The sequence below is a fragment of the Vicia villosa genome, linkage group LG5 (genome assembly GCF_029867415.1).
Source record: "Vicia villosa cultivar HV-30 ecotype Madison, WI linkage group LG5, Vvil1.0, whole genome shotgun sequence".
Lineage (NCBI taxonomy): Eukaryota > Viridiplantae > Streptophyta > Magnoliopsida > Fabales > Fabaceae > Vicia > Vicia villosa.
Genome location: NC_081184.1, coordinates 128452454 through 128524542, shown reverse-complemented (window position 1 = coordinate 128524542; position 72089 = coordinate 128452454). Strand labels below are relative to the sequence as shown.

At 34.5% G+C, this 72089-nt stretch overlaps 4 protein-coding genes across 4 annotated transcripts in view; all 4 read right to left on the bottom strand.

Annotated features, from left to right (window-relative positions):
- Positions 1–12136, bottom strand: part of LOC131605412 (uncharacterized) — a 13498-nt gene extending 1362 nt beyond the window's left edge. Inside the window, exon 1 of the mRNA XM_058877770.1 lies at positions 11688–12136. Within this exon, the coding sequence (XP_058733753.1) occupies positions 11688–12136 (449 nt within the window). The remainder of the gene's footprint in view (positions 1–11687) is intronic.
- A 5902-nt stretch (positions 12137–18038) lies between these two features.
- LOC131605411 (uncharacterized) lies at positions 18039–19525 on the bottom strand. Its single transcript, XM_058877769.1, has 7 exons — positions 19385–19525; positions 19149–19295; positions 19052–19061; positions 18729–18947; positions 18542–18635; positions 18266–18404; positions 18039–18182 (listed from the first exon to the last, which is right to left on the bottom strand). The coding sequence occupies exons 1-7, from the start codon at positions 19523–19525 to the stop codon at positions 18039–18041; spliced, it is 894 nt and encodes a 297-aa protein (XP_058733752.1).
- Positions 19526–45174: 25649 nt separating this feature from the next.
- LOC131605410 (2-C-methyl-D-erythritol 4-phosphate cytidylyltransferase, chloroplastic-like) lies at positions 45175–46968 on the bottom strand. The gene is made up of 7 exons (XM_058877768.1): positions 46955–46968; positions 46801–46861; positions 46571–46663; positions 46416–46471; positions 46019–46098; positions 45853–45935; positions 45175–45512 (listed from the first exon to the last, which is right to left on the bottom strand). Exons 1-7 carry the CDS (start codon positions 46966–46968, stop codon positions 45393–45395), a joined length of 507 nt encoding a protein of 168 aa, XP_058733751.1. The 3' UTR covers positions 45175–45392.
- Positions 46969–48496: 1528 nt separating this feature from the next.
- On the bottom strand, positions 48497–50738 carry LOC131607303 (casein kinase 1-like protein 2). The gene is made up of 6 exons (XM_058879317.1): positions 50573–50738; positions 49931–50024; positions 49558–49619; positions 49401–49464; positions 49236–49320; positions 48497–49144 (listed from the first exon to the last, which is right to left on the bottom strand). Exons 3-6 carry the CDS (start codon positions 49577–49579, stop codon positions 48968–48970), a joined length of 348 nt encoding a protein of 115 aa, XP_058735300.1. The 5' UTR covers positions 49580–49619; positions 49931–50024; positions 50573–50738; the 3' UTR covers positions 48497–48967.
- Positions 50739–72089: the final 21351 nt, after the last annotated feature.

The window sequence follows — 72089 nt, the reverse complement described above, 5'->3', positions numbered from 1 at the left end:
TATTGACTAATTCTAGTCGAACCTTGGCCATGATGATTTATAGATAGTCGAACGTCAGCTTTGACTCAACAAGACCTTTTAGTCAGACTTTTCTCTTTAGATTCTTTAATAATCTCACCTGTTTCAGGGATTATTTACCATTATTTAATAAGTCGAAATCCTAGGGTAACAAATTGCCCCCCAAGCGACTTCTTTCGACTGACTTCAGGAAAGAGAAAAATGGCGTTTCAGTTCTTTCTTAGGTTTCGACTTTTGTTCTCTTCTGACGCCATGATTACTTTGCGCATCCCTAGGTACTAATTATTACCTAAATCTTAGGTAGTGGGCTATAACTGCTCCCCACTTTCTAAAACCCAGTTTCCAAAGCGTTTCTTTGACATGACCTTTGATTTCTACAACTTCTTTTTGCACGATTTCTGCTGACGTCACTACCAGCTTATATATATGTGCAGGTTCCTTCTCCTTTTTCTTTCTTTCTTCTCGTTTCCTTCTCTTCTCAAACGTTTCAGAAAGAAATACCCCTCTTTTCTAACCTTTCACCATTTTCTTCTTCTCCTTCCATACACAACAATGGCTGCTGCAACCACCAACACAACCGTTTACGCTACAGGTACTAACCCTTTAGGGTTTATTATGTCTCGTGAAGAAGAAGAACAAGGGTTGGATTTTGTTCCTCAACCCAACCTCACAGAGGCCAAAGCCATTATTTGGCAACACCAGATGTTAATCCCTTTTCAGATTACTGATAGATTAATGGCTTTCTCAGGGCCATTACCAGATCACCGTTATCATCCAGAACAAACCACTGGTTTCTTTCCTTGCTTCCAAACCACTATGCCTGTAGCTTTCGACAAACCACGTCCCCTCGACTTGAAGTTTATGGACCCTTCACTTAGGGTGTTTCGTTCGACTCCAGCTCCTGGCAACAAAGAGTATTTGGCTTGGCTTAACAAAGTTCAAGCGAAAAAGCAACAAAGATGGGAGGAATTGGGCATCTTCGACGCCATACAACTATCCAGAACTGGTCATAGGGTTTGTCCTGCAATGTTACTTGCTTCGATATTTTTATGGGAAGGTTCGACTAACACCTTCCACTTTCCTTGTGGAATGATGACTCCCACTCTCTTCGACGTGGCTGCCATCACAGGGCTTTCGCCATTGGGTGAGATCTTCGACCCAACTCTTCCCACAGAAATGAATTTCAACTTCACCAATGCTACCATCACCAAGTATATGCAAGATCATTATGACAAGTCGACAGAAGAAGTCTCTGACGAAGAGCATGTTGCCTTCCTCACCTACTGGCTCTCATACTATATGTTTTGTCCAGGATCAGTTCAGATTGCCAAAGCTTACATACCTTTGGCTATTCAGATTCATGAAGGTCGAAAGGTCTCTTTAGGTAAGATTCTCCTTGCTTATCTTTACCATACTTTAGGCATAGCATCTTTAAGGATCAAACGTCTGCACGAAACTCCAAAACAACTCTCTCTGTCGGGACCTTATTGGCTCTTGCAACACTGGTTGAATGCCACCTTCGAGTCACATATAGGTTACACTGTTTCCAGGTCCATTCTAGAGGTCATGTATGACAGGAGGGTCGAAGGCATCAAACTTGCCTTTCAAACTCCTCAAGATGAGTCTAACAGGCCCAACCTTCTCAAATATGTGAGATTGTTTTCTGAATGTAAAACATTCATAGCTTCTATGGCCCCTTTTTCCAATCGATGTTTTGGGCCGACTTGGTTCAAAGATATTTTCCCTAGGAACACTCCAACCCTTCGAGCTCAACTGAATGCTATTTGGGCTGCTTTTCTGACCCCAACACTTCTCTCTCATCGTATTGAGTCGACAGGCAAGTGCTATGGGTTTGTAAGTTATCAACCAAATTTGGTCTCTCGACAATTTGGTTTGAGCCAGATGCTGCCCAAAAGCCTATATTCTCATGACAATGACATTTGTTACTCCGGTCGACCGTTTACATCTCGTCAACACCTTGACTGTTTAAAGTTTCATAACAAACAATCTCTGGAACACCCAACTTTCACCTTTCAAAACTCCTATTTTACAACTAAAGAGTTTAGTGAGTGGTGGTCTGAATACTACCAACTATTTGATCGAGATTCTTTTATCAAGAAACTGAATACTGCGTTCGACAAGTTGGAGGATCAACTTACCATAAGTAAGTATTTTATATCTGCTTTCATTTTCTTTTCATTGTCAACAGCAATATTCTAATATCAATTTTAGATCTTTCAGGGCCTGATCTTACCAATCAAATCGAAGCTCCTGCTCCTAAGCCAGGTCGAAAGCGTCCCAGTACATCGAACAACACCACCACCAAGAAAAACAAAACTGTTAGAAAGGTACTTAACTTGATCTTTAATCTTGTCAAATCTACCTTAACCTTCATTAATTGTTATTCTTCCTTTTCAGTTGGTAGTTCCTTCTGAATCAGACGAAACTACATCTCCACCAAATCAGGAAAGTGAGATCTTTTCACGACCCCCGCTTCCGACTCCACCAAAAAGACGAAATGTTGTAAAGAACATTCCCAAAGTGGTTGTCAAGCCTCAAACAGCTCCAACAATTTCTTTGTCTCAAACTCTTCCTGAGGTAACTTAACATTCTCTTCCAATATATCTCTCAATATCTCTGTTTTCTAACACTTTTCCTGAATAGAATGCACCAACTGTCGACCACACTCAGGAGAAAGTTGTCGAGGTTGCTGAAAAGATTGCTGAAGCTACTCCTGACTCCAACCCTTTTAGCCCTCAGAGGACTGATGCTTTTGGAAGTAACACTGATTCGGCTAACACTCCAGGTCAAAGTCGAACAGATCCTCAGGATAAACCCATCGTCGAACAAACACCTGTCACAAAAAATGTTGAAGATGTCCCTCGACCAGAACACAATGCAGCTTCTCAGTCTAGACAACATCCTATTGCTGATGATACTAACTCCAACAGTTCTCTTAGTCAGGAGGAAATTCTGGACTTGAAGAAGACTAATCCTTTAGAAGCTCTCTTTCGACTTCAGAAGCTGCGACCAAGTTCTTTTGAGATTCCTGCTCAATCGACCAATCCTGATGCTGAGATTGATGCTTCTCTTGTCGAAGCTATATGCCAGCTAAAAACCCATCTGAACGAACCTGAGTTTCTCGCTGTTCTTGAGAGTTCTGAACATCTTGGTGGAGAAATTCGTAAGATCCTAGACTTACTAATCAAAGCTTCTCTTCCAGCAGTTGTTGTTCAATTCTTCTTTGATTTTGAGGCGTACTTCGACCAACTCTGGAGGGACCTTATGACGAAGAAGAACATCACTCGTCAAGCAAAGAACAAAGAGCGTGAAATGGAGAGGGAATGGGATGCCAGTGCAGCTTCGACCAAAAAGGTTGAAGAATTTCAGGAGAAAACTTTAAAGTTTTCTGATAAGAAGGGAGAGATCGACAACAACATTGCTAACTACAAAGCTCAAATTGATGCTCTCAACAAGAAGATTCAAGGTCTTGAACAAGAGAAAATCAATTTAGCCCAAACTGAAGAAATCCCTTCGCCTGAAATTATTAACCAAGAAGTCTTGAAAGGACTTGGTCATGGTGAAAACGCCCTCAAGTTGGAAAGTAACATTCGACAACTTAGGCAAAACTTGTCTCGACTTGATTCTAAGATTGACTTTGAGTCAGCCAAGCTAGCTTATTTTAGGAACAACTTTCCAACTTTGTAATTTTATTTTCGACTAACTGGCTATATTTTGTAATGACTGCCAACGCTCTTTATAAGGAACTTTTTGTAATGATTGGCCAAATTTTTAGCCATTTTAATATAATCTTTTGGTTTTATTCTATTATGCGAATTTCTTGAAGTATAGGTTTATATCTCTTCAAATATTTACCGTTTATCCTCAAGATTCGACCATCTGAATGTAGTTCTTCAATTTCATATGCATTGTTTGAAAATACTTGCAAAATTTTGAACGGTCCTTCCCAACTTGGGGACCATTTACCCAGTAACTTATTCCTTTGATCCATGGGTAAAATAACTTTCCATACAGAATCACCTATCATGAATGTTTTTTTTTTGACTTTCTTGTTGTAAGCTTTCGCCACTTTTTTCTTTTGTTTTATCAACCTATCTAACACTATTAGTCGTTCTTCGTCTAACTCTACTAATTCGTCTAACATCATACTCCAGTATTCATCAGACGAAAGGCTGTTTTGTCGTTGAATTCTAGCTGACTGTAAATGAATTTCTGCAGGCAACACAACATCATGCCCAAAATTCAAACGAAATGGGGTAGTATTTATTGCTTCCTTTGGTGACGTTCGACAAGCCCAAAGGATTTGGTCGAGCGTTTGATGCCAATTTTTTGGCTTTCTCCCCACATGCTTTTTTATCAAATTTATAATAACTTTGTTAGCAGCTTCGACCTAACCATTAGCCTGAGCGTAATATGGAGTGGATGTTAGCAATTTAAATCCTGTCTCTGCTGCAAAAGCTTGCATCTTTCGACCAACAAACACTGATCCTTGATCAGTAGTAATAGTTTCTGGAATCCCATATCTGTAAATAATGTGTTTTTGTATGAAACTAATCACTGCTTCTTGATCAGCATTGACTAGTGGAATTGCTTCTATCCATTTAGTAAAATAATCTATTCCCACTAAAATGAATCTTTGTTGCTTAGAAGATGCAGGTTTGATTTCTCCTATTAAATCCAAAGCCATCCTCTAAAAGGCCAAGGTTTGACAATGGCATGCAATTCACTGGCTGGAACATGTTGAATGCCTGAAAATTTCTGGCACTCTTGGCATCCTCTTGCATATTCAATACAGTCTTATAGCATTGTCGGCCAATATAAACCTTGTCTAAACAAAAACCATTTCATCTTATGGCCTGACTGATGAGCTCCACAAACACCACTATGAACCTCTGACACAGCCAAATATGCTTCAGCTTCACTTAAGCATTTCAACAATACACCTTCAGCTGTTTTCTTGTATAAATCACTTCCCAATATCACATAGTTTAGAGCTCTGTATCTAATCTTTCGATCAATTCCTCCGACTGGATTATTTAGGTATTGGACTAATGGGTTTCTCCAATCAGAAATTGTCATATTATCGATGGCAAAAATTTCCAAGGCATGCAAATCTTTACTTTCAACTTTGTCTTCTACCCCCCCAAATTTTGACGTCGACAATTGACCCAACTTGTCTAACACTTCATGAGTCTCTTTCTCTTTGATATCGACCATATCTTCTAACTTGTTTTTAGAAACTCTATAGCCAGAAGCAATTTGTGCCAATTCATTGGCAATGTAATTATTAGATCTTGGTACATGTAAGACCTCGACATGTTCGAATTTCTCTAACAAGCGTACCACGATTGCATAGTACATTATTAGATTTTCTTTGATGCATTTATACTCTCTCTTGATTTGTCGAATTACTAGCTCAGAATCACCTCGAATTTCAACCCGCGTTGCCCCCAAGTCTATTAGGGCTTTCAAACCAGTTATCAAGGCTTCGTATTCGACCTCATTATTAGAGCATACATCCTTCATTTTATAATGGAACTTTGTTGGAAGTCCTTCAGGAGAAATAATCAAGACTCCAATGCCTGATCCATTTTTATGACTAGAACCGTCAAAAAACAACTTCCAGTTAGTTTGATCGACTAGATTTACAGATAGCTCGACTAACCCATGGTCAACTATAAAATCAGCCACAACCTGTCCTTTCATAGCTTTTAAAGGAACATATGTTAAAGAGAACTCAGTTAACGCTAAAGCCCATTTACCAATTCGACTATGCAAAATTGGTTTAGACAACATATGTTTAATAACATGAAAATGAGAGGACACATACACATCAACAGGCTTTATATATTGCTTAAGTTTGTTACATGAGAAATACAAGCATAAACATAACTTTTCAATATCATTATACCTAGTTTCAGCATCCACTAAGGTTTGACTTAGATAATATATAGCTCTTTCGACACCATTATCATTCTCTTGGGCTAACATACTCCCAATTGTCGAACCTGATGCAGCTATGTACAATTTCATACTCTTTGTCCTATTGGGGGGTAACAAAATAGGAGGCTTAGTTAAATAAGCTTTTATTTGGTCGAACGCCTGTTGATGCTCTGGCTCCCATTTGAATTGATCTTGATTTTTGAGCTTCACAAGTGGTGAAAAAATCTTCGTTTTGCCACTTAGATTTGAAATAAATCCCCTCAAGAAATTAATTTTCCCCAACAATGACTGGAGTTGTTTCTTTGTTTCTGGCGCCTTTAGCTCCAAGATTGCTTTCGTCTTTTTCTGGTTTATCTCAATACCTTTCTTGTGAACCACGAAGCCCAGGAAATCCCCTGCATGGACACCAAAAGCACATTTTAAAGGATTCATTTTGAGTCCATATTTTCTCATTCGTTCAAAAGACTGTCGAAGATGGTCTAAGTGACCATTTTCAGAGTTAGATTTTATTACAATATCATCGATATAGACCTGCATAAACTCGTCAATAAAATCATGAAACATGGAATTCATAGCTCGTTGGTACGTAGCCCCAGCGTTTTTTAAACCAAAGGGCATTACAACCCATTCATAAGTTCCTAAAGCACCTGGGCATCGAAACGCCGTCTTAGGTACATCTTCGTCAGCTATAAAAATTTGGTTGTAACCTGAATATCCATCTAATAAACTGAGATATTCAAATCCGGCTGCGGAATCGACTAACATTTCAGCAACAGGCATGGGATATTCATCTTTAGGGGTAGCCTTATTTAAATCTCTGAAATCTATGCATATACGAAGGCTACCATTTTTCTTTATTACAGGCACTATATTAGCTAACCATTCGACATACCTCGCAGTTCGAATAAACTTGCTTTTCAGTAATCTTTCAATTTCTATTTTGATTTTTTCCATAACCTCTGGCGCAAATCTTCTAGGAAGCTGCTTGATAGGTTTCTTTCCTGGGTGTAAAGGTAATTGATGTTCGACCACACTTCGACTTAAACCAGGCATTTCATTGTAATCCCATGCAAAACAATCCTTATATTCTTTCAACAGTCGAACCAACTTAACCTTTAGATCACTTGTAAGTTTTGTACTTACATAAGTAGGTCTTTTAGTGACTCCGTCACCTAAGTCAACTTCCTCAAGAGGATCTTGAGCTTGCATTCTTTTTACCGAACCTAATGGATCCATTTCGAAGCCTAAAGGTTCGTCATCGTATATCCCATCAAACCTTTCGACCTGGTGATCGACTTCCTGATTGTTTGCATTTTTTACCATCATGGCCTCAATGGCCATATTTTTCTCTAGTTCGGCTTCTAAAGCCGTTTTTTCCTTGTTCTCGGCCAAATAAGCCGTTATTCGAGCCAGGTATTCTGACTCAGTGGTCATCATCTTTGACTATTATCCCCTGCTCAGGAGGACTTTCATGATTTAATGGTTCATTGGGATCTTCCTTATTCCAAATGAAACCATAATTTGGGTCTAAGTTCAAATACTTAGACACACTTTCATCAGAAGAATACACCTCTTCTGCTTTGTAGCAAGGAGCTACATTTGCCAGATGCTGGTCAAAATGCTTGCGACCACTCTCAGTTTTGTAATAGCTTTGGTCAGCTTCAACATTCTCCACTATACCATCTGGCCTCCAAATGGCCACACGCTGATGCAAAGTAGAGGGAACTGCCCCTATACCATGGATCCATTCTCGACCTAGAAGTAACTTGAAATTGGCTTGAGATGCAATCACCATAAAGATGGTTGACCTGACAGTCGAACCAATAGCTAATTTCACCTGAATCACTCCAAGTATTCCACTTGTCTTACCCTCATAATTAGACAGCACCATATTGTGGGGTCTTAAATCTTTGTCAGATTTTCCCACTTTCTGAAGTGAGGAATAGGGCATTAAGTTCACAACAGCCCCACCATCGACAAACACTTTGTTTATTGGAACCCCATCCACTTTTGCCCTTATGAATAAAGGCTTCAAATGATACATCATTCCTCGATCTGGCTTCTCAAACACAGCCTTTTGTTCTTCCACTACTCCTTTTCCCATTACATAATAACAAACAGGCGTCTCTTCTACATTCTCGTCAGGGAGAAAATCATCTTCATTCTCAGACACCTCAGATACTCTGTCGAACTCTGCTGGAAGTACAGATACAATTCCACAATCAATTAACAACTCATCTGACTCTATGTCAAAGTTGTCGTCGACCTCTTCATCCGACAGTGGAGAATACTCAGGCTCTTTTTCTGTATTGAGAATCAGAGCATCATCATCAACTAATTCTTTGATGAGTTTCTTTCCCAGGATCATTCCTGCAGCCAACCTCTCATTTGCCACTTTGGCCTGCTCTTCAGTCAATCTCCTCTGAAAAGGTTTCGGCTGGTAGAGAGAGAAACCTGCCTGCATCATCTTTGAGTTTTCCTGGCCATTCTTATGGCTTCTTTGGTAATGCCTCCACTGCGTTCGAGTCATAGGATTTTTTCCTTTGTAATTTGGAGATATATAGTCTTTCCTCTTAGATCCACTATCAGTCCAAGAGCCTTCAGCATTTGCTCCAGTACCTTGGATCTGCCATTCTGGACGTTTACCTCCTCTGAAGTTAATAGGTTTCACCCACTTGTCCTCAGGGACATCCGTCTTGGGTCGAAAAGTCTTTGGCTTTTCAAACCTCTTCCTGTACTCTCCAGCCCTTCGACCACTATTTTCTCCTGTATACATGAACTGACGATTCTTGCCTCGACGAGGATCGAACCTCACTTTGTTTGCAGCGTCAACATTGAAAACAACATCACACCTTGGACATAATCCAACTTGAGAATTTTTGTTGTGACACCTCTCAAGGAATTTCAAAAGGCTCTCGTTTGGTTCAGGATAGACCATGTTCAAGATTTTGCCATCAGTAGCACTATCTTGCTTTCCGCCGAAACCATCAGTAGTTTCGACCATCATCACATCAGCAAGCTCGGTATAGTGAGCCTCTTCGACTTGCAAGGGATCAGTATCTACTTGCATTGATGACTTTGGCTTTTCTCCAAACTGTAACCTTCCTTCTTTCAAAGCTTTCTGCACCAAATCCCTGAAAAGAACACATTGAGAAGTCTTATGACCCAGGAAATTATGAAATTTACAAAATCCTCTTTTTTTCTTTTGTTCAAGAGGAGGATTCTTAAGTCATGGGGGTACTATGATTTGCCCATCAGTTACTAATAGATCGAATATCTCACCACATTTTGTTATATCAAATGAATATGTTTTACTAGAAAATTTATCATTTTTACTTTCGATCGGATTTTTATCTTTTGAGGGCTTGAGTAATTTACAAATATATGGTGGTCCCGGCTTCAATTCAGCCACATTGACCTCTCCCTCTTCGTATTCACTATCACTATCAGAGTCGAACTCATTTGTAGTAACATAAGCTATCTTTTCTTTCTTATGATATTTACTAACTCTGGCCTTTTCAGCTTTTAACCTTTCGACCTGGCGCACTCTGTCTGCCAATTGTGCCATATCCCTTAAATGTTGGGTATCTAATTTCTTCCTTATGGAATAATCTAACCCACCTGCAGCCATTTCGACTAACTCATGTTCAGGAATTTGTGTAAAACATCTAGCTTTCAATAACCTGAACCGATTGAGGTAGTCATCGACCGTTTCTGTACCCTTTCGCCTAACTCCGGCTAATTCTTTCAAACTAATCTTCGACTGTCCCATATAAAACTGTTCATGGAACAATCGTTCTAACTGACTCCATGAAAATACAGATTGTGGAGGTAAGGTCGTGAACCAAGTAAAGGCATTTTTTGTTAAAGAACTTGGGAAATATTTCACTTTTAAATTCTCATTGTTTGCTAATTCTCCAGCCTCTGTCTGGAACCTAGCAATATGTTCGACTGTCGATTCGCCAGTCTCACCAGCAAATTTGGTAAATTTTGGAATTTTCCAACCCCTAGGCAATTTTGTCTGCCTTACGTACTCTGACAATGGGGAAACAAAATTTGGTCTATGCAAACCTACATTTATTCCATTCTGAACTAAGATTTGTTCGACTACATTCGAGATATTATTGTGTCCAACATTGACATCTTGCTGGATATTTCTAAGAACCTGATTAGCATCTTGATGCCTTTGTACTACTCTAGGGATTTCTTGTTCAATTTGTTCCCCATTTCTAGGAGTTTCAACTACTCTAACATTCGACCCTTGTGGAGTCGAAAGGTTTGGTTGTGGGGGCGCTCCAAAGAAATCTGCTATTCTGGCCATTTGTCTAGCCAATATTTCATAACTTTGGTTCGTATTGTTTATCATGGGAGTAAAAACAGTTCCCATTTGTTGAGTAAGGGCATTAACCATTTCATGATTACTTTCGTCTATTTGTTGTCGAATTGACAACATTGACGTAGTACTTAAAGATGGCAAAACCTGGTTATTGTAACCTATGCCCATAGGTCGACCCCCTGGACTTGATGTGTTTGTTGCCATCATGCTGTCGGAGTACAATGAAGGATTAGTGTGTAAACCTTGCATCATAGACGTAGGCATTCCAAACTGAGGGTTAAAACCTGGTGGAGGTATCATTCCATGAAACGGCGGTCGTAATGGGTTAAACGGTGACCGTACGTTCATTGGTGATGATACCAATGTTGCTGCCGTCGATTCACCAATATTTGTTGTTCTAACTGGGGATGAATTTGCGGCATTTTGTGATGTTATTCCGGTTAGAACAACTCCTTGGTTTCCAGAAAGGTCAGAATCATTTGCATTAACTTCAGACATGTTAGTTAATTTTTCGACCACTTCTTAGAATCATACATAACTAATGCACTAACAAATATAAAACAAACAGCAATTGACGAGTCCCACTGGGCGTGCCAATTTGTTTACACAGAAAAATGGTAAACAAGCGCTAGTTTCCTTTTTAAAGGTTACTTTTGCGGAATCAACTAGAATATTCCAGGACTAATTGCTTTAATTTGTTAATTACGTGTATCTGGTCTGTATTAAATGCAGCAATGACTTTAAAGTAAAAGTAAACACTGATATTGAAGGTTTTAAAGTAAATAAAAGCAATTTAAAAGCAGTAAATGTGCACTGAAAATGAAATATAACGTAAAATGATTGCATAAACTACACTGGTACGCATACGTACATTCCAAAGTTGCACTCGTCACTCATTATTGCACAGAGATTTGAGTTTACTTGTGTTTTGTAGAAAATGCGGACCCTAAACTGTTCCTATGGAACTTGCTTAAATAGTAAAAATAAAATAACTACTACTAACGGTCGACTGATTATCAGTCAACACGTGTCTTCGACATGCAAGATCTTCAACTGTGAGACCTCCACGCGTCCTGTGAAAACTGCCAGAAAACTGCTTGAAACTGCCTCTTAACTTCTGATGCCTTCTGACTTCAGGGCTATACTTAAACAAAACGTCTAAGTTTTTTTCTGTTTGTTCTAGTCGAACATGCATATTGACTAATTCTAGTCGAACCTTGGCCATGATGATTTATAGATAGTCGAACGTCAGCTTTGACTAAACAAGACCTTTTAGTCAGACTTTTCTCTTTAGATTCTTTAATAATCTCACCTGTTTCAGGGATTATTTACCATTATTTAATAAGTCGAAATCCTAGGGTAACAATATGCAACATCTTGGAATACGTTAACCAAATTGGGATATGTATTTTCAACAATAGCTTTGATAGGATCTTCATAATTGGTAATCAATAAATCTTGAGGAATCCCTATGTCCACCAATCCATCATTTGGTTTAGATATCTTACCATCACCGACATTTAAAATCCATTTTGAGAACTCCGCTAATTCCTTAGAACTTGTATTATCGCTTCCCAGCTGAAGTCTCATGTTTTTTGTCAGTGTTAGAACCTGACAATAGTCCCAGATATAAGAGGAGCATATGGATGCATGAACAATATTAGAACGCCCTGCTCTCGGAACAACTGGAAGAATCTGTCTGAAGTCTCCTCCAAAAACAACAACTCTGCCGCCAAAGATTTTATTCCCAAGACCCTTCTTGGTTATGACGTCTTTAAGTGTTCTATCCAATGCCTCAAAACAATTTTTATGAGCCATAGGTGCTTCATCTCATATTATCACGTCTGTTGCCTCGAATAATTAAGAATGTTCAGTGTTTTTGTCAATATTACAAGTGGAGTTGTCAAGTGTTGGCACAAGAATTTTGAACTTGGAATGAGCAGTTCGTCCACCTGGTAATGACAATGAAACTATATCGCTTGAAGCAACAGCAAGCACAATTTTTTTCTTCGAACGAAGTGCACTTGATAGTGTCCTCCACATGAAAGTTTTACCGGTCCCTCCATAACCATGTAAAAAAAGACCCCTCCTCTTTGTTTTCCGACAGCTTCCATGATTTTTTCAAAGATTGAGCGTTGTTCATCTATCATGCATAATGTAAATTGTTATATTTCAAAAAATGTCTACCTGTGGGACTGTCAACTTATGCCATTGATCAGTGGTTTTCACACATATTTTTATCGTTGTTTTTAAGTATGTTTAAGTTTTGTTATTGAGTGTTTTATTTCTTTATTCGTCATTTTATGCTTTGGTTGTATGTTTTAATGTTTTCAGGTTCATATGGAGAAACCGGAGTAAATCAGTGCGAAACTCGGAAGTTTTGAAGGAATTTCAAAAACATGCTACAGGAGGCCTGACACGGGTGGCCGTGTTGCTCAACACGGGCCGTGTCAGGAAGAGCGCTAGGAGCAAAGTTTGAGAAGAGAGGAAAACAGTGGTGCAACACGGGTACCCGTGTTGCTCAACACGACCCGTGTTGCTAAGTCTGGGACCAAGTGTAAAAAATAAATATTCCAGGGGACCAACACGGGTGCCCGTGTTGCACAACACGGCCCGTGTTGGGTGATGACGCTGATTTCAGTGATTTTTATTATTTAGTTCAGTTGTTGGCCTGCAGGGGTGTTTTTGGAATTTCCAACCAACTTAAGTGAGTCTGCACTATTTAGGAGGGTTTCCAAGATGAATTAGGGATCTTTTTGCCACACGAAGAATTGGAGGATTGAGAGAAGAAGCCTATGCAATTGGAGAAGAACGGAGAACTCTCATGAGCGGAAGCCATTGAAGATCAAAGTTCATCATCTCTATTGTAATGTCTTTATTTGATATCTTTGTAATTTCTTTGGATGATATGAGTAGCTAAACCCCCCAATGCTAGGGGGGTGTCCCTGATTAACATTTGTGATGATTTTGAATTCCGAATTTCAATAACATGTTTCTCTTTTACATTCAATTTAATGGTATAAGGTTTTTAATGCTTTCCTCGTCGGACCAACTGGATTGATTTAAGACTGACAATTAGGATTGACCTCCATTGTTAGGGTTTTTATACCATTATATTATAGTAGATATCACCTAGGACTAGGGATACCCTATAGTAACCGGTTAACTCTTGATAACATAAATTCTTGATTTGATCACTAATTTCGAAGGACTTTGGGATTAGGATTTCAATGTTCAAAAGTTTGCCCACTAAGGACTTAGGAGCAAATACCCTTAAGAACCGGTAATTGATAAGTTGAACTTTGTTAATGAAATAAGGGTTCAAAATTGTTACATGTTAATGCACACACCTACCCTGGCATGTTACTCATATTTGGCCAATTCAACCTTTTTAAGTTTATTTGCAATTTAAATTGTAATCACAAAAACCAAAACCCCAAGGCTTTTTGTTTAATTGAAGTGCGACTAACTCTATAATCTCACGCAGTCCTTGAGATCGATATTCGGGGAATTTTCCCTTTATTACTACAGAGGCAAAATAGTACACTTGCTATTTTACCGATCAGCCATCAAATAGCATAAATATAAAATATCACCTGTAAGGGCACGAAAGAGATTGTTGAAGTTTTCTCGCTCAGTTTCAGTATTGTAATCATGTTCTTCGTAAATCAGTCTGTTCCTTTCATTCTATGATGAATCTCATTATCAGTGTCATAAATATAAAGCTGTGCAAATTTTGGTGTTTCACCATCCAAAGGGAGCATGCTCCCAATTCTATGGCAAGTCTGTCCATGTATCCTAATGTTAGGCGGTCCTCCTGCCGATTGGTATCTATTGTCAAACTTCATTCCGGGTGACGTAAAGGCAAACATAATGTTGTACAATCTGCAATACTGCTGATAGTTTATACAGTCTGAATCATTATCATCAAACAATAGATGCTTTAGTAACGGTGGCGGTTCATTCAAAAGCGGCAGCACAACTTTACCATTTCCACAACATAATTGGAATTTGGGTACAGCACTATGTTTTCGTTTGTCTGTCTTCTCTTGATACCACATAAGTGCTCCACAATGTATGCATTCAACAATTGGATCACCGATATCGGAGTAGCCTGTTTTATTTAAACAAACACGAAGCAAGTCATAATTTAGAATAAAATAGTCACAAGTATAGATGTTTCATGACTGCAGCATTGAATATGGCATGGTTTACAGGAATCAAATCATATTATTTAGTTTGAAGTATAAAATAAAGTGTCATATATATCTATACATATATACCAGAATCTTTCACATTTTGCGGCGTATAGTTTGGTTCTATGGTTTCTTCATCATCAAGACTTGATGCTGTGTCATAGTCAGGATTTGCATTTATGAACTCACAATCACTATCAGATATTGATTCATCCGTTGTTCCATCTTCAACGGTTTCATCTGCTTCGTTATTAACACTTGCGTTGCGGTGAATATTGCTTGTGGATGAAGACTCACCGTAATGATCAATATTTGGGAATTTTTTGAATAGATTGGCGGCCATAGATTGAATAGCACCAACATTCAATTGTTTTCTAGATGAAACGACTGATCCACTTTGATGTGTATTAACGTTTTTGAAGACTTGATCAACAAAGGAAGATGTTGTACCACTTGAAGGTGTGTTTGTATTGAGGCTGACAGGAGAATTGAAAGCATGGTGTCTGCTCAACCGTGGTGTATTTGGTTGAATAATTGTCTTTCTTCATTGATATGATGTCGCAGCTACCAGGTTAGGGGACATGGTATCCATAGTACAAGTTGAATTCGAGCTGCATGAACCAACTTTGGGTGTTGTTGTATTTGACTTCAGTTTATAAGCGTTGCGTTGCCTTTGATTCTGAAATTTATTGACACTGACGTTTCTACTTGTTGCTGATGACCTCAGAAGCTCTGCTGGATGTGCATTCAAGTTTTGACTCCTTTGATTCATCACTGAAGAAGTGATGTTAGACAATGGTGTTCTGATGTTGTCAATGGATGGATGATAGTTCCTACTGAAACAAACTTCAAAATCCAATTCTTTATCCCCAACTCTACTTCTTTTCAATCTTCTTTCACTGAGAATTTGTTTCCTCCTTCTTCTTTCCAATGCTGCAACTTTCTTACTCTCAAAATCGTGTAATTCCATAATAGCTATGTAACTGGTTTACTAAGTATACTTCATGCAAACAAAATAAAAGACAGCATCTATAGGATGCTAATGTGAAGAGTTTTTTCTCATACCTATTTTGTTATTTGAACAGTTAGCCAATTAAAACAGAGAGAATATGGTAAGGAAGTGTATAACTATTAAATGTTCATGCACAATGGTATTTGCTATTATCTTTAACGTGCTTAGCCTTATTAATAATTAACCATCTAATTATGACAGTAAAAATGTTAAAGACATGAGAGGGGATATTAAAGTTGATGGTTAAGTGTTTGGTCAGCATAATTATTCCATTTAATCAATTAATGGTAAAATAACAAAACTGTTGGTAAACCACAAAAAGGTTACAATCAACGATAACATTGAATACAAAAATGGCATTAACGAAAAATGCAATTAAATTAAAAGAAAAAAACATTGGAAAACGTAAATGGAGTAAGTATAATCCCTCACCAATGAATAGTAACAACTTCTACTTGTAATGTGAAAGGGCAGACACGTTTTGCAAGGCCATACCTTTGAGATTTGCTTCCAGATTTTCTTCTTGTGTTATACTCAAAAATCAAATCCCATATCTTCTCTTACTATTCTCCCCTGCATGCAAATATAAAACCAGTCATAGCAACACACTCCCAAAGCATTTGATTCAACATATCCCTGTGAAAATGTCTTATTCTTCATGGAGTGGCGGGTAAGGTTATGGATAGAATGTACATACCTCTGTTTGTCTTTGATGTAAGATCCATTTTATCGTTTTTTTTAATAGTCTGGAAACAACCTTGGTAACTTCTGTTTGAACACAGGTTCTTGTCTCTTGACACCGAGGAAATCAACTGCATATTAGGCATGAAAGCTGATGACGATGAAGTCTCTGATGGAAACACCAAATCTGTATTGAAAGAAGTGAAAGTTGAGGAGGATGAAATAGGGAAAAGCTCAAAGACCCAACCTGCTTCTTTGGTGAATGAATTAGGGCAAACCTCCGGAGCAAACCATGATGCTCTGTTGAAGGATGTGAAAGTGGAGCATGATGCTGGCCAGCCTTCTCAGGTGAATAACAATGATCAAGTGCTGCAGAAAGAGATGTCATGGGCATCTTGGTTGATGATTGTTGTAGACTATTAATTATCTCCTACTGCATCATTTATAAGATTTCTGATTTCAATATTAAAGTGATATTTGTACGATTAATGATGTGAACATTTGTAACAACAACCAATTTGTGATGCAGCAATTCCCTCAGGAGGTGATAAAGAAAGCTCTAAGACCAGACATAACAGGATGTAGGCTGTATGATCTTGAAGACTTGTCTTTTTATGAGTGTAAGATTCTGAAGTCAAACAGAAAATACGTGGAGATGTATCTTGGATATGGTTGGTATGCATTTGTAAAGGACAAAAAGCTGAAGGTTGGTGATAAGGTGGTATTCAACTATAACTCAGACCAGGAAATCTTGTACGTGAGGGTTGACAGGAAAGTGAAGCCGACCAACAATTAAGTTAGATTATCTATGTGTGTTTGTTTTTTCTCTTTGATTTTAATTTAACTGTGGGTACCATAAAAACAATCATTTTTTTGTTAATGATGTTTAAGACACGTTGCTGATAACTGTTGTTTTATTGGCCATGTCATATTTTGATGTATGATTAAGTAACCTTCATAATGAAGGTAGTACTGAATTATCTTTAATGTTTAAATTTGCATATATGGTGTTGTTCTTTAATTTTCTCGTTAAATTCGCAATGTGTACACATTGTCTGTCCATTTTTGGTTGATGCCTTTACTTATGTGGGCTTGTTTATAACTTAAACCATGACAGTATTCAAGATAAGGTTACTTATTTTGTTTGCACTGGATCTATTGATTGGATCAGACTGTAAATTTACTTGATCTTCTAAATATATTGTTAACACAACTTCATAATTTGATTAATGGTTTAAGTTACATTGGCTTGTCAAGAATGAACTCACAATTTTGAATTTAGAAACCTAATCTGTCACAAACAATCCCAAGGGTCAGCCAATATCTATGTAATGATGACACTTATAGTTTTCCAAAACCTGTTACAATCAATTTGTAAGGGCAGAACCTAAACTTCTACAGAGTTTTTCATAACTGTTATTCACATATCTGCTTTTTAATATGGGGATAGTTAGGCTTATTTAGATAGTGTGTTTTTTAATTAGAGTGTTTGTTTTTTACTTAGAATATAAACCATGCCATCAACTATAAATTATAAAACATATACAAATGCATATCAATACAACATGACAGTGTTAAAGATAAAACTTTATGTTTTTCGGAATTCGATCGATTGGAATCTTCAATAATATATGACAGAAAGGGTATATCATTTAAGCAATTCAATTTCAAATTCATTAGAAACATTTCAAACAGAAGTATATTTGAAACAATGCACATCATGATAAACTCAAATCCATGAAAACCTTGTATATATCATAACTAAATGGGGCAACTGAAATTCAGAAAAACTCTATCTTTATAAAACCTCAGATTCCACAATCATGATAAACTAAGTACCAGAACAACAAAACAAAACATCATCCAACAAATTATATAAACCAAATGTCTTGATCATAAGGCAACTATCATAGTACCATCCCATCTGCCCAGCATCAAACTTATCGAGGGTAGCAACGGTAACACAGGTTGTTTCCTACAAAGTTGGCCAATATAAATTACAGTTATATGAGGCTTTAAGAATGATAACAATATAAGGAAACAGTCAATCTTTCTTACATGTTGCAGATTTGTTATTTCAGAGAGACTCATTATTTCAGCCTTCCAAACAAATTTGTCATAGTCAGAATAAAATGAGTTTTGCGTTGCCTCAACTTGTACACTTGAAGATGATAACAAAGGCAGATCAACACCAAGTCTGAAAAATGTAAACACAATATTTAATTCAATTCAAATCAACATCAAGTTAAATCAATCATTATGCAAGACAGTTAAGAAGAAGATCAATAAGCATTCCAAACCATATAATAAAGAAACAAACACATGCTTTAATACCTTTCTTTTAGATTCTTGACTTCCTCAATAGCAAGGTCATTAATCAACAATTTCGTTCCATTCCATGTGTTGGAAACACTAACTGGAAATCCTCCTGAATCACAAGAAATTGAAGAAACAGTTACAACTGTTGGATATAAATGAAAATATGCAGTTACATGTAACATATTGTATCATGCATAATTACCTTGAGCCTCTTTAACCCTTGCATTTATTATCACAATGACAATATCAGAGGCTTGCTTATTATTCTTATAATACTCATATAGCTGAACTGCAAGTTGCCCCCAAAGAGTACATTGTACAACTGTTTTGCTGGCATCTACAATTGAAAAAACTATTCTGTTCTTGCTGTTGTCACCGTAAACTTGGGTTTGAGTGATATCAGTGATTCCTCCAATCAAATCTAACAAATAAAAAATGGATTGGTCAAAGTTATTCAACCCAAAAAATTATAACACATTAAATTAGGGTGTAGGGAACTTACCAACCAAAACATTTGATTGAAACCTTCCTTTAACTATGGAATTCAAACCAATAATGTTAAGGTAGTTATGAGGGATGTCAGCAAATTCTGCTTTCTTAACAGAAGTTGACCCACAAAAACCAATTTGTATGTATGATTTGTCGACTTAAAAGCAAAATCATTCTTCCCAACTTTAAAATTTTGCATGATATAAGAGTTTCCTGTTTCAATTTCAGATTTGAATTTCGAAAGCAAATAAGCAGGGACAACAGCCTGAATCATATCACGCTGCAAGAAATAAACATTTCACCATTAGTGGTTAATCAACACAAAGCATATTATAAGTAATCAGTGGGAACCATATCTTGCTACAGTACCTTAGAATCAACCAAAACCATCTCCATGTGTTCTTTGTTTGAAGAACTTGTGACAGTCCATAGATGTTTGCATCTAACCGCGATCTTCCTTAAATCTTTGGAATCATTGATCTCTTTCAATGGCTTAATTGGGCGAGACATGTTTCACCCACAAACACTGCAAGAAGAGTAGAGATATCAGTTAATCATCAAAGATGAATCAAATGGAGATGAATGTAAACAGTGTTTAACAGAAGTTAGAGACGGAGGTGATGGAGACGAAGGTAGTGTCTTGAGATGAATGAGGAGTGAAAATCGCGGCGGAGGTGATGGAGACGAAGGATTTGTCTTGAGATGGAAGAGGAGCGAAAATCGCAGGGTATTGAGATGCAGCAGAATTGACATGGTTATGCATTTGTTCATGTTTTATGCAGCCTATGGAACACAAAAGGTTTATTGAACAACGAAAGGTTGCAGTAATTGAAGTAATGGAGTTCTGTGTTTTCCAAGCCAGAATTTGTGGCTTTTTTTCTTTCATTCACGTGGCCAGGGTTTTAATGTGTATGGGAGTAATTATGGGTTGGCTTATATATTTAAACCCAATTATATTATCAATGCAGCTGTTGACATTATTGCACCTATAATATAAAATAATATTATATAATTATATAAAATAGATTAAAAAAAGAAAAAACCAAATAAATAAAAATGAAATCAACCAATCAAAAAGTGACACAATAGATAGAATTTAATGTCAAATGAATATGGTGGCTTTATTTATCAAAAAGATGTATTTAGCCATGGAATTTGAACGGTTTTAGTTATTTAATCAGAGGGCTTAAAGTGTAATTATCAGGTACTTTACTTTTTATATATTATAATAGATGTTGTCTAAATAATTCAAAGCTAAAAGTAAACTAGTGGCTGAGTCAACAAAGAAAAGAAAGTAACAAGTGAATGTCTCTTTTGACATAATAAGTACAAGTCATTTTAAAACTTTGCTTATTAAAAAAAATATAAATTAAACTTTTGTGAGAATTGAGAAAATAAATTGTTGTTATTTGTTTTTGTTTGTGTGTTAGAAATTTGTTCTACAATGCCACTGCTGTTCAACTTTGACATTTTTGTTCAGTAGTATTTTTTTGTTACACGTAGTTTTTGTTTGTGATGCTCCCACTGCAGCTTACAAACACTGCCACAAAAAATACTTGTGTGACCCTAGGACTCACGGCACCACCAACTTGAACCATCATATTAAAAAATGTCCTAAGATGCCCCTTGCTGTGTCAACTGACCCCACACAAACTATTCTAACATACCCAACTATAGATGGTGACCTGGCTCAAGTTAGCTCTAGATTTGACAAGAAAGCTTGTAGGAGTGCTTTGTCAATTTTTGTAGTGCTAGATGAGCAGCCATTTAGTGCAGTGGAACGTGAAGGGTTTAAATTTTATTCTAAAGTAATGCAGCCCCAGTTTTCCATCCCATCTAGGCGTACAGTAGCTAGGGACTGTTTTCAGCTACAGTTGGATGAAAAAGAAAAATTAAAGGCCTTTTTTAAGTCTGACTGCAATAGGGTAGCACTTACTACTGATTGCTGGAGTTCTCTACAAAATCTCAACTACTTGACCCTTACGGCACACTTTGTGGATAACGAATGGAAGTACCGAAAAAGAATTATAAGCTTTGCCGTAATGCCAGACCACACATGTGGCACTGTAGGTAGGAAGATTGAAGAAGTGTTAAAGGATTGGGGGATTAGGAATGTGTCAACCATAAATGTTGATAATGCCACTGCAAATGATGTGGCTGTGACATATCTGAAGAAAAAATAGCAAATATGAGTGGGTTGATGGGAGATGGAGAATGTTTTCATATGAGGTGTTCTGCTCATATTTTGAACTTGGTGGTAAATGAGGGGTTGAAAGATAAACATTTAGCTGTAACTAGTGTTAGGGATGCTGTTAGATTTGTCAAGTCATCACCTCAAAGGGGAGCCAAGTTTAAAGAATGCATTGAATTTGCTGAAATAACTTGTAAAAAATTGGTTTGTCTCAATGTTTCAACTCGTTGGAATGTGACATATTTAATGCTAGAGGCTGCAGAGAAGTTTCAATTCGCATTTGAAAAACTTGAGGATGAAGACTCGAGCTACAGGGAGTTCTTTGGAAAAGGTAACCCCCTAGTAGTGATGATTGGGACATTGCTAGGGCTTTTTCCGATTTTCTAAAGTTATTCTATGACGCAACTAAGATTTTTTCCACCTCTCAAAATGTGAGTTTGCATACTTGTTTTCACCAAGTGTCTTCCATTTATTGTGAGTTGCAGCAAGCTACTATGAACTTAAATTATATTTTTGCAAGTGTGGGTGGGGATATGATGGAAAAGTATAATAAGTATTGGGGGAGTGCTGATAAGATGAACAAAATGATATATTTTGGTATTATTCTTGATCCAAGATACAAGTTGAGATTTATTGAGTGGACTTTTAAGGATATGTATGGAGTTGGATCCAAGCTTGGTAGTGACTTGCTCAAAGCTATAAAAGAGAGTTTACAAAAGTTGTATGATTGGTATAAGCAAGCTTATGACCAAAAACTCAATTCTGGACAGCCTCTTGGTAGTGGTGGACAAGCATCCAATTCTGAAACAAATGCTACTGCTGTATGTTCTTCAGTTATGGCTAGATCTGAAGCTTTTGAGCAACATTTAGAGGAACAAGACTCGATTGATCAAGAAAATGAGCTTGAGGTTTATAATTCTACTAAGTGTGTCAAAAAGGATCCTAATTTTGACATTCTTGTATGGTGGAAACACAATTCAGCTCAATATCCTGTTTTATCTACAATGGATAAAGATATTTTAGCCACACCGGTGTCTACCGTTGCTTCTGAAAGTGCTTTCAGCACAGGAGGAAGAGTCATAGAAACCTACAGGACCTCTCTAACAGCTGAAATGGCAGAGGCATTAATTTGCACCCAGAATTGGTTAAGGCCTTCTTTTACATATTTCAAAGACATGAACCTCATGGAAGATTTTGAGCTTTTAGAAGATATTGTAACAGGTAAAAATTTTAACTTTTATTAGAGAAATAAGATGTTAATTCAGGTGTCTTACTAAAAAATTGGTTGTCATTATTTTAGAGTTTCAAGAAATGTCTGCAAGAGCAAGAGGAGGATCCGGAAATTCAGGTGTTTCGTCATCACATTCTCAGCCACAACCTTTTGGTTGTGCTTGAAAATTCAGGTATTCTATTATGCTCTATATTGCTCAAGTATTATGCTATAACACTGATCTTAATGTTTTTATCCAATTTTTCAGATCAACTATGTTTTTTGATTTTTTTGAAGTCATACATGACTTAAATATTACTACTCAATGGCCTAGTAAAGAATAATTATTTTGTCGCGTGGATTTTGAAGAAGCTAGTTGGGCTATTACGCAAAAGAATCCATCGTATTTTGCTTCAATTTTACTTTACCAGTGACATTACAGGTGATTCAAACTAGATAATATGATGTTTTCTTGAAATCAAGAGTAGTTAATTTCATTTTTCCATTAACATGACTGAATTTATGTAACAGAATGGCACCATGTCTATAATCTGAACTTGATAAGTAATTTTTGTTTTTTTTCTCACCCAGCCGAAATAATTATATGTCCCATTTAATTTTTCTTCTTCATATCCATTTAACTTATTTATTAATAATTATATGTTTAATCCTTGCAATACATGTTGATTGAGTAGTGGTGGGTGACATTTTTTTCTGGTCTAGCATCACTAACTGTAATATGAAATTACTTATTTTATAAGTGTTGTTTGATGTTAACAGAAAGTCACTGGAGTTGCTAACTGCATACAAAGCTGTTGCTAGTGAATTAGTGAGCATGGATCTAAATACATTGGTTTCTGGTAGTAGTGATAATCACAGGGAGCTTATTGATATGAGGTCACCAGTAAGTTTTTACCCTATTTTCTTGTAGTATTAATTAATGATAATTACTTCCTTTGTTTCCTCTTTAATTTGTTATCTGTTGCAGAAATAATGTAATACTGTGATGGTTTCTCATAAAGTTCTTATTGACATGCTTTTTAGTGTGATAATAGATGTTACTTTTCTTATTGATGTGTATTGATGGTGCTTGATTGGAGAAAACTCTTGGCATGATTTTTACAACCTCAACAAGAATTCAACAACTCTAAGTCGCATGTTTCTTTTCGGCATGACTTTCATGTATTCATAGGAATGTACAAACGTGTTTCCTTGAACTAATGATTCATGCCCGTTGTCTTCATTAATTGCAAGCATTATCAATAATAAGCATGGCTAAAAGGAAAGGAGAAGACTTTAATTTTATATGATTTTATGCTTATAATGAAACAACATTAATTTTATACTGCATAATTACATGACAATCATTTTAATTTAAGCTCATTTTTTGTTTACAGTGGAACAACTATCACTATACTGATAAATGATTCAAGCATTTTTAACTTATAAAGCTGAATTCTTATGATGAGATTAATTAATGTATGATGAGATTAATCTATTATATTGTCTTTGATCTGATATTTATTCTTTTGCAATGCAGACTGGTAAATTTGGATATGGAGCACCATTCATGTTGGTAGTTGGTTGCATTGTTGAAGTTATTCCTATTTGAATGCCATTGATAGTAGTTGATAATATTATTAAGTTATAATTTGAATTTATGTTTACGTTGAATGTATGTTAAATTTTGATTTATGTTGAATGTGTGTTAAATTTTGATTTATGTTAAACCGATTAAACCGTTTGTATTAACCCGCGACCCGTCATAACCCAACCTGACTAAACTGATTAAAAAATGGGCGGAATTGGGTTTATATTATTCAACCGCGGGTTCGGTTGGGTGAGGCTTTTGGGCCCGAAACCGCCTAACCCGGCCCGTTGTCCAGCCCTAATTGTGACATAGGAAATTTCCAATATCTTACACTGACATGAACAAGAAATTAATATGTTGCCCCCACATTATATAGTACAATGTCACACTTCTGCATCATGTCGCCATTTGAGCCGACGACATAGCCCACCAACTCTTTCACCATGGATCTTTCCGTCAATTGGTACGGCAGAAGCCTTTTTTTTTTTGTTTTGTTTTTTAAATGATTTTTGTTTAATATATTTAAAAGTTATAAATTTAATAAATAATTTAATTAATTTAAAATATATTTTAATTATTTTTAAATAATAAAAAATAATAAAAAATTTTAAATTTTAATATAAATAATAAATAACAAAATACTAAAATAAAAACAAATATAATTAAACATAATAATACTAAATAATATTAATACAACTTAATATTTAAAGCAGGAAATAAATCGTAACTAGTTAGAAAGGCCTGCAGCATTTGGCCGATGCGGACATTTTTTGTGCATATGGATTTGTTGACAGATTCGACATCATTTTTTTCTTCTCAACGTTGTCCATTTCACTCCTAATGCGAGTGCTGTTCGGGCGACCTTTTCTGTTTCGTCGCATTTTTTCATTATGTAAAAGAGTATCGCCTTGATATTGAGGCCATCTATCTTCTTTGGGAACACCGGTGAAGCTCTAATTGTATACTTTGAAGACATTTCGAACTCTATATACGGGAGGGATAAACATAGTATAATTGAGTCAGATGTGAGAACAAGCTGCAATAGCATGCGAGCAAGGCACATGAAAAGTTTGAAATTGCCCACAGTCACATGTTTCTTTTTGGAGGTCGACGTTAAAATAACCAAGTGTCTGTGTTAGCTGGAGATTTCGATTGAAGAAAATGTTTCTGGAAGAGTTGGAGTTCGAAGAAAAATGGCTTCTGATGGCCATGTCCGAGGATGTTATTTAAGATGAAGATGATTGAAATCGAAGTTGAATCGAGATAGATTGTCTTTGAGACTTAAGCGTTTCTCGAAATACAAATAGTACTGAAGCTTAGCGTATTTCGTGGCATTCTCGTTAAAGATCACGTTTCCACGTATCGAAAGATAATTTAGGCGGGAGGATTTGAATTTCGAAGCATTCTGTATAACTGAACAAGGACAGATGGCGCCCCATGGATTCGAAGCGTATGCATGTGAGCAATGTGGCATTTCGTTAGTGTAGGACCGTTAGGGTCGAATTAGTATAAATAAGGGTCTTAGTATCAGGATCCAATGTGTTCATTTTGTACAAATCACTCACAAATCACTCAAGTATCAAGTGTTAAGAGAAAGAGTTCGCTGAGAAATGTACGTATGACACCACATATTTAATATGTTTGTATTTCTATTTACAGAATTAAAGCATCTTTAAATTTCCTTTACTTTTTCGCCTAGTCTTTCTTGTAGTTTAAGTTTATTTATGTTCTTCGATTAATCTTTACATTTCTGCACTTTACAATTATTGCACTTTACATTCCTGTACTTTACATTTCTGAAAGTTACATTCCTTTATCATTTTGTCGAAGTCTTTTTTCTTACATTTATAACCAGTTTATGTTTTCAGTTGTGTACATTCTATGTTAGTTTATTCGCAAGTTACTTACATGTTCATAATATAACCGAGTTTCGACGCAAAAGACCAACAAACATGAACCAAATTATCTCAAAAGACAACTATTTGACTATGTCCTAGGATCAATCTAGTCGATCCTGCGAGTAACCAAAGTATATTTATAGTTTGGAGGACTAGCGGTTGTTTACCGGAAATCACCGTAAACAGGCTGATAATAGTTATTATTAAGTGTCTCTTGGACGATGAAATAGTTTCTTTCACAATCAAAACTCAGGACATTATAACTGTGGGATTTTTCTACTTCTTTTGCAATCCCTTTCATGCAGTTATCTGTAAAATCCTTCCCCGATGACAACATCTTTGTCGAGTCATGACCTCGCTGCCCAAACAATGAGCCCATCCTGAAGTATGTTGATTTTACTAGTGTTGTAATAGGGAAGCTCCTGGTTTCCTTCATCATCGAGTTCAACGATTCAACAAGATTGGTTGTCATGTGACCCCATAGTTTTCCTCCATCATAAGCTCGCGACCACTTTTCTTTTGGAAGATTCTCTATCCAGTTGAAAGCTTTCATGTTTGTTTGTCGGATTTCCTTCCGATAGTAAGCGTATGTAGAATCATTCAGCGCATACCCTGTGTATGAGTTTAGAAGTTGAAGAGCATAACGCTAAAAAATAGAGAATAATTTACCCATATTTATAACTTTTTGCGAAGGTCTTTGTCCTTGATCGCTCGCATAAATTTTTGTGCGATGTGCCTGATGCAATACACATGTACTGAAGGAGAATTTTGCCAGCCATTGTTATTCCACCCAAATCAACTAATTACAATTTATTTTCTACCCACCTATCACTTATTGTTCCACCCAATTCAATAATTACAATTTACTTTTCACCCACCTATCTCATTTACTATCCCACCCAATATTTTTCCTATAAATACCACTCAAACTCTCCTCATTTCTCACACTCAAACTCTCCTCATTTCTCATACTCAAACTCTCTTCTTAACCTCTAAAACTATTCACTCTCAAAATATGGAAGACTTGCTTTGGGTTAGTTCTTCTCACAAGGGAACAAGAGAAAATATTGATCATGTAAGTTTTTTAGTTTATGTTTATTTATTAAATATTATTCTGTAATATTAATTTTCATTATACAAGAGAGGATATTGATCGTGTAAGTTTTTTAGTTTATATTTTTTTTAATATTACTATTTTTTATTACAACTTGATGATGAATATATAAGTGCATTTAAATGTAGAAGTCACAAAATGGTGGAGCCATATCTTGCAATCCTCCCGTATATAGTTACGTCAGGTTTTTACCCCGTATCTATAATACCCCAAATACAAACTGACAACCGATTAATTTTAGCATTATTAGAACGATGGAGGCCAGAAACTCACACTTTTCATCTTCCAACTGATGAATGCACCGTCACGTTGGAGGATGTTAACATGTTAATGGGCCTTCCTATTGATGGTAGGAATTTAAATGGTCCTACCTAGCTAGGTCCTGATGTATGGCATTCCATCATAGGGATAGAGCCACCGAGAAATTGTTTAAAAGGTTACCAAGTAAGATTGACATGGATTAGAGAAATTTACACAAATGAAGCAAATATACCAACAAACGCTTCAACAGAAGAGTATAAAATGAGATATACTCGAATTTATATAATGATCCTCATTGGGCAAGTATGTTCTCTGACAAAACTCGTAGCCACGTCCACCCAAAATTGACACAATTCATTTTGGATTTTAATCAGTGTGGTACATAGAATTGGGGTTATGCTGTTTTGACAAACTTGTACAGGGAGATGTGCAAAGCTGCAGAGTACAAAGTAAAAGAAATATCAGGATGTCTTTTCCTTCTTCAAGTTTGGGCATTCAAACGCATGCCTATTATTTCTCCTATATATGTGCTCCCTCCAACATATCCTTGTGCTGCGAGGTAAATTATAATTTAAATTCATTATTTAATTTTTTCAATTCCTTTTAAATAATTTATATATTTTTATTCCCTTTAGATGGTCTATCCACAACATGAACTTCCAAAATAACCCCCACCACCATCTCCAAGGATATTGGTTTAGAATTGATCACATGCAGCCAGATCAGGTTTCTATTTATCAATTCTTTTGAGAATATATTTTGTTTTAGCTCTATTTCATTACACTAACAAATTTATTCCATTAATTATACTTGCTAGTTTATTTGGAGGTCGTATCTAGGAATTGCGCCCCCACAACATGAGGATAGTTTGATTTGGAGTGCAACAACATATATAATTTATTTCTATCTTGTTGAAATGCTTCAAAGTGATCGAGTAAAACTTCAGTTTGGCCATCTATTTAGTATGTAAGCTGATGTCAAAACTGTTTCTCCCTAAAATCTCTTAGGCATTTCTTTAGCTTTCAACATACTTCTGGCCATGCCCAATATACTTCGATTCTTCCTCACAATTATACCATAATGTTGAGGAGTATTGGGTGCAATGACCTAATACTTTATACCTTCCTCATTGCAGAACTTAGAAAATTCTCTAGAGGTGTAATCACTACCACCATCAGTTCTCAGTTTCTTTAGCTTGCATCCACTTTGTTTCTCAACATGCAATTTAAACTTCTTAAACTTTGTGAATACCTCACTTTTCCTTTCAATCAGATAAATACAAATATATCTGGTGAATTCATCGATGAAAGTTAGAAAGCAACATTTACCTCCATTCAACCTAACTATAAAAGGTCCACATATGTCAGAATGAACAAGCTCTAGCTTTTCTTTCAACTTTATGGGAAAGTCATGCTTGAATGCTTTTCTAGCTTTCTGTGCTTTGCAGCATTCCTCACACGCCTGACTTGGTTCCTTTACCTAAGGTAAGCCATACACCATCTTCTTCTGGTTGAGTATTCCTAAACTTTTGAAGTTTAGATGTCCATACATGTGGTGCCATAGCCAATTTTTGTCTTCTTTTATAGTTGAAGCAAGACATTGATGATCAACCGTTTTGATCTCTACTTTAAAGGTCTTGTTGTCTTCTAATGGTGCTTTCAGAATCAACCTTCCCTTACCATTATGAACCTTTATTTGATAATTTTCCAACTTCGTGTTATACCCTTTTGCATGTAATTGACTTATGCTTATCAAATTACTTTTCATCATAGGAACATACAATACATTAGTGATGTTAGCTTTTTGACCATCCTTTCTCACCACAGATATGTCTCCTTTTCCACATGATGTGATGTGCCTGCCATAAGCAAACTTTAGAACCTTTTTAACTGATTCATCTAACTTGGCGAACCATTTTTTATTACCAGTCACATGGTTGCTACATCATGAATCCAGGTATCACAGGTTGGTTCGCTCAGTGTTTGAATGAGTGTTGGCCATATGTAACACATCATTAGAATCATTATCTCCACCATGTGCATACTACGTTTCATCTCTATCTTTTGCTCGTGCTTCCTTATTTCTTCGGCAGTCTCGAGCATAATGGCCAAATCCTTGACAATTATAGCATTGCACCTCCTTCATGTCAACTTTCTTTCTAGAATACTTGTTGCTCATACCTTTCTTGGATGATTCAGTGTGATTCTTTGAATTTTTGCTTGACTTCTCATCATTAGCAAGATTATTTCCCTGCTTTGGCTTCTCTTTTCCAAATTTCTTGGTGAATCTTGCTTGTAGTTCCTGTTCAGCCACCTTCTCCATTTATGAGTTCCTTTACTTCAACCTCATCTTATGAGCCTCCAGTGAAGCTTGAAGTTCTTCCGACTTTATCTCAGCTAGATTCTTGGACTCTTCAATTGACACTACAATATAATCAAAATTTCAAGTCAAAGATCTTAACACTTTCTTAATCTGTTGAAAATCGTTGATTGATTCACCACACGCCTTCATCATGGCCAAGTTCATGAGGAAGCTTTGAAGTAGGTGTTAAGGTATTTGAAAAGTACTCTAAAAATGCTTTAAAGTACAATAAGTAAATTCAAGAGGAATATACTTTGGAGGCTTTTTTTGGTTCAAACTATGCAAGTAATGTAGGCAGTAAAAAATCCCTATCAGATTATGTGTTTACGTTGTTTGGGAGAGCTATAACTTGGGAGTTATTGGTTTGAATATAGATTAATTTGTCTAGAGAGGGGGTTGAATAGAAAATTAAAAATTCCTTTCTTTTCAATTTTTAAAATTAGATTTCGCAAACGAAAACGAATATGGTCAATAATTATTTTGAAATGGTTTTGATCTATTAGAAGACAATTGTCGTATTACACAAACACAAAATACGTGGAATAGAGATATAGACAATGTATTGAATAAAATTTAAAGCTTCAAACAAGGTGTTGATTCACTTCACAATTAAATAAATTAGAAGCAAAGCTAATATCATTTCTTTACAAATTAATCGATAAATCGATTATTTAGAAATACAATTTTAATCAAACCAAATCTTTTACAAATTAAGACTATGAATGCAATAAACCTATAAAGCATACAATTCTAGATAAAATGATTAATCTTAACAGCAAACGCGAGCATACAATTCTAAATAATCGATAGAGATAGATAGAGAGAAGGGAGAGGGAGGGAGAGTAAGATAATAAGAGAATGCACCTGGATATATACTGGTTCAATGTTGTTCTGTTTAGGAACTAGAAATGCAGAGGATTACAGAAACTACGACGGATCAAAGCTTTCTGATGGGATTCAATGATGCGACTCCGTGGATTGGAGGTTGCAATCACAATGTTTCTTGAACTAGAGGCGTTGATCTTGAATAAGTGTTGTTAATCGACGTCGATCTTGAATTGGTGTTGCTAATATTTGTTACAACGGTTCAGGCGGGGGGCTACCTGCATGTTTATCACTCAAACGCTCAAGTCAATTTAGGGTTGAAGATAATCATAGTGAAATTGAAGATTAGAGATTGTGTATCATGGTTTGAACTTAATCAAATTTGTTGAAGAGTGATTCAAGCTTTGGAGATAGTAGCAAGTCGGTTGATAGTTAAATTGATATCATCATAAATTTGAAGTCAATGAGGAGAATTATTGTAATGCTCCTTAAAATCTAAAGTGAGAAAAGAGAGAAAGAAAATTGTTTTCATTAATTTTTTTTTATTTTTTTTTATGAAATGGTGGCTGAGGCATGATAACAGCCAGCAAAGCCGAACCATTAGAGGGGTGGAGACAATATGGCGGCACAACGACAAGGTTTGGCGGTGGTCGATGGAGTCTGAATGGTGGAGACAACAAAGTCTGACCGACTCGCGGCGGGTCAGAGGTTGGGTGACAGCGGTAGTCAAAAAGGGTCTCGTACTTGTTCTCGAATTCGTTCGCTAATGGGTCATATCTTAATCCCATCCCATTATTATTTGCAGATTATAAATATGATCCTATCTCATTTGTTGTTAGCATGTGTGATACCTAAGGTAGCGATCTGTATGAGATGAAAATGATAGAAATTTATAGAATTATATTTTTGAGATTTGTCAGCATTTTGTTATTATCAAAAAGATTTGAGAAATATTTTACACACCTTAGATTTGTGTGATTTTTATATTGAAAGTTTAAAAAATTGAGAAACACTTGAATTACAAATAAATTTTAATATAAGAACATCAAATGCTATCTTTTATCTCATATTATAATTTTTTGTAATAATTTTTTCTCTTCTCGAGACATAAATCGGTTTGATTTAACTATATAAACAATTGTATCTATGTAACCACCTATTATAACTTTTGTTGCTTGAAATTATTTGAATAATTGTTATTGTTCTTTATCCATCCCATCAAAATTTTGATACATTTGAATTTCAAATTATTCTATCAGTTTTACATAAATTAATCTTTAAAATACATGTTTTTTAAAGCTTTGGGGATAATCATCTAAAAGGGTGAGAAAAAGAGGCTGTGATTCACCTAGGCTCCTTTATAAGTTCACACCTAACACTTAATCGTCTTTTTCCGGTTCTTGTCATGCCCACTTTGAAGGAGATGTCTCCTGTTTATAAATAAATAAAGAAAATAAATAAATTTAGACCTCATAAACTACGGATTAAAGGACGTATATTATTACTTTCTCAACATTAGAGATTTGGTCATTTGGAAACATATTTTAAGGTGAACCCTTACATTTTGTGATTCTGATTAATTAGAGTAAACGTGGAGCACGTTTGGAATGAGAAATAGCGTATGGCCAAACCGACCCTAGAGATTCCTCGTAAACTTATACTAGTACTACTGAATTATTTATTTGAGAAGTCATTTCAGTGTATTGGACTGTATCCAATTATCCAAAATATGTTTTGGAATCAAAGGTGTTGGTATCTATACATAACACAAGATATTAGACAAACTGGGACACAAATAGATTCTTTTGAAGTTGAATCACAATTCACAAATAAGATTTAGTGTCTATTTGTTTTAACTTAAAATTTTTTTTTTCTTCATATTTTCAAAAATAGGTCTTATAAGAACATTTTTTAAAATATTTTAAATTTTATTTTTATATATTGAAAGACGAATTTTAACAATATATAATATAAGAAAATTTCTTTACCCACCTCCCTATGGGTGGTCACCTCCTGCGAAAAACCAAAACTATCCCTGCTTCGGAAGTTCATTTCCGAAAGCGTGTTTTTTTAAAAAAATTGACTTACTTCGGAAGTTCATTTCCGAAACAATTATTTCGGAAGTTCACTTCCGAAATACTGCGATTTCTGCAGATTTATCAAAACACTCCCCCTCCCCCAATCATTTACCCTAAATCAAAACAAAAAGTGGCAGAGGCGAAAATTTGTGCAAACAGAATTCCAAAGCTGCATCAAGGCTCCAATCACACTGCTAAACAACATTCAAAAGCCCTCAATCCTAACACTTTGTAAGTTTTGAAATTTTTAGATCTATTATTCAAATGCATGTTATTTAGGGTTTTAATTGCATAAATGATATATGGCTAGGTTGTTAGTAGTATTTAGGTTGTTTAGAAGCATTTTGATTTGGTTTGAAGGTTGATTTAGGGGTCTGCCATGGAAGTTGCAGGAAATTGCATCGCAGGGGTGTTTCGGAAGTTCATTTCCGAAAACACCTCCATCCCAGTTTTCGGAAATGAACTTCCGAAATATATCAGAAGTTCAAATTTTTTTGTTTTTTATTTTGTCTCGCATATTAATCGATTTCAATTGTTTACAGGAACATGTCTTCTAGAGAGGGCGCTAAGGGAAGAAAGGATTCTTCAAAGAAAGAGGTGAAAGAGGTGAAGGAGGTGAAGGAGGTGAAGGAGGTGAAGGAGAAGAAGAAGGTTTCGACCGGCTCTACTTCTCGTTCCTAGGGGGCCCGGGGCCCGGATGCTCAAGCTCAGTCTTCAGGCGTGAGAGTCGTGATCAACGCTGATGGTTCTGAGACTGAGTGGGATGAGGATTGGTATAATTATCTTCATTCGGAGGAGTTCGCTCGTCGGGAAGAATAACGTGTTTTTTTTTGTTTGATGTGTATTTTGTAACGCTCGTCGGGCAGAATAACATGTTTTTGTTTTGTTTTGTTCTGATTTCGGATTGTATCGCACAGTGTATTTGTATTGGATTTATCATGTTAGTTTTTGGAAGTGGTAACCGGGGTCGGAACATATGACGGATGAGGTGGATGTCTGGAGGAAGTAGAACTGGAGATACGTCCACCACGAGACAAAGTAGCCAATCAATGTAAGCTATAGTTTATGATTATCATCTGGGGACGTCATTTCTAAAAAATCAAGATTAAAAATAATAAGATTTTTTTTCCAATTTTTTGTAATGACGTCCCCTGATGATAATGATAAATTATAGCTTACATTGATTTGCTCCTTTGTCTCGCGGTGGACGTACCTCCGGGTCTTCTTCCTCCGGACATCCACCTCCTCCGTCATATGTTTCGGCTCCGGTTACACCTCCTCCGTCATTTGTTACTTTCAGTTGTACGTATTTTTATTAAAATAATAAATAAACCTTTTGAAATTTGGAAGCCTTTTTTTCTCCCCACCACTCTCTCATCCCCACCTACCCGTGTTTAACAATATGTAACTTTAATTTTATGTAATATTATCGTTGTAATTTTCACCCGATTAAATAAAGCGAATTGTTCATGTTCTTCTGTCCAGACCTATTTTCGGAAGTGCATTTCCGAATTCCTCCAAGGGGGGTGCGCTCGGAGATGAACTTCCGAAACACCACATTTTCTGAAAAGTGACTTTATTTCGGAGATGCATCTCCGAAATCAATATTTTATATTAAAAAAAACACGTTTTCGGAAGTTCATTTCCGAAAACACCTTTTTTCCAAAAAAAAGTACCGTTTCGGAAATGAACTTCCGAAACAAGGGGTATTGTGGTAAATTCACCAGGGGTGGGCAAGAAGGTTAGGAGGTGGGTGAAGAAAAAACCTAATATAAACATACATTATTGAATAATAAAATATACTTGAAATTATAATTCTTCAAAAATGTTGTATTTTAAAAATGATTTTTTTTTTTTAAATGAAGATGCATTGAAACAAAAAAACTGGTACAAAGGATGGGGGGATCAAACCAAAACCCTATTAAGAAGATACAAATCGAAAAAACGGCATACCTAACCGGTTCTTAACAAAATCAGCCATTAAGAAAACATGAATAGAGGAAAAAATAGAATAGTCAGGTAAAGATAGCCCATGATTAGCGAGGGCATCTGCACAACTGTTTCCTTCCCTAAAAATATGCGAAACCATAAAATTCCATTTAGAAGTTATATCTATACAATTCAACCATTTATTCCTAATATGCCAAGGAACTTTGAGCGGAGAGTTGAAAGCCTTGACTACTGCTGTCGAGTCTGTCTCCAACCAAATATTATTCCAATTTCTCGCAAAGGCGAACTCAATTGCAAGAATAGCACCATAGAGTTCGGCTGTGAGAGAGTTGGCTTCACCCAAACCAGAAGCGAAAGCTCCCAAAAAAATACCATCACTGTTTCTAACTAAACCTCCACAACCAGCGAGACCCGAAGAAATAGCAGCGCCGTCACAGTTAATTTTAAGCCAATCTTTAGGAGGGGGTTTCCAAATAACCTCCAAAATATTTGGCGCTCTAGGTGGACGAATAGAAACATTGAACCTCTTGATAATCACAAAGTCTTCCATATTAACAAAAGAAGTAGCAGTAGAATAGTTCCCCGCCATGGAAATTGCAGCATGAATATAAGAGATGGAAGAATCAACCAAACAGAAAATGTTTTGAAATCTAACCTTGTTCCTTGCCGTCCAAATAGCATTGAGAATGAGGATGAAAGCCGCCGTTGAAACTGTCTTGCATTGGGCCGCAACAGTCCTTCGACAAATGTTCCAAATATCGGGCCAACCGGAGATTGGGAAGGAAAGATTAAGCTTGTTTTGCAGCCATTTCCAAAGAAAAGAAGCATAAGCACAGTCAAAAAAAAGATGTTGATCTGTTTCTTCATTCGCGTCGCATAAGACACATTTGGAAGCCATAGCGAAGTTCCTACGTCTCCATTGTTCATCCGTAGGCACCTTTCGATGCAAGAGCCTCCAAACCATACAAGATTTTGATGGAGGAATTGTTTTGGCCCATATCCATCTCCACCACTCTTTCGTATTGCCTTTGTGCCGTTTAAACTTATAAGCAAGACCAACAGGTAAATCACCAAACTGAGAATGAGTCCATATTCTCCTATCTTGCAGACTATCTAAAGGGATGTAACACTTAGATATTTGCAATTGCAGAGAGGGAGGAATAGGAGTGTCAGCTTTTGAAAAGTCCCATTTGCCATTAACGATTATGCTGTTGACTTTTTGATCCGAAATCGACATTGGATCGTCGAAGCTTCTAAACAGTGGATCACCACTCCAATTATCAAACCACAAGCTGATATCCGCACCGTTTCCCAGGCACCAAGAAGAATTAGCAAAAACAGTGGGCACCTCCGATTTGACGCTGGACCAAATGGAAGAGAATATATGATGCTTAATGATCCTATTTTTTCTCAAAACTCTCTGTCTTATAAGGACAGCCCAAGAATCCGACGACGTAAGAAGCACCCAGGCCAGCTTGAGATTTAAGGCTTCATTAAGCTTAAAAATCAATCTCAACCCAAGCTCGCCCTCAACAATAGGAAGACACATATCATTCCAAGCTACTGCAATTACCTTGCTTTTAGAGGATTCTCCACTCCAAATGAAACACTTAATCGCCCTCTCAATACGACGGATAAGAGAAACCGGCCACGAATATATGGACATGCTATGAAAAAGCATCCCTTGAATAGAGGACTTCACTAACTCCACCCTACCAGCAAAGGATAGAAGGGAGCCTTTCCAAGCTGACAGTTTACTAATGAGCTTGTCTGCTATAGGCTGTAAAAAGGAAACAGTCGGTTTGCCTTTGAAAATTGGGATTCCAAGGTAAGAGAACGGTTGAGAGCCTAACTTGAAACCGAATAACGCAGCCATAATATTCAGCCTAGAAACTGACATAGCTCCTCCAAAAATGAAAGATTTATTACAATTTACCACTTGACCCGAGATTGCGGAATAAGCTTGAAAAAACAGAGATGAGAGTTTTGACATTTGAAATTTTACCTTTACAAAAAAATGAGCACATCATCCACATACAGAATGTGAGACGGCACCAGAGAGTTATTAGGCCCTTTGATAAGATCTAGCTTGTGAGTGGAGACTAATTGTTGGAGCAGCCTGCTAAGAACCTCTTCGGCGAGACAAAAAAGCAGTGGGGACAGCGGATCACCTTGCCGAACACCGCGGGAGCACTTGAAATAACCACTAAGAGCACCATTGATATTGATGGAGAGATTGGCAGAATTAAGGATACTGCTAATCCACCCATAGAAAGTACTATTGAAGCCAAAATTTTGAAGGACTTTCAGCAAGAAATTCCAATCGAGCGTGTCGAAAGCCTTTGCAATGTCCACCTTGAATGCCAAGTTCCCACACCAAACCTTTGAGTCCAGCATATTAAAAGCTTCCGAAGCTAAACCGATACAGTCGTGGATATGCCTCCCATGGATAAAACCCCTCTGCTCCGGAGAAATAAGAGAAGGCATGATAGCCGCGAGCCTATCCGCAATAATCTTGGAGATAAGCTTGAACTTGAAGTTGGAAACCGCTATTGGCCGGAACTGATCAAGAGAATTGGCACCGGTAACTTTAGGGATAAGGATAAGAGTATTAGAGTTGAAACCAGGCATCACCCATCCAGAAGAAAAGAATTGAAAAACAGCCCTTGACACGTCGCCCTTGATGATATCCCAATATGTCTGGTAGAAAACCGCTCCAAAACCGTCTGGGCCCGGTGCGCTATCTTTATTCAAATTAAAAACCGCAGCCTTAATTTCCTCCATAGAAGGCATCAACGTCAGAATGGCATTGGTATTTTCATCCACCAAGGGAGGGATAGTATCATCCACCACTTTAAAATCCTGCACAAGAGCATTGTTAGTGGAAAAAAGATTTTCAAAATAATTAACCGCGTAAGCCGTAATATCCTTAGAATCAGTTAGCATGGTATCTCCATCTCTAAGCATAGATATAGGCCGAAATTTTTGCTTGATCTTGGAAATGCGATGAAAATAACCAGTATTGCGATCCCCCTCTAGCTGCCACTTGATTCTAGATTTTCCCCTCCAAAAATGCTCGTCCATAACTAAGGCCTTTGTAAGAATATCTTGAGCTTCAATCTCTCGCTTTTTGAGGTTCTCGTTACTGCCATCAATTTGGATAAGGTCTTGGACAGATTGAAGTTTGTCTTCAGCAGCTCTAACATTATTAGTAACATTCCCAAAGATGTTTCTATTCCAGCTTCTAAGATCTCTTTTCAGCAATTGAAGCTTTTTACTAAGAACAAACATTGGACAACCAATAATCTCTTGGGACCACAGCGATTCAATGAGGGTTCTGCACTGATCATGCAGTGTCCAAGCACTCAGGAATTTTAATTGAGCAACCGACTTACTTGAGTTAATGTGAAATTCCAACATCAGGGGATAATGGTCAGAACAAACTTTGGCTAAGGTAGACACAGTCAAACGGCTGCAAGAGTCAATCCAACAGAGGTTCCCAATGCACCTATCAAGTCTTCTTTCAACCGAAATTGGAAAATCTCGTTTATTAGACCAAGTGAATTTCGCTCCAATGGTAGGAAAATGTATGAGATTATTAGAATCAGACCAATTCTTGAATTCAGACAAGGTTTCTTCGCAGGGCTGTTCCTACCTCTGTGCTCATGAGCACCAACAATAGAGTTGAAGTCTCCAAGGAAAGACCAAGGGCTAATATGGGCAGATTGTAAGGTGTTGAGATCTTTCCAAAGCTCCCTCCTTTTAATGATATTAGTAGAAGCATAAACTACAGCTACTGCCATCAGAACATTGTCAAAAGATAAAGAGAAAGCAAAGAATTGATCAGATTCAGAGATAATATTAGGATATAAATCTAAGCTGCAGAAACCCCAAAGGGAGGGATGCACCAAATTATTTATAGAGAAAGGTTTGAAACCTAATTTATGGAACCAATTAGTAGGAAAATTTGCAAAATCCATCTTCGGTTCGGCAATGAATAAAAAGTCAGGATTGTGAAGTTTAATCAGTCTCTTTAAGGCTAATCTAGAAGGAGCATTAGCCACACCCCTAATGTTCCAATATAGGCACTTCATGAGGATGACATAAAAGGTCCTGCTTGAGACCGATTGTTTGATTTCGTCTTGTTTCTAGCTGCTTGCTTCTTTTTTAGGATGGAAACCGCATTAGAAAAAGCACCTTCATTGTGCACTTGTTCTTCTTCAAAATCTGCAATATCAGCCCAAGAGTTATGTAAGGGAATAGCATCTTCATTTTGAACAACTTTGCCTCTATCCACTTCAACTTGAGTAGGACCTACAAATTCTGAGAGTTGAGATCCTGAATCATCAGGGGGTTGCGAAATATAATTCATAGGATTTGGCTCCAAGATGGGCGCCGCGGGGAGAACCGGAGCCTTGGGCAACATCTCCTCATTCACATTATCACATTTGTCAGAAGCAACATCAGATGGCTTTGATTTCTGGACATAAATTACTTTGGCCTTAGGAACCAGGGGTGCAGCCTGTTTCTGCAACATCTTACAATCCTGCATACCATGGCCCAACTTCCTACAATGCTCACAAAACAGAGGCAAGTTTTCATATTCTATATCTGCGAAAAAAGCGAAACCAGATCTTTCTACCAGCATATTATGGTTTAGAGGCTTAGTCAGATCCATATCAATGAGAACTCGAACATATTGTCCAAACGTACGGTCGACTCTCGATTTGGAGGATGCCGCATCAATGCATATGGGAGTTCCAACGCAACTTGCGATGGCAAATAGTATTCTCGGTCTCCAATACTCCTGGGATAGCCCAAAAAATCTGACCCACACTTGCGCTGAAGTGTTGTTCTGCAAAGCTGGATTGAAATCTTTCGTCCAAGCAAACAATTTCAAGGACCCAGGGTGTAATTTGATGGCCCCCGAGGCACGGAACCTTCTCATATCTTCGGTGCTGGAAAAAGTGAATTCGTAGTAGCCTTTCCCCAGAGACAGCATTCCCCAGTTCTTCACATCAGGCCAGAGCGGAATTAGTTTTTCTTTAAGAGCGAGAACGGTTAGAGGAGACGACCCCTTTGGCCAAAGAACTCTGCCAAGGAGATTATTTTTACATTCAGCAATGCCAGCTTCATATTCATCCTCTGGAATTGTGATGGAGGGACGATCCCCTTTTATGACCGGATTAGGGAGCTGTGAGAGAGGGATGTCACAGACACCTTTAAGGACCTGAGCAAAAGATTTGGAATTCTGAGCAGAGGTTTTAGAGTTTTGAGGCTTCATTCCCGGTGTAGCAGGAATAGCTTGAGGAGAAGAGAGTTGCTCTGAACATGGAGAGGCAGCAACAATTCCTACTCTGGTTTCTGGAACCAAATCTTGAACCTCCATATTCTTGAATTGCAGACGAACCCTAGAAATTGCTTTTCCCCAAATTCATTTTCTCTCGGCGCCGAACGTTCTCTAGATAGGTAGCTAGCTATAGTACTCACTCATCAAGTAAGTCTAAAACTATAGCTCTCAGAAACCCCACGTGAAATATCAACCGAGCTAAAAATGATTTTTATGAAAAACTATTTAAAATAGATTCAAAATTAAGTAATTTTTTTGAAATTTTAATATTAATTTTTTTTAATAAAATGATAAAATATTTTAATAACATTTTAAAAATAATTATTTTAACCAAATTTTTATTTGAAACTTTTATGAAAGATTTCTTTATAATTTTCTTCTACATTAAATATAAATAAGAATATAGAAATCATTTTATAAAAACTAAAACAAATAAACTTTTACAAAAAAAATAATAATAATTTAAATTCAAAAGTTGAACTAAGAAGATGATTCCCAATAAACCTCAGATTAAGAAGCAATATTACAAGAAAAAGTAAAACATGTGTTTTGTAGTTTTTTTTTCTTGGACCTCGGCCCTCTTTCTTATAAAAAAATTAGAAATATTAATTAGGGATATGATTAGAAGATAAAAACTAAAAATAAATTGAAAACTAAACTAAATTGGAAGCACATAGATGACACCAATCGTAACTACTCCACCAAATAAAAAATTGAATACTTTCAACACCTGCAATAAAAAAATCAAATAAACATTATTAACAAACTAAATAGATAAAAAAACTCTAGAAATCGAAATTCCAAACAAAAATCAAAATAGGGGGTGGATTTGATTTTGTAGTTTTTTTCATTTCTTCGGCCTCGGCCCTCTTTCTTATAAAAAAAAAATTAATTAGGGATATAATTAGAAGATAAAAATTAAAAATGAATTGAAAACTAAATTGAATTGGAAGCACATAGGAACAAGCTCTGACACCAATCGTGGAAACTACTCCACCAAACAAAAAATTGAATACTTTCAACACCTACAATAAAAAAAATAAAATAAACATTATTAACAAACTAAACAGATAAAAAACTCTAGAAATCGAAATTCCAAACAGAAATCAAAACAGGGGGTGAATTTGATTTTGTAGTTTCTTTCGTTTCTTGAGCCTCGACCCTCTTTCTTATAAAAAAACTAGAAATATTAATTAGGGATATAATTAGAAGATAAAAACTAAAAATGAATTGGAAACTAAACTGAATTGGAAGCACATAGGAACAAGCTCTGGCACCAATCGTGGAAACTACTCCACCAAACAAAAAAATAAATACTTTCAACACCTACAATAAAAAAATCAAATAAACATTATTAACAAACTAAATAGATAAAAAAACTCTAGAAATCGAAATTCCAAACAGAAATCAAAACAATTTCCAAAAATTATGTAGGAACCATGTTGATGACTAAATCAAAAACCCAAACTAGAATGTGGAAGAACTAGAGCTTGTGTTTTTCGTCTATGAAGAGGAGGAAATTCAAGAAATACAAGAATTGGTCCAGATTAGCATTTTGGGCAAGATGATCACTAAAAATCTCATGCATAGAGGGTTTATACAAGCAATTCTAGCCAATATATCGTGCAATCCCCTAAACTTGGTTATGTTATAATTGGAACTAGTCGTGTTTAAGATAATAATAGAAAAAAGAAAGAAGACTACAACCGCATCCTAAAAGATAATCCATGTATCATTAAGAACTCTTGGCTCATTCTCCATGAGTGGAATGACCTAACTCCCTTAAATGAGATGGAATTCAATAGGGCTCCCATATGAGTTTAAATATGGGATCTTCCTATAAATGGGAAAATCCCCCAGATGTGTATGAAGATGGGGAAAAATCTGGTGAAAGCTACGAAATAGTCTTGTCTGACATGCTATACAGAACATCAATTGTGAAGGTGAAGGTTAAAATGAGGATACATGATCCTATCAAACTATAGATGTATGTTAGAAACAAATCTAATGGAGTAACATATATCAATTTCACGTATGAAAAGTTACCCATGTTCAACTTTAAAAGTAGCTTCATAAGGCACTATGAAGATCATTGTAAAACCGCACACAATCCCCAAACATAGAACAAAATAAATCAAACCCTTGGGACCATGGTTGGAACAACTAGCTACCATATCCCTAAAGGACAAGAAAATAATGGTTTTGGGCAAAAATAGTGAGAGGACAAATGAAGAAGAAGACAATACGGAAAAATCTATCAACAAAACAAGAAGAGCATTAGACCTTGAGAGGGCATAAGACAATCAAAGCAATAACTAAGCAACCACTACAACCTTAACTTTCTATCGAAATTCGCAGCATCAACTACCGATTTGATGTAAAATGGCGTCTTGCAATCCTTTTTCTTGGCATCCTTGTGGGTGGTTCTCTGCTCGTCGGTTGCATCTTCACCAAGAGCAGGTTCACCATTAGTAACCACTTTTAGGGTTTCATGAAATCCAAATAGAGATTGCACATGTTTTCTCCATCGAAGACAATTCTTTCCGTCAAGAGTTGGAATGGAGTTTGGAAAATTTTTGTTACCATTCATCTTCATATCGATTGATTAACAGCAACCCATGAGCCCAGAAACACGATCTCTAACATGTGGTTCTTCAAATCACAACCAGGAATCTAACCGGAGCTCTAGATACCAATTTGTTAGTGCGTGAGGCACTTTTAGTGAGGAGAGAAAGAAAGGGAATATTGAAAATAAGAATTCTATTATTGAATTGTACAAACTATGTCTATTTATATACAATTAACTTGTATCATAAGTAGGCTAACGAACCCTAATTGGACTTGGGCTTGGATTACTCAACTTAGATTATATCTAATATCTCAACATGCTAAAGATTGGTAACATCCTATGGACGCGAAAACTGGCAACACTGATCCTGCCATGAGAGTCTTTGGTCTCAAAGCAACATTGACACTAAAAGATAAGTATAGTTACTTTCATTCATGTATGTTACAAATAGTTCTGATCAAAGCATTTGATTTGTGATATTGGTTCTGTGTTTTGAACATGTAAGGATCTTGTAAGGAAATGCAAGTATAGAGATGAATTCAATTTCTGACAATTTGCAATATGATATGATTTCTGAATCCTACCGGTGCAAATGAGCTAAACCAAGTCGATGTTGCCGCCATATTGGAAGCTGCAACTATCAACGCCGACAAATCCATATTGAATTTCAAACTCATGATCTTATGATCAGCAGAATTAAAAGATCAGGGTATCACCCATCTTTTATATAGTAAAATAAAGAGATAAGTATATCTAAACTTGAATGTCTCTTTTATTGCTGTCTATTTTAAAGTGTGATATGATGTGGCGCGGTGTGCATGGTGAACCAAATCATGTGAACCAACCATATTTTATAGTTTTGGTTTATAAACCAAACCACTTGTTATAAAAACCAATTTAACAGTGAGAAGTGGTTTAAAACCGATTTAGAATCGGAAGAGAAGTTTCCTCTGCCTAACTCTTTGTCCTCGTTAAAATTCGTGCCAGTAACTATAATGGGTTTTTGGGAAGAAGTAGCATGGAGATGGGGGATCTAGGGGTGGAAAATTTGTCTCCCGGTCCGGCAGTGGAGGAGTAGCGGCTGTTGCACTCGCTTCTATAGGGGATCATTCCTATCTCGACCAGCACAGACAGAGTGAAATGGTCTCCGGACGTGGGGGCTATTTTTTCTCTTAGTTCTTTCTATGGTCTTTCAGGTATGTTCCATACTCCTTTGGGACCTAGCAACAAGTTTGATATAGCTCTTTCAATGATTTGGTATTTGGAGGTTCCTTCGAGAATTAAAACTTTTGGTTGGAGGTGTTTTATTAATAAACTTCCAACTAGGGATTCTTTGTCGATTAGGGGTATGCCTATATCTGATGTTGATCAAAAGTTCACTTTTTATCAAATATCAAACGAATCTTTAGGTCATTCTATATTGCTTTGTCATGTTTTGCGTTTGGTATGGAAAGAGGTGGCCGATTGAATTAGTTTCGATGGTTTCGAATCTGAAAATTTTATGGATAATTTCTTGCGGTGGAGCTTTTTTTGTAAAGGGAAAGGAGTGAAAAGAGGCAATGAAGTGTTTGGTTAGGTTCTTGTTGGATCCTTTGGATTCTTAGAAACAATATTATTTTTAACAATGTTTTTTGGAATGTTCTAGATGTGGTGTGGAACATCAAGGCAATGGTTTGGAGATGGTCAATCATAATTATTCATCTCAATTATAACTTTTACAAATTTAACAAAAATCTTTTGCATTATTTATCGTAAGTTTCAATTGGATTGTAATATTCTTTTTTGTTTGAGCCTTGGCTTGTCTTTTTTTATAAACAGTTTTTGAGAATCCTTAATTCTTCTTTCAATATAACTTGCTTAAAAAAAAAAAACGCTCATAACCTCTACCAATTTTTTGACAGATTTTCTATAGAAATCCAGTTTTTTGAGAAAAAAATGGTTTTTGTGTAGTTGTGATCCTAATAAATAGAAATTAAATAATTAAAGTAAATTAATACAAATTAATTTTTTTTGTAAAATAAAACTGAAATATATCAGTTTTTTTCTAATATCAACAACGTCACTTACATTCAAGTATTAAGATTTTCACCCATGTTTCCACTACTAGAAATACTGGAATTTCCCGCGGATTTACCTGCGGATTTTAGCTAAATTTCCGCAGGAAACACTTTACATGCGGATTTTAGCTAAATTTCCGCAGGAAACACTTTACATGCGGATTTTCCTGCGGTTTATTGTCCCCAGCTAAAACCTTCGTGGGTAATATTTTCGGCAGAAAGTTCCGCAGGTAATTCCGCAGATAAATCCGCAGGAAAATTCCGCAGGTAAATCCGCAGGAAAATTGTTTAAAAATTAAAAACTAATAATTTTGTAGTCTCTAGATATGTATTGCTTCTACTAAATACTACTCCCTCCGTTTCTTTTTAAGTGTCGTTTTAGCAAAAAGCTCTTCAACCAAGATAGTGGATTATTAGAGTTACATTTTCTATTATACCCTTATTTATTTTTCTCTTTTCAAATAAATTCAATCATACACTCTCTTTTTCCAATAACTAATTGAAAAATTTGAGGTGGAGTTATTGAGAAAATAAGGGTATAAATGACAAATTATAACATTAAATTATAAAACGACACTTAAATAGGAACAAAAAAATTCTTCTAAAACGACACTTAAAAAGGAACGGAGGGAGTAAACAATATATACAATCACTAAAGTTATGCAACAGTGATTTTCTCCAAAAGACAAATCATGTGCCAGAAATTAACATGTAATGAATAAAAATTGGTACAAATAGGGACCAATTCTAATTATCATGTATATATGTGAGATACATAATCATATACAGTATATTATTACATTTAATCAGCTGTATTTTCTACATTAATACTGGTATGTGATACTGAAAGTGAGGTGAGATTGTGATAATGAAAGTGAGGTGAGATTGAAATGTTTGTAAAATGAATAGTGGGGGGTTTTGGCTATTTAGTGTTTAGTGTTATCATGTATATATATGGACCAAAATTTTTCACATCTCCTTGTAGCACCAAAGGTCTTGCAGAATCATGGACGCAAACAAGCTCAGAGTTAGAATCAATAACCTGTGAAGAAGGGTAACTATGAATATATAAGGAGTGTAAAAGGGATAAATAAGTGATTAGAATTTTAGTTACATCCCATCACTGATTGATTCACTTAGCAATGTGATTCAGTGGTTCTGATAGTCTGGCCTAGGTATATCTATATTTACTTGAGTTATCCAAAGTATCTGAGAAAATTGTTTGGCAAGGTACAGGTTTTTCACATACAGCTAATCATCATTGTTTGGAAGGAAGAGGTAAGAAAAGAAACACTGGCCTCAACTAATATAAAATTGAGCTAAAGAAAATGCATGAAAAGATAACTTAATCGCAGAATTAAATAAAAATAAACAGCACATACCTGAAAGCCATTGTAAACAGAATCCTGTCTTTCTTTTCCTGGCAGTGCAAATTTGAGTTTTGCTTGGGAATTTCCTTTCACATCTGAGGGATAATAAAACAGAATATTAATAGCAAGAGCGAAAGGCATCGTTTTTGAAATAAACCAAAGTGAAGAAAGAAGAAACCTTCGAAAATGTCCCTGTAGGAAGGATCACAAACGACAATGATTTCTTTGACTTTAGGCGTGTGAGAAAAAGTCAAGAAACTGCAGCGGATTGACAGATTCTCTAATTAAGTTATATTGAAAAAAAATGAAACACATTGTGAAGCACATAAAGTGAGTGAAGATACGAGCCAAATAAAATGAATACAGGATAGTATATTATACTATATATCTCAGAACCATGCTCTTTCTTTTGCTGTTAAATGCAATGATGCCCCCTTCCGCATAAAAAGACATTAGATTATGTACATTGAAAATCAACACGGTCCTAGTTATTACTACCACGATTTTATTATGCAGGAAACATATAAACATATCTGTTAGTTATTATGAAAATGAGATGGAAACATGATTATTACCTATAGAGTGCAATGGGTTGACCCAACAGAGGAAGGTACTGCTTTGGCATATTAGCCTACAATTGTACAAACAAATAATAAACACAAGAAACTGATCCATGCAATAGATTTTGAAGAAAAATCAAAATACTAGTAACAAAAGATAGAAATCATACTCCCATCCTCTTGCCCTTCCCTCCTGCAAGCAAGACAGCTGAAACGCTTCTGTTTTTGACAACAGCATCAGACTCAGCATCTTTCTCCTTCTCCTAAGAAAACAAAAACACCTCAACCTCTTAGTTTATTCATCTCAATAATTGGAAGCTACGAGTTTCACATACCAGAGACACATATACCAGACACGACACTGACACTAACCCGATCAAAGTGAATTCATGAAACAAACCATAATAGATATAGAAGAATCCTTCTTGTTGTCCTCATCTGCATGACAATATACAAGAATCCTAAGGTTAACATCACGTTATTATTTAGTTATAACCAAAAGATATACTAAATGTATCACTATACAGGGGTAACAAAAATTGAGAGATGAAAACATTGTATGGACCATTTTATAATTGATATCTAGATTTTTTTAATATTCGTGACTAGAAAATTTTTTGGGTCAACTTTATCTCCTTAGCTTAAACCATGTGCTTCCTTCCACTTTGATAGACGTTCACCCTCACAATTAATAGATTCAGAAATTTATATAATGTGAATCTGTTTTTGATTGATTTTGGAATGGAGCATGATGCTCTATTTATACAAGAAAAGTTTGATCATTCAAATTCCACATTTAAGGATGACCATCCTTATTCTATTAGTTTAAAGCCCAACCTCCACTAGTGGAAGTTTAATGCAAAACATGACTTTTCTGTGAAATTAAAGCCTAACATCCACTAGTGGAAGTGTAGTGAAAAACAGGACTCATCATATTCTCTATTAACAATCAACTAACGTTAACTATAAAGAAAATAAATTACTACATGATAATAAGAATCTTTATTGATCTTAGTCTGTCATAAAAGAGACTGTAAAAACCTGTTATGGTATTCTCACCTTTGCTACTTTTCTAATATATCCACTTTGATTTTATTGATAATACAAGTAACGACATTCACTACCCCTCCCTCCCACTTGCCTAAGTTTTCGAGCCTCCCCACCCAAACCCTCACTTCCTTTACACTCTATTCACAGGAATCTTCGTCTTAATTTCTTTCTATAAACTACTATATATATAATACATATGTTCCTCCATCTTCTACATACATATATACTTCCCCAAGCTCTCTTCCGAGCTTTTTTTTTGGGTGTTGGTTGGCATTTGAAGAATAATATCAATGGATCATAAGATGAAACAAGTTGCTTTCAAATAAAACTTAATACTTGATGACTGTAAAGAAACAAGTTGCTTTCAAATAAAACTTAATACTTGATGACTGTTCCATGCAGGCTATCAGAGTCAACATCTCATATAGCCCAATTTACTATGAAACATTATAAAGCAACAACCACTTCAGAGTCAGTATTATTTATTTATTTTCAAAACCCTGCAGAGTCTATAAACTGAAACATCTAGTTCTATAAACTGAAACACTGCTATTTATTTATATTTCTGTTACTTATTAAGGACATTTTGGTGACATGCTTATATACTTGACTACCACAAATTAAATTATATAAATTTTCTACTCATTCAATTTTGTCGGTTGTAACTTTACTAGTGTAGTTGGCAAACACTTATGGGCTTATGTAGTTAAGAACAACCATTCCCTCAATCATATTTATTAGAAAAAATTATAAGGGCAGTAACAAAGCTAGCTATATGTGATGATTATAAACTTTTCAAAGTTACTTAATTCAACAGTAAATATATTATATGGGATATGCTTTCATTTTGCATTAAGCTTTTGATTATTGTCCTAGGCTGCTAACCTAGAAAAAATTTAGCTTAAGATCTATAAACATATTCAACTATCAAATAATAAAAAAGAATAATCTATAAACACGGGCAACAGTTTAACATACCAAAAATTCTTGAAGTAGCAGCCGTAGAATGTTTTCTAGGAAAAGGTTCTCATCTTGGGCCAATTTTGTTTGTTTCTGTTAAATCACAAATCAAAACAAACAAACAAAAATCACAACCTTTAACAATGTCAAATCAAAGTTACTACAAAAGAAACACATTTAGAATAAAACTTAGTCCACCTTATTTAAGTAGTTAATATTTCAACCAAAACCAAATATATTTCTAATAGATCTTCTAACAGTATTTGATAGGACACTTTAATCAAGGAAATATATATGCACCAGAAACAGGTAATTTCATAACTGATGAATTCAATTTGTAGGCCCATCAAATTTGGAATCCATTGAGTTTTTTTCTTTCTCTCAGTATCAAAGGTGCAGCAGGGACCATATATACATGTTTCTTAAAATAGTGTATGTCACTGTCTTCGAAAATAGGGACCATACATACTTACTATCTTCTCTTCTCCTTAAAAGAAGAAATTAGATCAAATAGTATTTTAAAATAATCTCAATTAGAACAGCTATAAATTATAAACTTAAGAAATGAGGAAAAAGTTATCCTTTCTATATAATAATAATTTCAAACCTTCCCGAATAAACAGGTCACGGAATATCCTTTTGAGATAATCGTAATCTGGCTTATCATCAAACCTTAATGAGCGACAGTAATGGAAGTATGATGCAAATTCTGTTGGATAACCCCGACACAAAGCCTGGAATAAGCAGTAAATTCTTAGTATAGGCCATGAAGGAGTAGATAATATAAGCACTAATAAAGACTGAATAACAATTTAATTAACTCACTTCAATCGATGTAGAAACCTTTTTTTCATTAATTTTCTCATACTTTTGCTTCTTGTTTCCTGCTTTAAGTCCCTGCCAAGGAAGACTATAAACAAAGAAAACATAAATAAGATAAAGTACAAAGTGCTGGCAGACACCAAAGTATAGGTGGAAAGTAATAATCACCTCCCTCTCAGGAAGTACATCAAAACGAAACCAAGAGACTCTAAATCATCTCTTCGACTTTGTTCTATACATCAATCATCAGAGAAATAGAAGCAATATTAGATAGCAAAATTTAATCATTCAGAATACAAGTTGAATGAAGGGTCATAACACATACCAATGCCAAGGTGAGTATTCATGCTAGCATATCTTGCAGTTCCAGTCAAATTTTTATTTTCCCTGCAGTGTTGATGATTGAACAGAGTAGACAAATCAACTCAAAAAATTATTTTCAAATAGTAGCAGCCAGGTCTACACTCTTAGAATAAATGACTGAAAATTGATAATATTGCCGACAAGATTCATAGCCTGACCCTAGTAGAATCTAGAAATCAGAAACTAAAGTAAGAGGAAGTGTTAAAACAGTATGCATATATTACACTTTTAATATACACACTAGTGAGTCCTTTACAGCCTCTCACCTTCAAATCAACCAAATGAATGCAAGAAACCAACATGGAAATGAATAACCAACATGAATTAGACCTTACGTGTTAATTGCGACTGAAAAACCTTCTTTCTACAAGCAATCAAAGCAAAAGGTGGTGATTTCCTTGAAGCTCCTGTTTAAGGGGCAGAAAGAGCCTGCAGAAGATGGACCTATAACTGTCAGGTCATTTAAAATTGCAGATGGAAATGATAGAATGAGTAGAGGTTATTGTTTAAATAGAGCAGAATCATTTCCAATGAACACAACAACTAAGTTGACCCAAAGTTGCAAGCAATACTTTCTCCCTTTCAACCACATCAGAGTTTATGAGTGCCAATTCTTCAAGACCATTACTCACTGCCATACCAAGAGCCTTAAGCCCTTCACCAGTTACAAGACAACAACTTTGAAGCCTAAGACTAAAATCATTTCAACAAACACCTTGTTTACAAAAATCACATAAGTTTATATTCAACCTAACTTAAAATCATCTAATTTCAGAAATGAATAGGAACAAATTTACCACATCAGAAAAACAGGAACAAAACCCTAGCTATGGAAACTGAAACTCTTGTAACATTCATGATTTCAATTGATTTTTAGCTTAAGCCATAACTTGATAGCACTGGTATTTCTTATTAAAGTGTGAAGATGCGGTGATGGGACTCCGAGGAACGAAATGTTTATAATGTCAAGAGAATACCTGAGTTGAAGTGTGAAGATGAAGAAGACCACAACGCTAGGCTCCGACGAGATTGCGGCAACAAAACACCGGCGAAGATGCGGTGATGGCAACAGAACACGGTTGAACACAAGAGAAGAACGAAGTGATTTTTAGGTGTTTGAAGTTGAGTAGCTACAACGTGAGAGTGAGTGAGTGGTGGTTTCTTAGGTTTTTGAATATTGTTTAAACGTGAGAGTGAGTAATTTGTTAAATAAATTAATGTAACTAAAAAACGAACAAAGCAGTGTAGTGGCTTAGTGGTTCACATAATGCATTTAATTGATTTAAAAGGTGGGTTCGATTCCTATCAAGTTAAACATTTACAATTTTATTTTTTAAAATATAAATTCCCATCAAATTAAATTTTTACAATTTTATTTTTGAAAAACTTTCATACCTATTATTTTTTGAACTTAAAGGTACTGCACTGTCAGTGTAAATTTTTTTGAACTCACACGGTCGATATATCACAACCCTTAAAAATAAATACTTTATATTTAATTAAAAGGAAAAGTCAATTTTTTTATATAATTTAACGGTTTAGATTTCACTGACAGTGTAAAACTTCTTTACACTGTCAGGGTATTTTCATTAAATACTTATTTTTTTTTATAAAACTATCCTATTATTAAAATATAATAAGTTGAAAAATTATATATATATATATATATATATATATATATATATATATATATAATTCAAAATCTACATACCATTTATTTATTTTATTAAAAATTAAGATTAAAATTAAAAATAAATATTAACTAAAATACATTATAAAAATAATTAATAACATAAAAAAAATTAAGATAAAAAAGTAAAATTAAACTAAATAAAAAACCACTATAAATAAAATTGAAAAAATAATGATTAATTTTATTAAAAATTGAAATATGTAAAATCCGCAGGTAATACCGCAGGAAGTTTTCCTGCGGAATTACCTGCGGATTTTGTATTACAATTTGGTTTTAATAAAATTTAATATTTCCTGCGAAATTACCTGCGGATTTTATATGATTGATAAATATTTGGTTTAAAATATAAATTCCGCAGGAAAATCCGCAGGTATTCCTGCGGAATTTGCTGCCAAATCTAAATCCGTAGAAAATTTATTTATTTTAATAAAGTCCCAGGAAAATCCGCAGGTATACCTGCGGAATATTTTCCGCAGGAAATTCCGCAGGTAATACGTGTATTTCTAATAGTGTTCAAATTTTATGGCGGTCAAATTATCATACTATCAGTGTATTTTACATATCTACCTGATTAATCATTTCTAGTTTAATAAATTAAAAAATATCTTTTGTTTCATGTGTACGCTATTCGATCAACAAGGAGGGCCAAGGGCCCGCGCATATAGCTATCATTGTTAAAGACAAAAACAAAAAAAATATTGATATGAAATCAAATTCAAAATATAGACCAATCTAGATGTTAGTCTCTCTCTCACACAATCAAGGTCATGTGAAGTCATATAATTCATATTTAATTTTAGTTTTGAATTTCAAAACATTATAAAAATATAAATCAAATTTTCATTTCAAACAATTATAAAATTTTTTTCTTAGAAGTTTATGATTAAAAATTTATTTTTTTAATATTAAAAAAATAGAGTGTAGCGAATTCAAATTTATATAATATGAGTCCTCTTTAAGATGATTTAAAATCACCAAATAGTGCCGATTTAACTGAAGCTTGAAGGTTTTGAGCACTGAAAAAGTTACATCATTAAATGAAAATATAATAACTTGGTAAAATATGAAATACAACACATGATATGTTATAAACAACAAATAAAATACTCACCTTTTCATCAAGCAAAATAGGAATTCAAAAACTTCTATACCAAAAGTCTGACGAATCTCGGTGCAATCTCTCTCTCTCTCTCTCTCTCTCTCTCTCTCTCTATATATATATATATATATATAGAATTTATAAATAAAAATAAATGATAAAACAATTAAAAATCAAAAGAGAGGCATAAGATGAAGAAGAAAAATAGAAAAAAAAATTAGATACCTTACTGAAAATTTTGGAGAATATAAAAAAATAGATAGGTGTAGTAGATGTATTTGTACTAAAATCGTGATAATGTGAATAGATGCAATAATATAATTAATTAGTGGAGTTGCAGTTCTTGGAATTGGTAATTGAAAAAATATAGAATTGAAAACAAATAAAAATAAAAATAAAAAACGAAGTGAAACGTTAGAAAATATTTAAGCGTGAGATTTTTTTTTTTTTGGAACGTTTATTTATTTATTTTTTATTTTTGGTTGAAAGGAGGGCCGAGGCCCAGAAAAAAAACAACTACACCGAAAGCTCAAGCGAGCCGAAGATTCCTAATGCATCATCCTCCAGATAGCGACTTAAAAAGTGAGGCGGCTGATCAAAAATAGTAGAAACCTTGTTCAGACACCCATGGTTAGCTAGCATATCTGCACTTCTGTTCGCATCTCTGTATGAGTGAGAGATAATAACCACTTCATGATCTTCAATAAGATTTTTGATATTCCGCAAAATGGTAACACAATCTAATTGTCGTATTACACCATCCTCAATGGCCTTTATAACAGTTATCGAGTCCACATTCATTTCCACCCTTTGCATTCCAAGCATTTTGGTTAATTTAAGTCCTTCAAACACACCCCAGAATTCCGCGAGTAAAGAACTGCACTCACCTAAATATTTAGAGAAACCAATTTTCCACGAACCCGTATGATCTCTAACAAGCCCACCACAACCAGCCATCCCATTGCTCTTTCTAGCTCCATCAGTATTAATCTTTACCATGTTCATTGCTGGAGGTTGCCATCGACCATCTGCCACGTTTCTTCTATCTCCCTCCAAGGATCGATAAAGTTGCTGAGCTTTAGCATACTCACTTTTCCTCTTTAGAATATGCATGATAGATTCATAAGGCCTTTCAAATCCTTCAATGTGAGTTTCCTTATTTCTCCACTCCCACAGAGCATGACATGTCATGGCCCAAACAATCTTCCACTCCTTATTTTGAACACCACGATATTTAATGTTTATAGTAATCCACTCTTTGAGCTCAGCAGCAAAGAATTTTTCATATATGTTACTAGGCACCAAACTTTTCCATATGTGATTTATCTTGTAGCAATCACGAAGAGCATGCAAAATATCTTCACAAACAACACCACAAAGTTGACACCCTGCATCACCTAATCCTTTTCTACTCTTGCTTAAATTAGTCAACAACCTTTCATGCTTCAGCAACCATAGAAAGCTTCGACATCGCTCCGGAACCTCCAACCTCCAAATCAACTTCCATTCATCATCAATGCTTATATCGTTATAGCCTTCAAGTTCGCGGAACATCTCTCTAACTAAAAAGTTGTCGTCTCCAGTACCTGCAAAATAAAACACGTCAGTGTTTTCTCCGCCACACGGAGGAACACAAGAACGAAGCTTGTCAATCCAGTATTCAGGAAGCCAGTTTTGTAAAATATCAAAATGCCATTCTCCATGTTGATCAACTAAGTCACACACTCGAGCTCCACAAAGATTGTTCGGAATTGTAATGTCAGAATTGGTCAAACAGAATTCAGCTCCCAACCAATTATCACTCCATGCCTGAATACTCGAACCATTATCCACCGTCCACCTTCCTGTTTCCTTCATGATTGGCATCAAACTCGTGAGATCTTTCCACAAGCTTGATTCAGAATTTTGAGCGCTGTTAATGTTCATGTCATCCTGGACCTTGTACTTTTTACGCAGGATTTCGCACCACAGCTCCTTCGAGCCACTGCACATTTTCCAGCTCAACTTCATTAGGCACACCATATTTAATTTATGGAGATCTCTTAGCCCTACTCCACCTAGATCCTTTGGTGTGGTTAAAGTATCCCATCCTATAGCATGTATGTGATTCTTATCATGGCTATCACCCCATATAAACTTCCTCTGCAGCTTATGAATATCATCGATACACGCCATTGGAATCATATTCGTCATCATCGGATAAAGAGGTATTGCTTCGATGACGCTTTTAGCCAAAGTTATCCGTCCTGCCAAAGATAAACTATTCCGCTTCCAACTATTAAGCTTCATCGCAATTTGATCTACAATGTATTGTAGCTCCGGTTTCCACAACTTCTTGCCACTAAGAGGAACACCAAGGTATTTTCCAAGGCTGTTTGTAACTCTAAAATCAGACAGCTGCACCAGTCTTGTTTTTGTACTACGAGATACATTTTTGGAGAAAAGAATGCTTGTCTTGCCTTTACTAACTTCTTGCCCCGACATCTCGCCAAACTCCTTTAATATTTGCATAACACATTGCATCTGCTTTTTGTCGGCTTCACCAAATAAGAGCAAATCATCAGCAAACATAAGGTGCGACATCGTCAAACCATGTCTGCCTACTTTAATGCCTTTCCACTTATCACACTTGCTAGCATCTTCTATTAAATGAGATAGTTTATCCATGCATAGCACAAATAAATACGGGGATAAAGGATCGCCTTGGCGAATACCCCTTTGAGGCCGAAAATACTCATTCCTTGTACCATTCCAATTCACATTTGTCTCCACGCTTGTGATTGCATGCATGATAACTTTACGCATATGCTCCGGGATACCAACTTCGTTCAACACATTCCATATGCAATCCCAGCTCAGCTTGTCATATGCCTTGGATAAATCAACTTTAATAGCAAAGTATCCTTTCTTCCCTTTCGCTTTCTCCATGGAATGTAATACTTCCTTAGCAATAAGGATATTTTCATGAATTAATCTCCCTGGTACAAATCCAGTTTGAAATGGAGAGATCAACTTGTTCATATGTTTCTTCAGTCTACTTACCACTATCTTACTGATTGTCTTATAAATTGTGTTACATAAGGATATCGGCCTGAACTGTGCCACTGAAGTAGGATTTTCAACCTTTCAAATTAAGCAAATATTTGTTTGATTAACAGTGGCTATTGCAGTTGGATTCTCCCAAAGTTTCTGTACAAACTGACATACATTATCTCCCACTAGCTCCCATGATTTTTGATAAAAGCCAGCAGGAAATCCATCGGGTCCCGGAGCCTTCCATGGTTTCATATCATGAATAGCATGCTTAATTTCTGCCTTTGTAATCTGAGCATCCAATATAGCAATTTCCTCAAGATCAAGACTAGGAAAAGTTACTTTCGTTTACTGCCAGCTTTTCCAAACATTATTATGCTTGAATAAGTTAATGTAGAAAGCATTAACCATAGTTTTTATTTGCTCCTCATCTTCTACCCATATACCTTCATCATTCTTTAGCATTACAATTTTATTTCTTCTTCTTCTTGTAACAACTTTTAGGTGATAGTACTTTGTATTACGGTCTCCGTCAGCCAACCATTTGGATCTTGATCGTTGAAACCACATCAGCTCCTCCTGTTCAAGAATAACACTAAGATCTTTTTGCAACTTTCTCTCCAAATTCAGCAAGGCTCTCACATTCTGTCTTTCTTGAATGTTCTTTTGAATTCCATTCAGCCGAGCCATGATTTTCCTTTTACTTCTTATGGCATGATTTAAGGTATTGCAACTCCAATTCTTTGCATCACTCTCAATCTGTCGTAAGTTATCCAATAGATCAACTTTAGTTTTCCAAATGCCTTTGATTCTATCATGATAATTGGCTTCAACCATCCATGCACTTTCGAACCGAAACTGTCTATTGTTTCTTGCACCATGTTGACACTGCAGAGAGATCATGATTGGGTGATGATCGGAAAAAATCACTCTAGTAAGCACTTTAACATGTGCCTCACTAAATGATAATCTCCAATTTGCATTACTTAGCGCCCTATCCAATCTTTCGTATATTCGCTGACCACCATGAAATTTTGGTCCCCTCCAAGTATAGATAGGTCCACTAGCTCCCAAGTCAATAAGATTACACTGCTCTATATTATCTCTGAAAATCTTGCATTTTTGTCCTACTGCCGAGGCTCCTCCTTTCTTTTCACTAGCTAGAGCAATATCATTGAAATCACCTACAAGTAGCCAAGGTAGCTGGACATTCGAGGCTATCACTTTCAATTGATCCCATAAGAGTTTCCTGTGAACATTATTTGGATTGGCATAGATAATTGTCAATAGCCACTGCTTTCCAGTCTCATCCTCCACATTGAGATGAATGAATTGATCTTGTTTGGCACATAAAGTAATGTTCAAAGTATTATCTTTCCACACAACAACAATTCCTCCCGAAAAACCATTATTATCAACATATATACAGTGTTGATATCCTAGTTTAGATAGAGTTGTTTGAACTTTTTTTGGATTGCACCGAGTTTCCATAAAATCAAAGATCGAGGGTTTATAGATATCAACATAATGCTTACTATATCTATAGAAGTCTTTACCAGCTGCACCTCTGCAATTCCAAGCTATTATGTTATGATTTATCATCATCATAAAGTTGAAATTATGTTGAAGAGCATCCCCTTAAAGTTCAGCAAGTCTCAGGTGTCTCATGGACATACTCAACCTCATTCTCCTTTTGAATATCCTCTTCCTCTACTTGATCCTTACTTGTCTCAGCATCTGTCCCAATACTTTCCTCTATCTCCCTTTCCATGGCATGTATATCTGGTGGTCTCTCTTCTTCTAGTGTGTTAAAGGCTCGAAACTTATGCTGCTGCCCTATATTACTTGTTGCTTGGAGTTTTCTAGCTCTCTGTTTCCATGTTTCTCCCACCATCTCCTTAGTGATACCTTGGCTATTAGCATCTATTGCATGCATGTTAACTATACTGTCCCCCATAAATTCTAGATTTTTGTCTCTTCCATATAGTCCTTCTATTTTCTTATTCCTTATTGGCTCTTCCTTTTTTTCTATAAAACCACTGGCGCCACGCGTTGCAAGTTTGTCTCCCATTATTTTACCTTTTTTACTTTTAGTACTACGTTTCTTGATATTCTCTATCATGCTTCCCTTTCCTTTGTCGGTGATTGTTTGAAGACTGGTCCCACCATCACCTGCCTTTATTGCTGTAGCATCCTTATCTTGAACATCTAATAGTTTTAAGGAGGCAATTAAATTCTCATCATTGCTCTTTAATCCCTCATCACTATTTCCTGTATGGGGCACTGTTGTTTCCTTAATAGCATCACGTCCATTTTCAACCATATTTTTTTCTCCACTAACTTCGCATTCATTATCTCCCAAAAAGGTAAATCTCGATCCCGATACCATTTTTGCATTTTTCTCAGTAATACCTCCCGGAGTATTGTTCCTCCGGTTTTCCGGCATCTTCCTTCCTCGACGTTGCTTCTGGACGATTTGCCAAGGTCCACCCCCCACATCCAGACTCTTCTGTACAGCTTGTGGATTTGGATTGCCATCACCTCCTCCTGTTATCATCTTCATATTACCATCATGGACATTCACTTCTTTTCCTTTAATGGTACTTTGGCAGCCCTCTTTGTAGTGACCAAATTTACCACACTTGAGACATAGCAGATGTAGCCCCTCATATTCGATCTTAATTATACCTTCTTCCTTTGATTGTAAACATGGCCAAGAGAGTCTTAGTTATGTTCACTTCCACACATATTCGAGCATACTTGCCACGCTCTTGTTGCAGTGTGTTCTTATCCACCTTGATTGTCTTTCCTACCCTATCTCCCACGAAATGAAGAAATTTAGGATCATAATACTCAATGGGCAGTCCAGCTATTCTGATCCATACGGCTACATTCACTATCGTATCACTATTAGGTTGGAAATCCGGTAACCATTCCTTCATTGTCAAGTAGTGATCGTAAATAAACCAAGGTCCCTCAGCCAATGCAACATTTTTATCATCCTCATGTGTGAATGCTACCAGGTAGTAATCGTTTCCCACGTCAATGATATTGATGATTCCCTTTCGCACCCACATTTGCTTCAACCTTGTTTCCAGAGCTTTGTACCCGATTTTTCTCCCTAGAAGCTTAACAATGACTCCTCTCCTCCATGGTCTATGCATACGTGATTCTTCATACTTCGACAAAACAAACTCCGGACAATCATATCCTCCGATGCTAACTTCGTTTACCTTCATACCTTGGAGATCAACAACAGATGTATCATGTTCATCTTGATCTGTTTCTTCTTCCTCCTCAACCTCCTCACTCATATGATCATCACTCTCCTCTCCTGTAACAATGTTTTTGTACGAAACTACACTTCCTTTCCGTTCCCCCAGTGCATCCACCCTCATCACCATGCTCATGTTGCCAGCATTCTCCTGCTTATCAGACGTAATTATTCTTTCTAGTATGGGGCCAGAAGGAGGATCCGGTGGCACCACCGGAATTGACCGTTCAAACATTGACAAAACCTTGAAACCCTAGCAGAGCTCTCACGTGTGACTTAATGATTATTCCCGTTTTTGGACATGGCACAATTGGTAAGGATTTGAGAGTAAGAGGTATAAGAGCGAGAAGTCCCGAGTTCGAATCCCACTTCTGACACTTTTGGAACTTTTATTGATTGAACGGTTTGAGTACATAGAAATTAGTGGTGGAGTAATGAGTTGGAATAATTAATATTGAATTTTAATTAATGCATTAAATAAATATTAATGTTTAGTAATCAAAATATACTAATAATTATTTTAATATAATATAACCATTATGAAATATAATAATAATTACTAATTTAATATTTAGTAATTATAATAAGAATAATTATTGTTAAAATACTAATGAAATATACTAATAATTATTATTTTTATAATATAACATGAAAATAATATTTAATTATAATTAAATGATAGCACGAAAATAATATTTAATTATTATATGCATTATGATAAAAGTATTATAACTATGAGATCAAAAATTTAAAATTAAACACTTTTATATTTATAAGTATAAATTTGTGTTAAATTATTATAATAGTAACCATAATATACTAATAATTATTTTTAATATAATATAACTATTATTAAATATAATAATAATTGTTACTAATTTAATGTTTAGTAAGTGCAATAAAAATAATTATTGTTATAATATGTTATTAATTTAATTATTAAATTGTGTCAATTTAATAAATAGTATATTATATATTATAAATCTTATTTATGTTTTTTTATTTCTTCTCTATTATAAATTATATTTTTATTTTTGATAGATACGGCTCAATATTATTATTATTATTATTATTATTATTATTATTATTATTATTATTATTATTATTATTTTTGTTATTATTATTATTATTAATATTGTGTCTATTTAATAAATAATATATTACTTATTATAAAATATTATATATGTTTTTTTATTTCTTCTCTATTATAAATTAATTTGATATTACTATTATTATTTTTATTATTAATATTGTGTCAATTTAATATATAATATATTACTTATTATAAAATCTTATTTATATTCTTTATTTATTTTCTATTTAAAATTAATTTGATTGTTAAAATGATTTTGTATAATTTAATATTTAAAATTAATTTTATTGGTAAAATGATTTTGTATAATTTAATATTTACTATTATTATTACTATTATTATCATCATCATCATCATTATTATTATTATTATTATAATTATTATTATTATTTATTTTTATTTTTTATTGCTATGGCTCAATATTAAAAATATAATTATAATTATTAATTTTATTATTATTAATATCATTATTATTATTTTAATTATTATTATTTTGTTTATTATTATTATTGTTATTATTATTATTTATTTATTTTTTTGGAAAATAAAGTACTATATTAGCCAAAAACGGGAAATACAATGCGATCTCAACGATCCAGCATCACCAAAGACAAGAAAAACCTAGTGGTGAGCACTATATAGTCATTAGACTAGCAATATGAGGTTTTAGCACTCTACAAGCCCAGCCCCTATAAACAATTTTATCAATAATTCCTTGTATAGTGTGTTTACTATCACTATGAGTCCCAAAAGTCAGTCTGTTCCTGTGAATCCGTATGCCATATACACCTTCAGCTAGAGCAAGTTTGAGTAAACGAGATCTCCAGCCTTTGCCCTTTGTACGTGACAGAAGCCAAATTATCTCCTCATCCCAATGCTTAGGCCGATGATCAATTTGTATCCATTGAAGAATAGCCATCCAAATCTTATGATATTAACTGCAATCAAAGAAAATATGGCTATCGGTTTCGATCAGCCCACAAGAAGAACAAGTAGTATTGTTGATGAAGCCAAGTTTACACAGTCTACTTTTAGTTGCAAGTCTCATATGACAAAGAAGCCATAGGATCATAATAGCACACGGACGAGCAGGGTTTCGAAGACAAAGACTACTCCAAGCCATAGTAGGATTAGTATTGAAGCTGCTATAGATTTCACCACAACAGAACTTGTTTTTCAGGATCATCCCATCCCATTGTGCCTGACATGATTGAATTAGAGATCTAGTGTTCATGATCTCTCTTATGATCCAAGTACTAGCAGAATTAGGAGTGAATGTCATTACAGCTTGCTGCTTCAGGTAGTAAGCGTGGATCCATTTAACCCATAGGTTATCCGGCTTGTTACAAATGTTCCACAACAACTTCAGCAAAGTACATTTGTTCCAGATGTGGATGTTGATCACCCCAAGGCCTCCTTTATTCACAGGTTGACAAACTGTTGTCCAAGCAACAAGACTCTTACGACTAATTTGATCTTTACCTGTCTAGAGAAACGATCGACAAATAGAATCAATCTTGGCAAGCACAGCTTTCGGCAAAGGAAAACACATCATCCAATAATTGACTATGGCAAAAGATATACTTTTGATAAGTTGCAATCTTCCCACATAAGTCAGTAGCTTAGAGGTCCATATACGAGTCCTGCAAACAATTTTATCAATCAAACCCATATAATGATGAATGGAGAGCTTCTTAGTAGTAATAGGTACACCAAGGTACTTGAATGGCATATTCCCTTCTTGGAAGCCAGATAGGGTAAGAAGGCTATTCTTCATCTCCTGTGTCACAGCTCCAAAGAATATTTTGCTTTTTCCTTTGTTAACCTGCATCCCTGTGGAGTTAAGGAATTTATAAAATGTAGATAATAAGAGATCAACTGAGGTAACATCCCCTCTTGCTAGGAGTAGCACATCATATACAAACATCAGGTTGGTGAGCTGCAATTTCTTGCATTTTGCATGATGTTTAAACCTGGGATTTAATTGTATATGATGAAGGCTTCTTTGTAAATATTCCATAAGCATAGCAAAAAGGTAAGGGGAGATGGGATCCCCTTGCCTTATACCTTTTCTAGCAATAAGCATCTTAGAGTGGCTCCCATTAATGTTGAATCTATAAGACACACTAGTCAAACTTTGCATTATCCACTTGAGGAATTTAGGAGGAATACCCAGTTCAGCCATAATGCATTCCAGAGCCTGCCAATCAATCATGTCATATGCTTTTTGTAGGTCAACCTGAAACATACATTTAGGAGGGCCTTGCTTCCACTCATAGCCTTTAAGAAGTTCAAAAGCCAAGAGGATGTGATTTTGAATCTGCTGGCCAGGGATGAATGCAGCTTGGTTCTTACTCACAATACTACCAATAACTTTGCTGAGCCTATTAGTCAAGATTCTAGAGATGATTTTGTAGAAAGTAGAACAAACTGATATTAGTCTAAATTCTCTAATAGATTTAGCAGAGGCACTTTTAGGAACAAGAGAAACAACAGAACAATTGAAAGCCTTGTACATTTTGCCTTTGTCAAAATACTCATGTATGGCAGCAATCACTTCAGTTTTGATTGTATTCCAACTAGTCTTGAAAATTTTGGCAGTGTAACCATCAAGACCAGGGGCTGAATTATCATCAATCCCCTTGAGGGCAGCTAAGATCTCATCTTCAATAAAGCCATTTTCCAGGGAAATTTTCTGATCTCTACTGATTTGAGAGCCTTGTCTAAGAACACCAATGTCTACACACTCTAAAGAGTTAACTTTATGTCCCATGAGATTGCCATAGAAACCCAAGATCTCTGCCTCAATGTCAATTGGATTAGTGAGTGTCTGACCATCATCAGTTTCCAGCATTGTAATGGCTTTAGAGGATTGTTTCATTCTAACAGATGCATGGAAAAATGCATAGTTTCCATCATCATCCTTTAGCCATTTGATTTTGGACCTTTGTTTTAGGACACTCTCCTCAATATCATGCCACTTAAGAAGCTCTTCACTGCATCTCTTCACAGTAGTAATTTTTTCAGGGTTCCACTTGTCCATAAAGAGACTTTCTTGAGCAATAGTTAACTGTTCCCTAGCTTGGATAATCCTTTGATTAGCAGACAACAAAGGTTTGTTCAGCTTGTATAATACCACTTGGAGTCTCTTAAGTTTGTGCTAGAGAATAAAGCTAGGGCTTCCCTCAATAGGAGTACTCCAATTAGCCTGCACAATTTGTTGGTAGCCCTCAGTTTCAGTAAGACAGTTAAGAAATCTGAATCTCTTATGCCTTTGGACATTTTGGACATGCTGCTGCAGCAAAAGCAGAGAATGATCAGAAACATTTGGAGGAAGGACATTGAGAGTGTAGTCTAAGTGAGCCTGGAACCATTCAGGATTAGCCAATATCTTGTTAATCCTAGAATATATGGTCCCTATACTGTGTTTGTTGGACCAAGTATAAAACTCTCCATTATTAGTCATCTCTGATAAGTCATGGTTCCTCATCATATCTTCCAAATATTTGAATTCAGATTCAACAATATTTTCCCCTCCTATTCTGTCTTGATAGGTTAGCACATTGTTAAAGTCACCAGCTAAGCACCAAGGTCCCACAACATTGAGAGCATCTAAGTCTTTCCACAGGATCCTCCTTTGCTCTAATTTGTTCATCCCATAAATTGCAGTCAACCAAAACATAAAGGACTTCTGATTGTTATATATGGACATATGTATCATCTGATTACTCATTTTATTGACTTGTACATCAATATGAGCAGGATCCCAATGAACCCAAATACGACCATTAGGGTGATACTTGTAGTTATCAATGAATTACCCATCAAGATGCATCTTATTTCTAATAGAACCAGCCTGATCCTATTTTGCCCTAGTTTTAATCAAAATATTAATAGGTGCCTTAAGCTCTAGGAGACGGGAGCTAATCTCCCTAAGCTTAGCAGACTTATTGAGCCCCCTAACGTTCCAAGATACTAGCATTGACCTGAGTCTTTCAGCATTTGCAAGTCATTCAAAACTTGCAATGCGTCAAAACCATTCATACAAGCTAAAATATCAGTTACAGTTTCAGTCATAGGCTTCTTACCTCTATCACGATTACTCTTACTCACTTCAGTCCATCTTAATTCCTCCCTTGAGGCTGAGCTTTCTCCCACAGGTTCCAGACTAGACTGAACCATAGTCCCCTGAGAAGTGTCTTCAATCCCTTGTGTGACAATTTTAGGTGGATCTTCAGTTTTAACTTTAGGCTTCCATTGCTTAGTTTTTGGCTTTGGCTGCTCACAGTTATGACCTGGTTTGTGGCATCTGTTACAATATAAGGGCTTCCATTCATATTCGATAGCTTGTTGCAGTTTATTCCCATCTTTGTCTCGAATCGTGATTTCAGTAGGGAGCTCCTTTGTAATATCCATTTCTACCAGTATCCGAGCATAAGACACGCGCAATTTGTTGGCGGTACATTCATCAGTCACAAGAGGGATCCCAAGGGCACTACCAATCTTGTTTAGGCTCATTTCTCCCCAAAGGTATAAAGGGAGTTGAGGTAGTTTAATCTATGGGAAGTGTACGCAAGAAATCATCTTTTAGCTTAAAATCTGGGTTCCATTCCCTGATTAAGACTGACATATTTCTTATGGTGTAAGGTCCCTTCATTAGAACATCATCCCTGTCATCGAGAGATTGGAATCTCATAATGAAGTAACCCTCCTCATTGTAGTACATGTCTGGTAACTGAACAAAACTCCAAGTCTTGGTCATGAAATTCTTCAAAGCAGTCATACTGATGTCGCCTCCTATAACGTAAAGGATAAGCGCAGAAGCCCAGAAATTCAGCTCAGATTCAATGTCTGCTACTTCAATTTCAACCTCTACATTACCATCAACCAATTTTGGAGCAACGAACTTCATAGATCTACCCTTTGCAGGGTTACGGTTGTCTTTTATAACATCCACCCAAAGCTTCCTACCTTCATTATTCGGAGGAATCTCCGTATGAGATGAAGGGGAAACAATGGGGTTTTCTCAACCACAGTAGTAGGACTTGAACTCGAGCTTGCTTGATGAACCACCATTTCATTGGGGTTCGTCTTGCTCGCCGGTGAAACTTTCAGACTAGAGATTGGTGGCGGCGGAACCGTCTTTTTCGGCCTCCCTCGTCCCATTCTCGTTAATCTCCCAAAACCCTTATTATTTATTTATTTTTAACGTAGGGACAAATTAGTAAAAATACAATTAGGGTTTGTGTTTAGAGTTGCTACCAAAATGACATGTGGCTAGAGTTGCCCTAGCCTTAGATTTATATTAAGTAGATGAAAACACTATTGTAATAAATTTACTAGATATATAGCCCGTGCGTTGCACGGGTTTAATTAAAATATATTTTTAAAATATTTTATAAAATTTAAAATATCAATTTAAGTAAATATAAACATATATAAATAACTTTTTAAATGTGAAACTGTGTTTATATTTAGTATTAATTTATTATAGAAAATAAATTTTTTATATCATTTATAAATATAAAAATTATATAAGATTTATAAATATAGTGGTTTATTGATAAACGTTAAATATTATAATGTTAAATATATTGAGTTAAAAAAATTTTGTTCAATTAATAAAAGAGACATTTTTCAATTTTTTAAAATAAATAAAAATAATTGAAGATAGTTTTTATATTATTCAATAAATTTTAAATATCATATTTTATTTTAATAGTGCTATCACATTGTATTTTATTCACTTATGATTGGATATTCTTATATTATTTATATTTATTTTTTGTTATATACGATTTGTAAATAACAACTCATTTATATTATAATAATTTTTTATTACTCACTCATCCCATAATACATAATTTGTTAAGTTTAAAAATATACTCATTCAATTATTTTTTCAATAATAAGATAATTTTTAAGTTTTAAATATACTCATTCGATTATAATATATTAGTTGAATGTCTTCTTCTTTTTTTTTTAAATAAGATAAATATTTCATTTAAGTTTATTTTATTTACTATGAATTGATTTATGTTCAATAAAAAAAAGTAAAAAACGATCCAACTTATTGTATTTCTTAATAGATAATATTTGTCATACCCCAAAATTTGCCCGATCAAATCTACGCCCGCTAATCCAGCAAGGTTCAAAATGAAGAGTCATGGGGTCTGACATTTCTATTGTCAAACCCGCTCTCTTATAAAATATCCTGAGACGAAATAGGGGTGTGGATAATAGGTATTTTAGGACCCAAACACTTGGGCCCAATTGGAACAAGGGTTTTATCATTTTTTAGGATTACATTTCTTTTCACTAACATTTGTTTTTTTTTTTTTTATTATTATTAATTTTATTTATTGTTACTAATTAATCATTATTAACATTTAGGATTATCATTAGGATTTATTAATTAAAATATATTAAATTATCGTTATTATTATTTTTATTATTATTTGATTCCTTTTTGTTAAATAAAAATATATTATAATAGTATTTTAATGTCATTATTATTTTATTATGGTTACTATTAATTATTATCATTATTAGACTACTAAAATAAATAAAAAAAGAAAAAAAAACCAAATTGGCCAAATGGTAGAAATCTCTGTTCACGTTCACGTTCATGAAAAAAGACCATATTTGCAAGCTTTCCAATATCAGACCAAATCTCTCACAATTATAAACTTGCTATCAAATCTTCCCAAAACAGGACAATCACATTGATTGACTAGAATTTTGTTAACCTAAAACTAATGCCATATATAAGGATTTGCAGATACCTAAAAAGGGGAGAGGAAATTTTTGGCCGCTGCAGACCCTATTCTAAAGAGCCGAAATATCTTCAATCAACACCATCAGATTTCCTGGGAGTTTGATCAAACGATCCAGCGAAGGCAAGACTATCATGGACCATCAAGGGAGTGCCACGCAGGATAGCTATCCAGGTTTTTATATTTATTTATATTATTTATATAACTCATATGTTATTTAATTGTAAAAAAATGTGTATAGATTTAATTTAATTAATTTTAATTAGGTTAGGATAAAATTAGGATTAGGCTAATATTAGGATTTAGGATTTATCTTCCGATTATTTCAATTACTCGATTTAATTATTTTAATTAACTTTAAGTATTAAAAATCACGATAAAACCTAGAACGGTGATATAAGATATTAGGGTTTGTCCGATCCCATGAGTTTTGTAGCTGAAATCTTAGGAGCTAATTTATTATTCGTTTCGACCGTGTTAATCGGTCGCGATGGGTAATAATAGATCATTCAATTATCAACTAAATTAATATAATTCAAATACATAATATTTGGCTAAAAGGTTTCAACCATCTTATTGGTTGCGATGATTAGCCTATTTTTCTCCGAAGTTCGTTATTCTTTTTAATCGAATCAATCGATTACGAGGGGTAACGATACAAACTAATTATTAAAATTATAAAAAATATCCTAATTCGTTATTAGTAATAATCAGATCAATTGATTAAAATTGGTAACGATACAATTTCAAATCTGTTAACTATGGTGATCAAATCTATTGATCATTGCGGTTAATAGTACAAAATCAGGGTTGTACGCCCAAATTCTAAAATATTCAAAGCACTTCAAATCAAACTACGGATTTTCATCCTTATTCAAAACTACGATAGGCCATTCAAAAAGCCTTCAAACAATATCAAATCAGATCCTAATCCTAAGGGCGTACAACCCTTCCCCGAACTACGTTGACTCTGATCCTCCATAAGGAGGTACGTAGGCACTTGGCAACAAGGCGAGTCCCCCTCCCTAAAATCTCAATTTTCTCCCTTTTCACTTCTTTAGCTATTATCCCAAATATTTTAGCCATAAACCTTTGCCTTAACATAAAACCTTAGGAAAGGGTTGAGGGTGCCTAACACCTTCCCTCGACCTGAATATAGTATCTTACCCTGATCTCTTAACTGCGCGAGGTTTCCTATTCGCCTTGGTAGAATAGGTGGCGACTCTAAAAGCTTAATTTTTAGGGCAGGTTGCTACAATATTATTTAGTGATATTGAAATATTATTTTTTATTTTTAACTATGAGAAATTAATTTGTATTTATTATAATTTTTATGCACACAGTTAAAATTTTCAAGCAATAATTTAAATGTCAAATCAAATGAGGATGAGAAATAAATTTTATATTATACATTGAAATAGGAAAATTATTAATTTATTAAAATTAAAAAAATAAATAAACTTATTAGAGTCAGTCTGTTTGACCAAATCCAAAACACATCCACTTATACATGATATACAAAATTTTATATCAATACTACAAAAGCAATGATATACAAAATTTGATTAACAACAACAAAAAACTATAAAAAATAAATAAACTTATTAGAGTCAGTCTGTTTGACGAAATCCAAAACACATCCACTTATACATGATATACAAAATTTTATATCAATACTACAGAAACAATGATATACAAAATTTGATTAACAACAACAAAAAACTATAAATGTGTCTTTTTAACAATGACTAATCTCATAAATCATATATCCTCACATATTTAGACAATTTTTCCAATTTAGAATTCTATCGTTTAGTCAATTGTGACACAACCTTTTTTTATACAAAAATATGTGATTTCAACAAAAAAAAATTAAATTTTAATGGTTTAAATTACTTGTAAGATGTAATTAAAATGATGAGTGAAAAGAAAGACAATAAAAAAATTCTTAAAATTTCATACCTTTTTTATTTTTTCGGTTAATTATAGTAAATAGAAAGTAAACCAAAATAATATAGTAGCCAAAACCTCCATTAAAGTTTGTCAATCCAAAAAATAATAAAATAATAATTGTTCAAATCACATATATATGATATAATAAGAATGGAGAATGGAAAAGACATGGAAAAGAAAAATGTTCAAAATTACATTTCTTTCTTTCCTGTTCTTCTGAAATAAACTCAAACAATATATTAGTAATTTTTAAATATATTTCATTGATTAAAAAAATCTTATATATGATTTTTTTTATAAAATGAATAAATATATTAAAGATATTGAAAATAAAATGATAAAAACAAATATATTAAATAAACATAATTATTATCGGCATATTAGTATAATTTAACTTTATAATTTCAAATTTAGTTGATGCAATTAAAATGGTTTGAATAGTCAAGATAATATGAAGATTACGAAAGATAAACAAAAGTTACAATACAAAAATAAAATTGCTGCTACAAAATTACTGCTAAAAAGTGATTACAAATCAAAATTAAATATTAACTAATCAACTATCAAGATAATATGAAGATTAAGAAAGATAAATACAAATAATAATATAAAATTAAAAAGCTGCTAAAAAATTGCAGTTTATAATTTATAAAGGGATTAAAAATCAAAATCAACATCTATATTCAATATTTAGTATATATACATAATTGAATGAGTATTTCTTGAAAGAGACCATGTAGAGAACAAATCTAAAAAGAGAAATAGAAAAAAATTGAGATTGAACGCCATTTTTAAAGGTGTATTTATAATGAATACATAGAATTCAATGAGAGAGTAAATGTACAATAAAATATTGTAACGTACTAAAAAAGTGTAAGTTAATAAATTTTGTTTGGAATAAGTTAAAATGCGGAAGATAGAAAGTTTTTATTCTCACGGTTGAAATCTTCAATTTAATTCTTATTGAACATAATAGCATTAAAAAAGTCAATAAAAAAACGTTTAACAGTTACATTTAAATTCATTATTATTAAAAAATTTTGTAGAATTTATTTTTATTAAACTTCTATGTAACTGTTAAATGCTATATATTCTAACGGTTAAATGTTAAATTCATTCTTATAAAATTCATGTAACAACTACATTTATTCTTTTATATTCTGAAAAAAATTATTTTTATTTTATAGCTATGGCTCAATATTATTATTATTATTTTTATTAATATTGTTATTATTATTATTATTATTTTCATTATTTGTCAATTTAATAAATAATATAATAATATAATAGTATAAATAAATATTTTTGTTTTGTTAATATTTAAAGTGACTACTAATTTATAAAATAGAAAAATTAGTTTAAGAGTTAATAATATATATTGGCAATAAGAGTTACCACCAACATAAAATTTATTGGTGTTTTAGTGTAACATTGTTAACGTTACGACCTCTCATTTTCTATAAAAAAATATGATAAATTAAATTGAGTATTATATATTATTAACATTTAATTAAATTTTAAAATATTTATTTTTAAAAAAATGTATAAAATTGGAGAGAAATTTAAAAAGTGGTTTACATAAATATAAATAAAATATATAATAAAGTAATGTTAGTTTTATTAAAAATTAATTGTATTGTAATGCTATATAATCTAGCATTTTCCATTTATAAAAATAATATTAAAAAAATCATTTTCTTATTGAAAATTTTAAAAATTGTATTGTTAATAATTATGAAAAAAATATGAATAATTAAATTTGAGTATTATATATTCTCAAAATGTAACTCAATTAAAAATATATTTCATTAATTAATAAATTCTATAAAATAAAAACTTATTTCACTTTTACTTCATTCTATTTAAATCATATGTTTTTTTATTTCTTCGCTATTATAATTTTTTTATATTTTTTTTATAGCTATGGCTCAATATTATTATTATTATTATTATTATTATTATTATTATTATTATTATTATTATTATTATTATTATTATTATTATTATTATTATTTATATTGTATCAATTTAATGAATAATATAATACATATAATAGTATAAATAAATATTTGTGTTTTGTTAATATGTTTATTGTTAATATAAATAATTTAATATTTTATTTAAAGTGACTTCCAATTGATAAAATAGAAAAATTAGTTTAAGAGTTAATAATATATATTGGTATATAATTAATTTGTGAGGATGACATATTTTCTTCATGTATTAAATTAAAAATAAGATTTTATAAATAGGTAGAATTATGTGACGATGACACATAAACACGGAGATATGTGAGGATGACACATAAGTAAAGGCTATGGTTTTTGTCTAGGGTTGTCATCATCACAACCTTACATTTATATTAAGTAGATAATATAAAGATCAATCGTTAGTTGCTCCAGCAGTGATTGGCGCTGGACTTAGTAGGGAACATGAGTAAGTTTTATAAGCGGTAAAAAAATAATTTAAGAGCGATGACACCAAATTTGTACACTTTAATTCTACACCGTATGATTTATGTGAGTGGTATTATTAAAATGTGTATAAACCCAAATTTTGAAGAACAATTAAAATATTAAAAATTACAAATAACAATTCTCATGATTTAATATGTAAAACTATAGTCTATATCCATCAAAAGTCGGTGGTTGTACAAATACTTAACCTAAATTAATTGAATTGAACATACACATTAATTGGATTGGGTCAATGTCTTCTTCTATAAAATAATCAAAAATATGTAGGAGTATACTTTGGCCTCAAAACATCAAATGCAATAAAAGTCATTTTGACACCTTAGTGATCTCTCAATACCAATCAGCGTAATTGAATTCGAAATTTGAAAGCTTAAATTATATTCAGAAGACAAATAATGTAGTGGCATTTCTTAGAATAACGGGTAAGGTGCCAAAACCTTCCCATGTGGTTCCTATCTTTAATGCACATGTTGTGTATCATTATACCGAATTTACAACCGGTTTATTTTGTGGCTAGTGATACTTGTTAATTGGGTTAGCAAATCTAACCATCCACTAATTAATAGTGTAATAACAACTCTTTGTATGTATGTATCCATTATCCAGAATCTTGTATACTAACATTGTACATAATACAGATTTAGCAACAGAAAAAAGCTACCCTTACTCTACTTTATATATCTTGTGTAATTCATATTAAGTGGACTTTGATCCAAATAAATAACCAGATTTTGTTTAAGTTCAAAACTATGACTTTGTAAGTCAGCTAGTTTTTAAACTATAGGTGTGCAAGTTAGGCATTTTATAAACATATGCTCTGTTTGGTAAGTCATGTTTCCGAGCTTATAGTTTATGTCTTATGTCTTATAAGCTCATATGATAATTTAGATCCGTTTGGTAACGGTCTTTTCATCACGAGCTTATAGCTTATTTTATTAGCTTATAGCTTATTTTTCAGATGCTATTTAAAATAGCGTTTTAGCTTATGTCTTATAGCTTATCATTTTTTCTTCCTTTTTTATCCTTATTATTTTAATTAAAATCCATTTTTAACCCTTATAATTTATTTTAATTTAAAATAAAATAAATATATATT

What these genes read in the sequence shown, in the direction of transcription:
- LOC131607303 (XM_058879317.1), bottom strand. Translation starts at nt 49,579, where the DNA reads ATGAATACTCACCTTGGCATTG. An exon ending in ATGTACTTCCTGAGAGGGAG is followed by an intron (nt 49,321 to 49,400) that starts GTGATTATTACT and finishes CTTTGTTTATAG; the next exon opens with TCTTCCTTGGCAGGGACTTA. An exon ending in AGGTTTCTACATCGATTGAA is followed by an intron (nt 49,145 to 49,235) that starts GTGAGTTAATTA and finishes TGCTTATTCCAG; the next exon opens with GCTTTGTGTCGGGGTTATCC.
- LOC131605410 (XM_058877768.1), bottom strand. An exon ending in GGAAGGGCAAGAGGATGGGA is followed by an intron (nt 46,472 to 46,570) that starts GTATGATTTCTA and finishes GTACAATTGTAG; the next exon opens with GCTAATATGCCAAAGCAGTA. An exon ending in CTACAGGGACATTTTCGAAG is followed by an intron (nt 45,936 to 46,018) that starts GTTTCTTCTTTC and finishes ATTATCCCTCAG; the next exon opens with ATGTGAAAGGAAATTCCCAA.
- LOC131605411 (XM_058877769.1), bottom strand. Translation starts at nt 19,525, where the DNA reads ATGTCTCGCCCAATTAAGCCATTGAAAGAGATCAATGATTCCAAAGAT. An exon ending in GTCAAGAATCTAAAAGAAAG is followed by an intron (nt 18,405 to 18,541) that starts GTATTAAAGCAT and finishes TACATTTTTCAG; the next exon opens with ACTTGGTGTTGATCTGCCTT. An exon ending in AAATAACAAATCTGCAACAT is followed by an intron (nt 18,183 to 18,265) that starts GTAAGAAAGATT and finishes CCAACTTTGTAG; the next exon opens with GAAACAACCTGTGTTACCGT.